The sequence below is a fragment of the Trichosurus vulpecula genome, chromosome 2 (genome assembly GCF_011100635.1).
Source record: "Trichosurus vulpecula isolate mTriVul1 chromosome 2, mTriVul1.pri, whole genome shotgun sequence".
Taxonomy (NCBI): Eukaryota; Metazoa; Chordata; class Mammalia; order Diprotodontia; family Phalangeridae; genus Trichosurus; species Trichosurus vulpecula.
In genome coordinates this window covers 347,289,694-347,361,782 of record NC_050574.1, presented here as the reverse complement: position 1 = coordinate 347,361,782, position 72,089 = coordinate 347,289,694, and the positions used below count along the sequence as shown (strand labels likewise).

General features: G+C 40.4%; 2 protein-coding genes across 2 annotated transcripts; one reads left to right on the top strand and one right to left on the bottom strand.

Annotated features, from left to right (window-relative positions):
• The first annotated feature begins 19,688 nt into the window (after positions 1-19,688).
• On the top strand, positions 19,689-37,622 carry GTPBP8 (GTP binding protein 8 (putative)). The gene is made up of 6 exons (XM_036746205.1): positions 19,689-20,036; positions 26,143-26,241; positions 27,536-27,666; positions 29,028-29,127; positions 31,771-31,889; positions 35,020-37,622. The coding sequence occupies exons 1-6, from the start codon at positions 19,710-19,712 to the stop codon at positions 35,108-35,110; spliced, it is 867 nt and encodes a 288-aa protein (XP_036602100.1). The 5' UTR covers positions 19,689-19,709; the 3' UTR covers positions 35,111-37,622.
• Positions 37,623-40,389: 2,767 nt separating this feature from the next.
• NEPRO (nucleolus and neural progenitor protein) lies at positions 40,390-60,124 on the bottom strand. Its single transcript, XM_036747377.1, has 9 exons — positions 60,016-60,124; positions 55,281-55,435; positions 52,065-52,141; positions 51,221-51,352; positions 50,577-50,654; positions 49,262-49,611; positions 48,792-48,853; positions 43,424-43,683; positions 40,390-41,354 (listed from the first exon to the last, which is right to left on the bottom strand). Exons 1-9 carry the CDS (start codon positions 60,122-60,124, stop codon positions 40,922-40,924), a joined length of 1,656 nt encoding a protein of 551 aa, XP_036603272.1. The 3' UTR covers positions 40,390-40,921.
• Positions 60,125-72,089: the final 11,965 nt, after the last annotated feature.

The following is a 72,089-nucleotide window of genomic DNA, read 5'->3' as shown; positions in this document are numbered from 1 at the left end:
TTTGATGTCTAAGATATGTGAAGAATTAGCATACATAAGACTAAGAGCATTCCTTGATAGATAAATAAGAGCTAAAGAACATGAATGGTTTTTGGACAAAAAAATGCTATAATCAGCAACCAAGTCACAAAAATCTTCCAAATTACAAATAACTCGAGAAATGCAAACTAAAACAACTCAGGTTTCATCTCAGGCAGGCTATGCAAAATGGCAAAGATGATAAAAATGATCAATGGAAATAGTTAATTTTGGAGGGGTTGTGGGAAAGCAGACACACAAATACACTATTGGTAGAATTGTGGATTGATCTAATTTTTCTGGAAAACAACTTGGTATTAGGCAAAAAAAAATTGACTAAGCTTTTTCATATCCTGTAGCCCAGTCATCCAATTAGTTGGCAATATACCCCCAAAAACATGAATGGCAGAAAGAATGGTCCTATACATAACACAATATTCATAGCAGTACTTCTTGTGGTGGCAAAAGAGCAAAAACAAAAACTATAAATGAAACAAGTGCCCATCGATTGGTTGTTGTTGTTATGGTAGTGGTGGTTGTGGTTGTGGTTGTTGTCACTGTTGCTGTTTGTCCTTTGTTCTTGAAGAGGGCCATGACATCAGGAATGACCAAACAAAGAGTGTTAAACAAATATAATAGAATATTTTTGAGTTGTAAGAAATAACAAATATGAGGAATCTATAGAAACATGGCAAGATCTATATGAAGTGATATAAAATGAAGAAAGTAGAACCAGGAGAACAATACATGCAATAACTACAATAATATAAATTTTAAATCACTAAAAGTAGGTTAAATTCAGATTAATTTCAATAAATAGTCTCGGTATCATAGAACAAAAGAGGAAATATACATCCTTCCTTTAATGAAAGGGGAGAAAGATACTGCAGGAACAATGTAGCATATGTTGCCACACTTGTTTGTTTTTCTAGTTATACTTTTTTTTTAGTTTTTCTTTATTGTAAGTGTATTCCTTCTCTCAAAAAGCCAATTGTATGGAACTCTCTCCTCACTGGTGGAGATAGATTACATGCCTGTGTAAGGAAGCAAACCTGTTAAAAACGGGAGAGGAGATTCTAGGATCTTCTATCTTCTAGCTTCAAGAGAAAAGATGTGCATTTTCAACCTCTCATCAAATCACTGAAGGGAGAGAAAGACTCTGGGAAGAAGTCAATATGAGGAGTTGATATGCTCTATCATGTCCCTTTTCCCAACTTGCTACACTAGAGACTTCAAGGAATTTCTCTTTGGATAAGATCTGGGACTCTCTTTCTTTTGGATGAGCTGAAATCTCTCTCACAATGGTAATGTATTGATCACGTACAGGCATATGTCTAATATATGTATTGTCTATTCTCCTACGTGTACTTTCTCTGATATCTGTTTTGCTATTGACTTGGGAAAATGGGTTCCTTTGCTATTTGATATGGGCATTCATTGTGGAACTAGCCATTAGTAGAAAGGGGGTCAAAACTTGGATATAGTGCTTGGGGAACTCCATTTCCATTAAGGAACAGAGATGAGGAATATAGCTTGAACCTGAAAATTATGTCCCCCTAGGCTAATAATATTTAAGGGAGCAGAGGTATACATCTAGCCTGGTACACCTTCTCTCTGAGGAGAGCAGGTTGGCCAGGCTCTGGCCCTAGTCTCCTGCTTCTATGTCGGGCAAGAATTAAAGTCTTAGGGAAAAATTTTATAGAGAGTTTCTCAGATAAAGGCCTCATATCTCAAATATGTAGAGAACCGGGTCAAATTTATAAAAATATGAGTCATTTCCCAGTTGGTAAATGGTCAAGGTAGTTTTTGGAAGAAAAAAATCAAAGCTATATATAGTCATATGAAAAAATACTCTAAATCATTATTGATTAGAGAAATGCAGATTAAAATGACTTTGAGGTTCCATCTCACACCTACCAAATTGGCTAAAATGCTAGAAAGGGAAAATGACAAACGTTGTAGGGGATATGGAAAAATTGGGATATTAACATACTGTTGGTGGAACTGTGAACTGATCCAAACATTTTAGAGAGTAATCTGGAATTATGCCCAAAGAATTATAAAACTGTGTATACCTTTTGACCCAGCAATACCACTATTTGGTCACTTTCCCAAGGTGATCAGGGTAAAAGGAAAAGCACCTCTATTTTCTAAAATATTTATAGCAGTTCTCTTTGTGGTAGCAAAGAACTAGAAATTGAGGAAATGCCCATCAACTGAGGAATGGCTGAATAAGTTGTGGCATATGATTGTGATGAAATACTACTATGCTAAAAAAAAATGATGAGCAGGTAGATTTTAGAAAAACACAGAAAGACTTGCATGAAATAAGGCAAAGTGAAATGAGCGGAACCAAGAGAACACTGTATACAGTAACAGCAATACTGCTTGAAGAGTAACTGTGAATGACTTATAGTCATATGAGTTATATGAATATTCAAGTTAACCAAGAAAGACTTATGAAGAAAAATGCTATCTACCTCCAGAGAAAGAGCTGATATATGTATGTATTGTATGGTTTCGCATATATATCTATATCAAATGTTAGCCTTTTTTAATATGAGGTTGGGAGGGAGGCAGACAACTCAGAACTCAAAATGTAACAAACAAATAAAATAAATATTTTTTTTAAAAAAATAAACAGGAAAAACAAATTAAAGTCTCCTTTGGAGAAGGGAGGAGGGGAACAAGATGCTAGAGATGTTTATTCTTGCCTTCCTGAGACCTGCATCTAGACAGATCAATGTGGATATACATAGCCTACATGGGCAAAATCAGAACCTACACACTACACAAGGGAGGATTCAGGGTGGAGAAAGAAGTGTATAAATAAATCACTACAATGTTTTAAAAACAGGGGTGGGGATATTAGTTTTAAAATTTTTTAAAAAGATTAAATAAATCTAAAGCCTGTCTTCCTCCTCACAGCTTTTTCGTCTCATTTGAGATTGCTCCTCCTCCTTGACTTTTCTTTTTTACCACTCAGTGCAGAGAGTTCAGTAGATTCACTAGGGGATGCTGGATCTTGAAGAAGCACCCAGAATTCAAACAAAAGCAAATGTGTTCAGCCTTCTCCTCATATGAAAACTTAACCTGTTCCTGTATAGCACCTTCTGCAAGCAGTTCTTCTTATTGTCCTACTCTCTCTATTAATAATGGGAAGCTAGGTTTGTACCATTTGGTTTCTATTTTCCAGTTATAACGTCTATGATTCTGCTTTCCTTATCTCTTCAACTCTTCTTGGCTTAATCAATCCCCTTGAAGCCATCAAAACGCAACAGTTACCATCACCAGTACCAAAATATGTACAATATAGTGTAAAAGGCACTCAACAAACATCTGACTGCCCAATAATTATAATGAATGAACAAAAAACTTTTATGTAGCTGCAATTTTTATTTTTTTTAGTGGAAGTTTAGATTTAATGTCCAAAATACCCAGAACTTGGAGCATTTCTGATGGGGCATTAAGGATGGACCCTTAAAAGGCCCTGGACTTTCCCATGTGGCCCAGGCTGTCTCACACTCAGCCTGACACTCTCAGGCTCTCAGTCTAGTGGTTCAGTTCAAGGCCACGGGACCTGGGCACACCTTCCACAGCATAGAGGATGAGGACAGATACCCTCTATGGAAGCAGATACCCAATTCTGTCAATTCTCTCAATTCCCTCAGACTCTAGAGAATTGGGAAAACTGCAGGTGCTTTTTTGGTTTCTTGAGGCTTATCCCCTTCACTCTATACCCCAGGATTCCCCATCCCCATGCCTGTGCCTGTAGGATCCCCCTTCTCTTCTGGCCTTCTGGCCACCAGATCCTTGCAGCTGCATTCAGTGGGACTTCCCCAAGATTTGCCCCTAGGTTAGAACCAGAAAAAGCTTGTTCTCCAAGACCTCGAAAAGAAAAGCTTTGTGTGTGGCCTCTATGATCTAGAGGACCAAGACAAATCGTAAAAGTTCAAAGAAAAATTAAGATTCTTCTTCCTGTATTCCTGGCTCTGACCAGGCCAAGACTACAGTGAAAAGTGAGAACAGCTAAAAACATCTTAGCAGATTCTGGAGGTTTCGTGATTGATCATTAAGGAGTTTTGAAACACCTCCTTATAACCTTGGTCACTCCTTTCCCCCACTCCCTTCCTTGAATCAAGAAGGTATCTCTGTGCAGGGATTGAAAACAGCCCTGGGTTCTTCTGTTAACCCCTCTCATGCCAGATCAGACTAGGAGAAGAGAGTTTTATCCTTCCCCACCACTTTCTAATTCAACCTCCCCCACCTGGTAGAAGGAAGCAGTAGAGGCAGTAGCTACAGCGTGGGCCCCAATGGCCCGGGCCCCTGGGCACCCAGGTTCAGCACATCCTGCTCACCACCCCTCACCCCCCACCCCAACAACTGTGCAGAGAGAGGAAAGTGATCTCATCAAGGCAGTATGAAGTAAAAAAGAAAAAGCCAACCAACCTCCAAACTTGGGTAAGCCTGCTCTTTTAAAGTTGTCATCTCAACTCTGTGAGTGGAAAGAAGGGGATGTGGCAAAAGCCTCATCCAGATTGTTTCTGCCCATTCAGAGCAGTCCTCAGTTCTAAGGGTAGATGGGGTGGATAGAAAGCCCCTTCTCTGGGGTCCCTGTTGATCCCCTTATTTTGTAAACTTTCCAAAAAATTTGTTTGGGTTATGGAATTCCTAAACAATGAACTTAGCTTACTGAGAATTTGCAGGCATATAGAAATGATCTCTAATGATTGGCTTTACGCCAAGACAAATTTAAATTTGAAATGTAAATCCTGGAAATGTTTTCCCTAAATTAGGATTAATGAAACTTGCTGTTTGAGGTAAAAGCCCTTGGGACTATAACTGATTTTGAGATGTCTGTTGGGTCATAATAATCCATCAATAATCTACCATCTGAGAGAAATGCCATAAGCTACTCAGAAAGAATGTGATACAAGTGGGAGGTCTGCATCTGGGAAAAGCTGAGAGGACAATTTTAGCCTCAGTCTAAGATGGGATCCTCCTGAATCAGTTTCCCCATTGTGTTCCTTTGAAAAGGACTATTACCCACCTGGCTATTTCTGAGTCTGACTAAGAGGTGGAATTGATACTGCATGGTTGGAAAACTGTGAATTATCTGAATTCTAAGAATGTTTTATCCTGTCCGACTTAGTATAAATCTTGTCCCTGCTTCATCCTTTTATAGCAAATTTGTATAATCACAGCAAATAGTCAGTAAAAGATATGCAAATGTGTGAGATCTTGCTGTTTTGACCTGAGTGTGTAGTCATTCCATGCCCCAAACAACTGAAATGAAATCAGATATATAAAAGCACTTCAGTGCAATCAATTTTCTTAGAGGGAGGTAATCTATTTGGTATAATCAATTTTCTTGGAGGGAGGTAACCTATTTGGTATAATCATTACTTAAGTATCCTCTCAAGTCTTTTGTTATAACTGGAGTAAAAGTCAGTTTCTGACCAGAGGTGGAAAACTTCTACCTGCAAAAGTGTTGTTACTTCCCAATACCATCTGATCCTCCTAAAGGAATTTGGAATCAGAGTGGAAATTTTTGAGAAAGTAACAACGTCAGATAATTCTGTAGGTCAAATGTAAATGATTTTAATGGGGCTCTTCTTGCACTTTTCTTTCTCCCTATATCTGGGCCCTGCAGACTTGCTTGTCAGATTTGTGTCTTCCAACTTCAGGCCATTCACCTACAGTTGATAGCAACAATGGGTACCAGCCTATGTTCTCCCATCGTCCCCTGGATGCACCCTGTGCTCAGTTCCAGTAAACCTCCTCTCTGGGACACCCTTGAGGACAGCTGTCCTCTGGAACAGCTCTATGACCCTTGCCAGCAGGAAGCAGTTTCAGAAGCTGAGACTGTTAGAAATATACTTAGTCTAGGAATGAACAATACTCGTTGGAAAGCCAGGAGGGTTTTAATTATATTCTACATTTATTCGTTCTGAATAAATGGGTACATCCCCTGAGTGCAGGAGCCTACAAGGACTCAGACGAAGGTGAATCCTTTTATTGACTCCCAATTTGAATCTCCCACCTGGTTCTTCATTGGCCTGATGCAACCCCCTGCACTGCTCACTGTCATGCCTCCCTTAGACAGCTCTTTAAGCATGCACACAAGCCTGCACAAGCCTCTAATCTTTCATGGGATCAGAAGTCCGGTTTCAGATAGATCACAGCTCTGATTAGAACCAGTCACCTGACTTAAATTCTGTTAAAGCTGGGGGGTGGGGGGGGGGTGCTTTTAATCCTGTGGAAACAAAATTCCTTCCATCTGTTTCCTACAATTCTTTGCCCTTACCCCAAAAGAATTTGGGTTCCATTTGTTTGAGGGGAAAATGATGGGGTGCTAATGATGGACCCCTAAAAGGCCCTGGACTTTCCCATGTGGCCCAGGTCCCTGGCATTCGCCTGGGGCACCCAGCCCTTCCCAGTTAATAATCCTTTCAACTGCCCTTTCGTTGTGGCATTGTCTGTACCTGGCCTTACTCTAGACTGCCATGCCTTAATTCCATCTAGACCCCTTCTCTGTTACTTCCCAGTCACCCCAGACTACTTGGCCACTCCTAGATCACATCCAGATCTTCCCACAGTCTTTCTGTATAAGGTCCATCTTGCCTCCATTAAAGTGCTCAGATTCTTTAAGAATCTGACCTGCTTGTCTATACAAATGTCACAATAGCTCAGATTCTTAAAATCTCACCCATCTCAACCAGTATTTTAATAATCTAAAATTAAATTTAAAAATTAAATTTAAATTTAAAAATAAAATGGTGTTTTAATAATCAACTTCCTGAAGTCATGGTCCTCTTCAAGAATGAAGAACAAACAACAAACAAACAAATAATAACAGAGAAACAGTAATGTTAAAATACCTCAAAGGCACAATTTATTGAAAGAAGGCTCAAGTCAAATTCTTTCAAGGCATGACCCGTGCCTTTTGCCCTTGAATTTCAGGGTTCTCAGCACCCCTAGACCACAACATTTCCATACACAAAACTCAAGTCTCAATTTTCACCTAACCCAAACACCCAGAAAACAAAAACTGACATCAAATTGTCCATGGGACCTCAAGCTTGTCATTATTGAGGGGAAGCAATCTACCTGATGTTTTCTGTCTTGATTCTTTGACTTTATGTTAATAATGACCTCCCTCACTTAAATCCAATTCACTTGTAAGTCATGACATCACCTCCTGAGGTCATGGTCCTCTTCAAGAACGAAGGACAAACAACAATCTGTGAGTAGGAGTATCTGTCCTACTGGGGACACAACTAGCCATTTCTGGTTGGGCAACATACCACCATTCATTTGTTCCCTCCCTCCCTCCCTCCCCCCTTTCCACCTTCCCTCCCCCCTTCCCTCCCTCTTTCTACATAAGGAATCATATCCTTACCTGCAGGTGTTCTGCCCAAGGAATATAAATTTTGATCACTGAGATACCTTGGAGTTCATGGGCTAGATTTCTTTTTTAAGGACCATGCCTTAAACCCAAATGACCCTGGCTTTCATTGACTGGCCAACAATAGGTCCCATCCCAAGCTTGACTTGGTCATTGTTTGGGCTTAGAAGGCTCAGAGGGAGTGTAAATGGTATTTCTGTTCTGGCCAGAAACCCTGAGGGTCTCCCTCTCCCACATTGATTTTGGTTTTTTGATTATGTAAGAGAGGCCATTCTTTGCCTCATTTCTTACCTAGCTTTAATCACTGAATGTGAGTTGCCTCAGTCAAACTGAGACCTGGGAAAGACTTTAGCTTAAAAAGGCCAAGGTCTCCCACTGCATCTGGGGCCATCTCTAGTTGTCCTGATCTCTATCTTGCCACTAGACCCAGATGACTCCTGAGAAGAGAGTGAGGCTGGTGACTTTGCACAGCCCTCCCTCCCTTATATCCAATTCACTGGCAAGTCATGACATCAACTCTCCCATGAAGAGGACCATGACAAGAATAAAGGACAACCAACAAACAAAAGAACTAATAAATAAGGACAAAAGAATCTTGTTAGGTTGCCTTAAGGGTACAATTTATTGAGCAGTCAAAAGGGAGCTACTTTAGAAATAGCTTCAGGTTTGTGGTTAGTCAGAAGTTGTTTATTCCTGGAAACTCCCACTCAGCTGAAAGTCTCGAACTGACAATGTACTAATATATATATATTTTTTAAACTTACTCCCACCTAGCATAAGCTGCAATTTTTTTAAGTAGCTGAGGCAAGCTCTCTTTTTTCTATGAAGAGTATGTTTTAAAAATTATTTATCTATACCCTTTTCATCCATTTGTTCAATAATACATATATTTTGTTCTCACTGCTATACTAGGTATTTTTCTAAGATCTTAGAAGTACATATGTTATAGATACGTTTTAATATAAAAAAAAGAAAGCGCTGTCCTCAAGATGCTTATGGCCTACTTGGAGACAGAAAATAACTGAAGAACAATTACAAGGCAACATATAAACAAGCTCAAGAGAATAAGTCATATACATCTTAAGGGGAGTTAGAGCACAGATGAGATCAGAATGGATGCATTAATCAGGAAATGCCTTCTGTAGGCAGTAAGTTTTCATTCTGTCTTCTTTTTTTTAACTTTAATTTTTTGTTTTTTGTTTTTTGGAGGGAGGAAGGCAGGGCAATTGGGGTTAAGTGACTTGCCCAAGGTCACACAGCTAGTAAGTGTGTCAGGTGTCTGAGGCCAGATATGAACTCAGGTCTTCCTGACTCCAGGGCCAGTGCTCTATCCACTATGCCACCTAGCTGCCCCATGAGTTTTCATTCTGATAATTAAATAACAGATGAAGATTGGTGTAGAGGAAGGGAGAACATTCCAGATTAGGAAAATAACAAGAGCCAAGGCTCCCAGGCAGGAGTTAGTAAGGCATGTCTGGGGAACTACAAGCAGACTGGCTTTCCTGGAGCTCAGTGCACATGTTGGAGGGTGGTGAGAGGTAAGAAAGGGAGAAAGGGCCTCCTAGTTCATAGGACCTAAGACTGGAAGATCTAGTCCAATCCTTATGAAACTGAAGCCCAGAGAGGTTAAGTGATTTGCCCAAAGTCCCAAGTGGCATAAATAGCAGAGCCAGTGAAGAGGTTTAATCAAAATGAATATGGTAGGGAACCATAGGTTTCTAGGGGTGCTCAAGACCCCAAAATACCGACACACCAGGTCCTGCTGAAAGAATTCGACTCAAGCCTTCACAGCCAAGGGAAAAAACAAAGTTTATTAGGGATTCACCATAATGGGTTGTCTTAAGAAATCCCACCCTTTATGATGCCTGTTTCCACAAGCAGGCCAGACTCAACCTACTGAATTAGATTGAATCTGAGCACCTTCATGGAGGCAAGGTGGAGATTATATACACAAGGATTGTGGGAGGGATTGAGGGGTGGTCTGGGGTGACTAGAGGAGGGGTTTAGGGAGGAGTCTAAGGAGGACCTTGAAGGGACTGAGATGAGGTCAGACTCCAGGGTGGGAAATAGCTGAAGGCTACATGGAGACATACAGACAATAGAGGGCTGGGGTAATAGAGCTAGGGTATAGATATTTTGATCAGGATTAAGGGTGGGAAACAGCTGGACAATAGAGGGCTAGGCAAGGTAGGGTTTGGGCTTAATGGTTATAGCCTCAGGCCAGATCAAGTGGGAAGATTCAAGGAGAGTTCAAGGGTTCAAGGGGTTCCCAGAGGCTGTGCCCTCATCATCAGGATTCAAACCCAGGTCCTTCTTATGCCAAATCCACCATTTTTTCCTCGGAACACCACACTAGTAGATTGTCTTTGAATACAAGGCTGATTTGGATGCACTGATAGCTGGGGTAACTCACACCTTCAGAGGTGCTAATATCCTACAAAGATGTTATCAGGATGCTTTCTGCTAGGCATCACCTTTCTAGTCTCTTCTGCTTAATAGCTCCATTCTCCACTGGTCATGTGGTGTGGTCACTGAGCTTCTTAAACTTTTTCCACTGGTGACAACTTCAGCACTTCTCGAACTGTGGATTTTAAGAGGTCATGACCCATAGTGCACCTACGAGTTGTGATAAGCCTAGATAAGAAGACCTAGCAAATCACACAAAATGCCTCCAGGGTAGGAGTGGATCTCTTCTTTACACCTACCTATCCAGGGTCCCAGAAAAATATCTGATTTAGGATTCAGATATTCCTTTTAATTCCTATTATATCCCTATTTGGCACTTATGTCTCCAAATCATTTGAACAGGCAGATTTCGAAGAATCCTCACTTTTCTCCCACCCCATCCCCAAGGAAAAAAAAATAAACCCCATCAAGAACAAAAACAGAAGAACCAGATACAGGCCAGGACAATCAAACCTGTCTCACTGTTGAAATACAATTGATTGGTATGCAAGTGAAGTTGGGCAAAAACAAAAGGTGAATGAAAAGGTAAGGTATTCACTTTTCATCAAGGCCCACATTTCTACCTTTATTATGTACACCCGCAACCACAAACCCCTGACTTTTATATTTTGGCCAGCACCAAACCTCATAGGCTCCCTACCCTTTGACCTCTTTGAATTACAATTGTCCCTTCCACCCACATCATGACTTTTCCACATCACGGTTTTGATATATCAAGGTTTGGCCTAAGAAATTAAACGGGAATGGTGGGGGAGAGTTTTGTAGAAACTGCAGATGACATATGAAGGCTAACAGATGACACAGCGCCTATGACCAAATACTTAACGCAAATTTTACAATAAGGTACTATAAACACCCCATAAAAGAAAAAAAAAATTCACACTTCTTCTCTGGTACAAAAGGAGAGCCAAAAAAAACTTTATGTGGATTTTCTAGATCAAGGGGGTACAGTGCCCCTAGCTCCCCCTGCCCCCACCTTTGATGTGGAAGGGATAACTGTATATGCCCAGTAGTCAGATCACTGAATCAAAGGGAATAGTGACTTTTCTTGCTTCACTCCAAACTGTTTTCCAGAATATTGGACCTATTTCCAGTTCCCACAGTCCTGGTATGCCTGTCCTCATGTAGCCTTTCTGATATTGACTATCTTGAACTTTTCCCATCTTTACTACCTTGACCAATATAATATTAAAACTGAGTTCTTTTAATATATATTTCTCTTATTAGCGATACAGAGAAATTTGTTTACAATTATCAATAATTTGGAATCCTTGTTTAGAAAACTGTTCATATTCTGGGAAACCAGAGTTAACTGCCAATGTAACTGTTTTTCCATTTATTTTTCTGTTATGATAGTAACCTTTGATTCTCCAGCTGCTTCCCAGTGTGGCTGGCTTATTGAGGGGACTTCTGTGACTCTGATGGGGTGCTTGGGAGCCTGTGCTTGGACCCCAATTCCAAAATCACATTTCTCCCCAGCTTCGAAACACTATCCCTGGCAGTTTCTCCCCAGCCCAAGGACACTATGCCTAGTAATTACTCATGAGTAGGCCCCAGCCAAATACTCATCTCTCTCCCTGGTAGAGTAACAAACTGAACCAGTAAGAATTCCACTGTATTATCTATACCACCTCTCCATCTCCTTATATACATTCTGGACTCCTTATTATATATACCTTAGGCTTTAGACATATGTTTACTCTCTACATCTATCTTGTCAAAGAAGACATTGATGAGTGGCAGACTGGGAATTCCTCAATCAGCCCTGACCCACTAGTTGACTTAGTGATGTTGCAGGCCCCAAAACAACACCTCTCTATGCCCCCCTCCCCCGCTCCACCCTACCCTGGGCTTTTCCCAGTGAACTCTGGATAAAGCACCTGCACAATAGATACAAAAAGTACATGTTCCTTTAAGAACCGACCACTCCTTAACCACTCCTTAATCCTGCCCTGAATCACCTAGTTAAGATATCTGGCACATGTTTTACTATAGCTTATCCTATATAAATTTTAACTGTACCCCTCTGAGGTCACTAAAAAATGTTCCTTAAGAACTTTTGCCTGCTAAAAAGCACAAAAATAAATCTTTGCCACTTTGACTTAAAGAATGCGTGAGTCCATGAATTCATTTCAGATGACCTTGTCCAGTACTCCAGTCCTTGTGGGATCCCTGAACCCACATCAACTCCAATCAACGCAGCTGGCCTATTCACTACTAGCCGAAGGTAGAGTGAAGGGAAGGGTGGGCCAAGAACAGAGAGACTCCGCAAGCTGCTATTCCCTCTTCTCTCAAGAATTTGAGGAGGGGCAGAGCCAAGACAGTGGCTTGAAAACAGGGACTTGCTTGAGCTCTCCCCCAAATCCCTCCAAACACCCATAAAAAATGACTCTAAACAAATTCTAGAGGTACAGAACCCATGAAATGACAGAGTAAAATAAGTTTCCAGCCTAACACAGCCTGGATGGTCACTGGGAAGGGTCTATAGCACTGTGCTGGGAGCCGAGCGCACCCTAGCTTGGGTAGCACAGAAAGAGACCAGGCCAGAGAAGATTGAGAGGAACAGGCCTCAGGGCTCTGAAAGGCTGAGCTGTGGCAGTTTCCAGATTTTGCAACCCACAAACCCTAAAGACAATGGAGCAGGTCAGTGGGAAAACTGTTAGACCTGGATGAGAGAAGGGCACAGTCAGGCCCCAGCCCTGGGGCAGTGGAGGTGACTGCAGCTGCTGCTACAGCTCCAGGCCCATAGATAGTGGGGGGAATCTGGCAGCTATTGCAACAATTTGGCTAGCAGCTGCTGTGGGGGTGAAAGACCAACACAAGCCCAACAACAAGAATGCTGCCAGCACAGGTTCTTTTGATCTGCTTTACTAAGGAAAGCAATGTTAAGGGGTTAACAATCTTGTTTCAATTCAATATACAAATATCATTCACTTAGTTCAGGGGGAAAAGCCAGCACCCTGAACTTCAGAGCAAATACAAACAAATTACAAAGATACATTATAAACAGATCAAATACAATTCATAGTTACCAAGAAGGCATCAACATCTGAGTTCACGAGCCAGGGAGCTCATAACAACAGCTGACCCTGAGTCACATGCCACTCCTCCTGTGGCTCAAAGCCCCAAGCAAACAGCTCTGTTCTCTCTATTTATACAGTTTTTTGCCATCATCAAACGTCATCTGAGCAACCAGAACTTAGATTCATACTATTGGCTCTGGTCTTAACAACTACCGTTAGGGCCCTGAGGGCTTCACACCCACATAGGCTTAGCACCTAGTAGATACAGGTTTAGGCCGGAGGCTCTGCACCTAGTAAGGTTCAATCAAAGATACTTAATTAATTTATCATTCTAAAACAGCAAAAAAAGTCCCAACTTAATTGATATTATAGCGATTGATCAGAGCAGGAGTTCAGGGATCTCTTTGCTGGCCCTAAGTTGGTGTTCTCTTGCCTTGCCCTGCTTGGATCTGGGTTGTAGTCCCAGTTGGTGGTCCTTGGGGGAGGAGGAGTGCTGGTGTGGCAAAGCTTGTGGTGATTAGAAGTAGCTCTGAAAACAGCAGCACAAAACCTCTGAAGCTTGGGACAAAGCACTCTACACTCTGGAAGCAGTCATACCCTGACAAAGTGCTCAAAAGTCAAGTAATTGGCTGGGAAAATGAGCAGGCTGTGTAAAAGGACTCAGACTATAGAATTTTTCTTTGGTGACAAAGAAGATCACAACAAACAGCCAGAAGAAGTCAACAAAGTCAAAGATCCTACATCCAAAGCCTCCAAGAAAAATATGAATTGGTCTCAGGCCATGCAAGAGCTCAAAAAGGATTTGGAAAAGCAAGTTAGAGAAGTAGAGGAAAAATTGGGAAGAAAAATGAGAGTGATGCAAGAAAATCGTGAAAAAATGAGCCAACAACTTGCTAAAGGAGACCAAAAAATACTGAAGAAAATAACACCTTAAAAAATAGACTAACCTAAATGGCGAAAGAGCTCCAAAAAGTCAATGAGGAGAAGAATGCCTTAAATGGCAGAATTTGCCAAATGGAAAGGGAGGTCCAAAAGACCACTGAAGAAAGTACTGCCTCAAAAATTAGAATGGAGATGGTGGAAGTTAGTGACTTTATGAGAAATCAAGAAATTATAAAACAGAACCAAAAGAATAAAAAAATGGAAGACAATGTGAAATATCTCATTGGAAAAACCACTGACCTGGAGAACAGATCCAGGAGAGATAATTTAAAAATTATTGGACTACCTGAAAGCCATGATCAAAAAAGAGACTAGATATCATCTTCCTAGAAATTATCAAGGAAAACTACCATGATATTCTAGAACCAGACAGTAAAATAAAAATTGAAAGAATACACTGATTGCCTCTTGAAAAAGATCCCAAAAAGAAAACTACTAGGAATATTGTAGCCAAATTCCAGAATTCCCAGGTCAAGGAGAAAATATTGGAAGCAGCCAGAAAGAAACAATTTGAGTATTCTGGAAACACAATCAGGATAACACAAGATCTAGCAGTTTCTACATTAAGGGATCAAAGGGCTTTGAATATGATGTTCCAGAAGTCAAAAGAGCTAGGATTAAAACCAAGAAGCACCTACCCAGCAAAACTGAGTATAATGCTCCAAGGCAAAATATGGATTTTCAATAAAATGGAGGACTTTCAAACATTCCTGATGAAAAAACCAGAGTTGAATAGAAAATTTGACTTTCAAATACAAGAATCAAGAGAAGCATGAAAAGGTAAACAGGAAAGAGAAATCATAAGGGACTTACTAAAGTTGAACAGTTTTGTTTACATGCTACTTGGAAAGATGATATTTGTAACTCATGAGATCTTTCTCAGGATTAGGGCAGTGGAATGTAATATACATATGTATAGACAGAGGGCAGAGGGTGAGTTGAATATGAAGGGATGATATCTAAAAAAATAAAAGTAAGGGGTGAGAGAGGAATATATTGGGAGAAAGAGGAAGGGAGAAATGGAATGAGGTAAATTATCTCACATAAAAATGGCAAGAAAAAGCTGTTATAATGGAGGGGAAGAGGGGGTAGATGAAATGGAATGAGTGAATCTTGCTCTCATCAGATTTGGCTTAAGGAGGGAATAACATACACACTCAATTGAGTACCTTACCCTACAGGAAAGTGGTGTGGGGGGGAAGGGGATAAGAGGTGGGGGGATAATATAAGGGAGGACAGATTGGGGAGGAGGTAGTCAAAACCAAATACTTTTGAAAAGGGACAGGGTCAAAGGAGAAAATTGAATAAAGTGGGGCAGGATAGGATGGAGTTAAATATAGTTAGTCTTTCACAACATGACTACTATGGAAGTGTTTTGCATAACAATACATGTACAATCTATATTGAATTGCTTGCCTTCTCAAGGAGGGTGGGTGGGGAGGGAAGAGGAGAGAGAATTTGGAACCCAAAGTTCTAAAAACAAATGTTTAAAAAAATTGTTTTTACATGCGACCAGGAAATAAGATATATAGGTAATGGGGTATAGGAGTCTATCTTGCTCTACAAGATAGTAAGGGGGGCCAGGGTGGAGGGACTTCGTGACAGAAGGAAGGGCAGACTGGGGAAAGGGACAATCAGAATATATGCCATCTTGGGGTGGGGGAGGGTAGAGATGGGAAGGAAATTTGTAACTCAAAATCTTGTGGAAATGAATGTTGAAAACTAAAAATAATTGTTTTTAAAGGAAAAAAAAAGAATTTGTGTCAACTGCCCACCTCATCATTATCATTTCTGTTTTAGCCTTTTAGCCCTTTTTGGCTCAGTTAAAACTTTACAAAAAAAGTCAGCCCAAGACATAGGGCCCATAGCTGGTCAGATGGGACACTTAACATAACTAACTTTATCCCTAATTTTTTTCACTAGAAAAATTTTAGAATAAATGTTTCTTAGCCATGTACATGTGGGTCATTTCTCCATTTTTAACCTCTCTTTGGGATATAGCCCTAGAAGTCGTATTGCTAGGTCAAAGGGCATGCACAGTTTTATAGGCCTTTGGGCATATTTCCAAATTGTTCTCCAGAATGGTTGGATCAGTTCACAATTCCACCAACAATGCATTAGTGTTCCAATTTTATCAAATCTTCTCCAGCATTTATAATTTTCCTGTTTTGTCATGTTAGCCAATCTGATAGGTGTAATGTGGTACCTAAGAGTTGTTTTGATTTGCATTTCTTCTAATCAACAGAGATTTAGAACATTTTTTCATATGATTATAGATAGCTTTAATTTCTTCCTCTGAAAATTGCCTGTTCATATCCTTTGATGATTTACCAATTGGGGAATGACTAGTATTTTTATAAATTTGACTCAGTTCTCTATGTATTTTAGAAATGAGGCCTTTATCAGAAACACTGGTTATAAAAATTCTTTCTCAGTTCTCTGCTTCCCTCCTAATCTTGGTTGCATTGGCTTTGTGCAAAAAACCTTTCAATTTAATGTAATCAAAATTATCCGTTTTGCATTTCATAAAGTTCTCTATCTCTTGTTTGGTTATAAATTCTTCCATTCTTGATAAATAACAGGTAAACTATTCCTTGGTTTCCCAGTATGCTTATAGTATCAGCCTTTATATCTAAATCATGTGCCCATTTTTAATTTACTTTGGTATACAGTGTAAAATAATGGTCTATACCCAGTTTCCACCATACTATTTTTCAGGTTTCCCAGCAGTTTTTGTCAAATAGCGATTGGGGGGGGGAGTCAGGGCAATTGGGGTTAGGTGACTTGCCCACGGTCACACAGCTAGTACATGTGTCAAGTGTCTGAGGCCGCATTTGAACTCAGGTCCTCCTGACTCCAGGGCCGGTGCTCTACTCACCTGCGCCACCTAGCTGCCCCACAAATAGTGAGTTCTTATACCAGAAGTTTAAGTCTTTCGGTTTATCAAATAGGTTGCTATAGTCATTGACTACTGTGTCTTATGTACCTAACCTGTTTCACCAATCCACCACTCTTATTTCCTACTCAGCATCAAGTGGTTTTGATGATTGCTGCTTTATAACACAATTTAAGATCTGGTATGGGCTGTCCGCCCAAGGGACGGAGAGCGAGACGGTTCCAGGAGGAGGTGAACCACCGGCCGGCCGCGCCCCCCACCCCCACCCCCACCCCCACTCCCACCCCCACCCCCACCCTGGTTCCCTCCATGAGGGGATGGCTCCATGGGCTCCATCGCGCACCCGCACAAGCCTCCTCCGAACTCGTGCACAGACACACGCATCTTGTCCCAGCGGGCTCTGTCCACACAGATGGGCATGCATGCTCTCGGATACCCTGCCAGCTTCCCTTCCCCTCGCCAGTTAAGCGGGTTAGGCTGTTGGGCATAGGTTATAGCTGTTACAGCCTTTTTTACTATGAGACTTGGAATCTGAAACATTATGAATGTGCATGACCTCAAGTGTAGGTTGTCCGTGGCTGGGCAGGATCACCTCCTACAGTTCTGGGATGAGTTGGAAGAAACCCAACAGGAGGAGCTTTATGAAGAACTACAAGCTATTAATTTTGAGGAGCTGAACTGCTTTTTCCAAAAGGCCATGGAAGGATTTAATCAGTCCTCTTGTCAGGAGAAGGTAGATGCACTGATGGAGCCTGTACCCCGAGAAGTACTGGGCAGTGGCACAAAGGACCAGTAGCAGATCCAGCACTGGGAAAGGGAAGGTATTTAACATGTTGTAAACTCTTGCAAGACTGGCACTTAAGATTTTTCTTATTAATTCTTTTTTTTTTTTTTTAGTTTACAACACTCAGTTCCACAGATTTTTGAGTTCCAGATTTTCTCCCCCTCCTCCCCCAGAGGGCATGTAATCTGATGTAGGTTCTACATATTAACCTTATTTTCCCAATAATCAAGTTGTAAAGAATTATGACCAATAAAATGAACCATGAGAAAGATGTAACAAAAACAAAAATAAAAATAAAATGAAAAAGAAAAAAAAAAGATCTGGTATGGCTAGGCCACCTTCCCTAGCATTTCTCTTCATTAATTTCCATGATATTCTAGACCTTTTGTTCTTCCAGATGAGTTTTGCTGTTGTTTTTTCTAGCTCTGTAAAATAATTTTTTGGTGGCTTGATTAGTATGGCACTAAGTAAATTTGCTTTGATCTTGATGGATCAACTTATGACATCTCTCAACTCTTGACAGAAGGGCAGGGAGGTGATTTGGCAAAAATAAACAGGCATTTCTCATCATGCCTTTTTCCTTTAGTTAAGGTTTTCTTGTTCCCTCTATCCAGTGCATATTTATCGCTAGGATATTAACCATCAGCATATCTACTGGAAACAGAAGGCAGGCCTTGGGGAACTAACAGTTTAATTTCTTGAGCAAATCTTCCTGTGAGAACATGTCTAGACCTCCACGGAGCTTCCTAAAGACCAGGACACTTGCTAGGTACCTTTCCCATCCCAGGACAGGGATGTAGTCACCTGTAATATGTCACAGTTCAGAGTATCATAAATTTAGAACTGAACAAAACTTAAGAGGTAATTTAGTTGAACCCCTTCATTTTACAATGAGGACCTGGTCCTTTAAACGGTTTTTGCCCAAGATCACAGCAAGTAGATTTGATATGTGGGAAATGAGCCTTTGACTCTCAATCCAGTCTTCTTTCCACTACACTCTCCACTGTGATTCAAATGAAGAGACTTTTATTAAGAACTTACTATGTGCCAGGCACTTTGCTAAGCGCTGGGGATGCAAAAACAAAACAAAACAAAACAAAACAACAACAACAAAAAAAAACCTGTCCCAGCCCTCAAGGTGCTTACTATCAAATGGGGGAATCAGTGTGTAAAAAACTATATACAAACAATTCATAGGATAAATTGAAGATTATTTCGAAGGGAAGGCACTCAAATTGGGATTGGGAAAAGCTGCTTGTGGAGGGTGGGGGTTTTAGCTCAGATTTGAAAGAAGGCAATAGTGGGAGATGAAGACAGAGAATTCTAGGCATTTGGAACAGCCAGTGAAGAAGACTGGGGATGGTTGATGGAGTGTGTCTTATACTAAACACAGAAAAGGAGACCAGTGATGCTTTAGAAGGAGGAGGCTGTGGAGGGGATTAAAGTGTAAAAAGACTGGAAAGGTAGGAAGAGATATTGTTATGAAGAGTTTTGAGTATTTTACTTGTACCCTGGAGGTGAGTTCGAATCCAGCCTCAGACATTTACTGGCTGTGTGTCCCTGGGCAAGTCACTTAACCTTGTTTGCCTCCGTTTCCTCATCTGTAAAATGAGCTAGAGAAGGAAATGACAAACCACTCCTGTATCTTTGCCAAGAAAACCTCAAATGGGGTCACAAAGAGTGAGACACGACTGAACATCATCAGTAGTAATCGTCGTTGTGTTAGAAGTAGGGAGCCAAGGGAACTGATTGAATAGAGGTGACACGGTCAGATCTGCACTGCGGGGAACATCAATCTGACATATGTGTGGAAGATGGATTAGAGAGGGTGACACTTGCAATATAATAGTCCAGGCACGAGGTGATGAGAACTCGCACCTGCGCAGCATTAAGGTCTACGTCGGAGAGAAGGGGGCATAAACCAGACGTGGCAGAAAGATCGAATGCACAGGATTCGAATGCATCTGATTGGATACGGGGATTGAAGGGTAAGATCAATCCTTGCACTCAGCGCGCTCCGCTCCTGCTTAGTACAAGAGTACCAGCTGCCGAGTGGCCGAGGTGGGGCTGGAGGAGAGTGCGGGGGGAGGAGTTGTGGAAAGACTACAACTCCCAGGAGGCAGTGCGAGAGCCCTGCGCACGCGCTCCGGCGTTCGGCCGCCCGAGTAAAAGATGGGCATGCCGGGGCTGTCGGCTACACTGGCTGGACTCGTCCCGCGGCGGGCACTCGGGGCGCGAGCGCAGCTCGGGCCCGCGGCCGTCGCCCAAGTGCTCCGCTTACCCGAGAGGCAGCAGAAAGGGCTGGTGTTCCCGCTGCAGGAGCTGGAGCGCAGCATGGTCCCTGGGGCGAGCTCCAAGCTGCACGTGAGGACGTTCGACCCGAGCCTGGAAGACATCGCGAGAGCCGAAGCCGCCTTCTGCCCCGCGCCCGGCCACCGGATCGACTACGTCAGCAGCGCCGAGCGCCTCGACCACGCCCCCGCCTCCTCCCGCCCCGAGGTGAGGGGGGAGGAAGGAGAAGGTGGGAGGGAGGAGCGCCCGACCGCCGCGGGCTTCCACACGCAGTACCCGATGCCCAGCCAAATTTAGTGGCCAGGAGACTGGGCAACTAGTAAACATTCAGTAATAGGTCACGTTTATGCAGTACTCTAAGCTTATACATGTTAAGCTCATGTGATACGACACCCCTGGGAGGTAGGAGATTTTATCACTCCATTTTACAGATGAGGAAACTGAGGCAAAGGTGAACCGCCTTATCCACGTTCACTTAGGTATTAAGTGTCTAAGGTCAAATTTGAACTCGGCTCTTAATGACCCCCAAGCCCTGGGCTCCTAGGAAGCGTTTAAGGCTGGCAAAGCCCCTTCCTGACAAAAGCTCTTTGAGGTGGTCGGTGTAGGTGAGATTGCCCACATTTTATATGAAGCAGGGAGTTGATCAGAAGCAGCTGGCAGGGAGTAGAGATCCGGACTTGGAGTCAGGAAGACCTGAGTTCAGGTCCACCTCCGGACGCTTACTGGCTTGCGTGACTCTGGGGCAAGTCACTTCGGCTCTCTCTCGGCCTCAGTTTCCTCACCTGTAAAATGGGGATAATAAATAATAACGCCCACCTCCCAGGGTGGCCGTGAGGTTCAAACGAGACGCGTTATAAATGCTGGCCTTTGTTATTGATGGGGGTGGGGCAGTCAGGTCAGTTCCCTGCCAATTGTGTCCTGTCAATGGGGCCAGTCCGAGGCTGGAAAGCCCGACAGCCCATTTACCTGACTCTTAGGTCATGCAGTTTCACCAGGTGTATGGGGGAGGGGGACACCGCCTCCTGCCCGGGGTTTGAGGAGGAAGGGAAGGCTCGATCAACCCTCTCCTGATCAAACTCCCCATGCACGAGAAGAAAGTGAGGGGGCTCTTCTGTGATTGCCCCAAAGCCCAAGTCCAGCCGTCCACCTGCCTTCCCACAGTGCCAATCAGGCTCCCCAGGGTAGTGACCCTGGAGTAGGTAGTAGGGCAATATAGGATAGTGATAGAGTAGTAACCCTGTAGGACTAAATTACACTTCTTACAAAGCATTTCCCACCCTAACTGCCTCCTCTCCACATCCCCCCCTCCCCCCACCATGTAGGGTCCAGAGGTAATATGATAGCTGAAGGAAGGGGAGATGGCATTTGAACCCGCATCTTCTCACCGCAAGTCCAGTGCTCTTTCTGGTTCACCAGGTGTCATAGCTCCCCTTCCCCACCCCCAGCCCAATTTCCTCATCTCAAAACAATACCTGCCCTTATATTCCAGGGAGGCACTCAGTGGATAGAGCACTGTGGCTGGAGTCAGGAAGACCCGAGTTCAAATGTGGCCTCAGACACTAACCCTGTGACCCTGGGCAAGTCAGTTAATCCTGTTTGCCTCGGTATTCTCATCTGTAAAATGAGCTGGAGAAGGAAATGGCAAACCACTCCAGTATCTCTCTACCAAGAAAACCCAAAAATCCCAAGTGGAGTCAAGAGTCAAACACAACTGAACAGCGACAAAATATTCCAGAGTGATTGTAGGATTCCTTTCAATAAATGTTGATTAAGAGCATGCTAGGTGTAGAAAGGTTTGTTGTTGCTGTCCACCCCCTTCTCATCCTGAGACCCCTTCCTCTGGGTTTGACCCTGCTCTTCCCTGTCTGCTGGCTCTAATTGTGGGAGTTTCTCAAGGTTGGTCCTGGGCCCTCTTCTGTCTCCTTCTATCCATCCTGTCTATGATCTCATCAGCTCTCTGTGGGTTTAACTCTTAATGTCTATGCACATGATTCCTAGAGGACTACATGTATCCAGCCCCCATCTTCACAGTTTCAGCCTCAGATAACTAGTCGTCTTTTGGATATTTCAAACTGGATGTCCCAGTTTTATTGGTCTTTTAAGAAAATAGTTCTTTATTTTATGTATCAGCTCAATAGTCTGTTTCCTATTCTATTTATTTCCTATTTGATGATCAAACTGAAACAGGTTCAGATACATTAAATTTGAGATGTCTCTGGGACCCCTTAAATTCCCCACCCCCCTGCCTTCCTCTCTTCCAGACTTCCCTCAAAGGCTCCTTTCATAATCTCTGCTTTATCCTCACTTCTTCACTCCAAATAAGTCATTTGCCAAATTTTGCCATTTCTACGTTCTCAGTATATCTCCTATCTGGCCTGGTATCTTCATTCATACTAAGTTACCACCTTAGTTCAGGCCCTGATCACCTCTCAGTCTGGTTAGTGCAGAAGCCTCCTAATTGGTTTGTCTGCCTCACATCTCTCACAACTCCAGGCTGCCCTACATACTGCTGCCAAAGTAGTGTTCCCATTGCCTATAGGATTAAAAGCAAAAACCTCCTCTATTTGGCTTTTTATTTTATATTTAATTTATGCAATAAAACAAGTGTTTCCATAACATAGTACAATTAAACAGATGACTGCATGTGAAACTGTAAATCTGCTATGCACAACTTGCTATTCCTTTCAAAAATACAACAAAATTATCGTGTAAATTTCTTTTTTTTTCCTTCCCTCCACCCCGCTACCATTAGACATAAATAGATAGATAGATGTAAAATTATTCTATACACACTTCTGTTAGTTCTTTCTCAATAGCATCTTTCTTCATATGTCCTTTATAGTTAATTTGGGTAAAAATAGCTTACTCAAAGCCGTTCTTAAAACAATATTTAGCTTTTAACGCCTGACGCCCCCTGGTTTTTGTCATCGTGCTTCCATACTTTCAAACCATCTTCCACACAGCATCTAAAATAATCTTCATCAAGTACAGGTCTGTTCATATCTCCCCACTGCTCAGTTATAGGCTAGACTATGTAAACCCAGATGGACGACCTGACTCCTGACATTTTTTTTTTCTTAATCACTCTTCATTCATGTTCTGTGTTCCTTTCCAGACTCATTGGACGTTACTTCCCTTCCAGTGTTCTACAGTCCAGCCCTCCCACCCCCTTTTTGAGTTCTTTTATAATTGGATTATATAGAAACTGGATGTCCTCTCTTATTAAACTGAGTATTTTATATTTTTTTATAAATATTCATCTCTTTCATTTGTTTGCAGGGAGGTTTAGGAGCATATGATTGGATGTAATAGTTTTTACTTTTCATTGTGAATTCTCACTAATTTTGACATTTTCCCTTTTATTATTATGAACTTGATAAAAATCAATAAATATCAACATCTCCCCATTCAAAGGACCAAAGAAAGAGATCTGCATAGAACACTGTGAATTTCTATTATATGCACCTTCCTTTTTTATTGTATATTTTAAATTTACGTAGTTACTCTAACACTACCCTACTTGTCCTGCTCCCTTCCAAAATTTCTTTTGCTGGCTTCTGCTTACTTCTAAATCATTCACTGATGTTCTTTCTATCTTTTCAAAGCATACCTATAACTGTTCACTCCCCTCAAATTAATATTATCAGTTTTATTGGTCTTGTAAGAAAATAGTTCTTTATTTTATGTATCAGCTCAATAATCTCTGTTTCCTGTTCTATTAATTTCTTCTTTGATTCTCAAAATTCTACTTTTGCACTTGTTTGGGATTGTTAAATTGGTGAATTCCCATTTGCTTGTTTAGTTTCCCTGTACAATTCATTAGGATTCTCCTCCTTTTGGTTAATTTAAATGTTCAGAGAGAGAAATTTTCCTCTGAGGATTATTTTATAAGTATCTCACAAATTTTCATCTGTCGTCTCATTGTTTTCTTTAATGTAATTACATCTCAGTTTTCTTCATGGGATCATGAGATCATAGACTGAAAGCCAGAAGGAACCTTAGAGACCATCTAGGAAACTGAAGCCCAGACAAGTAACTTGGACAGTAAACAGGAAAGCAGGTAGTTGAACTAATAAATGGTAGGGCCTTCAGACTCCAAACCCAGGGCCCATTTCAATGTGACACTCTGCCCCACCCTTTTTTTGATCTAATCCTTATCATTTAAATCAGCGTTCTTCATTCAGAAGAACGCTAATGTTGAGAGCTAGGACTGGTTAACCACGTTTAAGCAGATTACTACTAATAATAGCAGCATTTATGCAGACACACACACACACACACACACGCACATGCACACGCACACATGCACTGTGCTAGATGCTGTACAGATATTATCTCGTTTGCTCTCACAACGACCCTGGGAGGTAGGCACTACTATTATCCCCATTTTACAGATAAGGAAACTGAGGCAGAGAGAGGTTACGTGACTTGGCCAATGTGGCACAGGCAGTACGTGTCTGAGGTCAGATTTGAATACAGATCTTTCTGATTCCAGGCCTAACACTCAATCATGTTTTTGGAGATCTGTCCTAACTCACAGGTTATCTGAATTTATCATCTGTGTTATAAGTAATTCTACGATTAAAAACAGAAAGATTTTTATGTTCTGACATAAGGGTTTGTTGGTAACTCTCCACCGGTTGATTGACTGGCTACTCCTCCATTAGTGATGATAACCAGTCAGATCTTACGTGGAAGGGGATGGGAAAGCATTTATTAAGTGTGCTAAATACCAGGGATACAAATAGAAAAGAGAGGCAGTCCTTGCTGTCAAGGAGCTCACGTTCTAAATAGAGGAGACATCATGTGTTGACATACATACAAGGGGATTCAGCTGCAGGGCAGGTGGAAGAGTTTCCTTTACACTTCAGAGGCAGGGCAAATGAGAGAGGGCCAAGGAGTTCTCAGGGTAGTGGCAAATGGGAGAGCAATTCCCAAGGGAAGATCATAAGCCTGGGTGAACCACAGGGATCTAGAGCAGGCCACGTCATTGACCAGTGATTGTTGGGCCCAGGCGAGAGCTCTGCACCACCTCCAGCAGGAGCAGGGAGGGGAGGGGATCAGCGTCCTGCTACAAAAAGCCCAGCTTGGCCGTAACTAGGCAGCTGGGGCCGAGGCAGGGGAGGAGAAAACATGCCTTGCTCCCTAGTGCACTGGTTATACATTTTTATATACATTATACATTATGTATTATATACAATATACATTATATGCATTATATTTTACATACATCATACATTTTTTCTTTACATTTTTTACATACATTATACATTTTTTTAGGGCAATCGGGGTTAAGTGACTTGCCCAAGGTCACACAGCTAGTACATGTGTCAAGTGTCTGAGGTCAGATTTGAACTCAGGTCACCCTGACTCCAGGGCCAGTGCTCTACTCACTGCGCCACCTAGCTGCCCCTACATTATACATTTTTAAAAGCAGTCAAGCCTAAATTGAAACACTGAAAGAATTCCAATAAAAACTCTTTGCTGGCCTCCTGTCTGACCAAAAGTCAATGAGAATGAAGCATTTTGCTCTTTGAGACAATTACATGAATGCTTCACATTTTGATTGGGATTATCTTGGTAGGCTAGGAGCACACCATTGCTAAGCCTAGAAAGCCAATACATGCTGTATTTCCTGATTAATTTGGCGATGCCTGAACTGATTTAGCTGACAACGCCTTGCTGGTTTAATGTCACTGGGGAAGGCATCAGGACCACACGATCTTTGGGATATGTCATCTTGAGCAAATCCCCGAACCTCCAAGAGCCAGGCTGTCCTTGTCCGTAAAAGGAAGGGGTTGAGTAGCTATCCCAGCTTTAGATCTGTGATCCTGCCCTGCAGGAAATGGTTTTACGAATAGTTTCAGATTCTAACTAATGTGCAGTAGTTATTAAATACTAAGGCAGCCAAAGGAGTAGGTGAGAAAGTAGAGTTCAAGGGATGCTGTTTGCTTTTTTTAAAGACAGTTTTCTTGAAATGTGCAGCACCTTGCACCAAGGGAATGCTCAGTAAATATTTTGAATTGAAATAATCTGTTTTGTATATTAGGGACACACTTGAAATACATCAGAAATGCTACAAAGCTGCAACTTCCAAACATTTTTTTTTTACCTGTAGTAGAGAGCTCATATATTCTTGAGTATTAGGATTTTTTTTCTTTTCCAGTAGGTTCAGCTAAATTTAAGTTTCTCATCCCCTGAGTCTGGGAGTGGGGGAGACCCTTAAAGACAGCAGTCTTTACAGAGTTTCATAACTGAGAAGAAAAAAAAACCTCAGGTCTCATATTATTTTATTAATTCTCTTTTCTGTAAGGTCTGCTTTATAGGAAGAAGCAATGTTGGAAAATCATCCCTAATAAAGGCTTTATTTTCCCTGACCCCTGAAGTTGAAGTCAGAGTTTCGAAAAAGCCGGTATGTTTAAAGCTGAATGGAACGTATTTGTGTTTTGTAAAGTGAGTGGTGATGGGTGGGAAGATGTAAAAAACCCTTTTTCTCTTAAGTTTCCAAGGGCTGTGTTCTTTAATGGTAGACGCCATTACTTTGTGACATGAGCTAACTCACTCCAGGCAAGTAGCTTAGGTCAGGAAAGGAGAGATGGGCATTCTCATGTTTTTATTACTTGTGTACTTTGGAAAGAAAGGCAGGGTTATTTTTTAGTATGTTTACCAACAGTTTTATGCCTTTCCAAAATGGGGTAATTGTTTTTCTTTTGTTTTACTTTATTTTCTTTTCTAGGAAAAATCCACTTACGGTTCCAGATCTATTTCAGGGTCTCTGGTTTCACATACTCTTTCATTTCTTAACCTTGGTTGTACCTTGCCAAAGTTTCTATACATATACACACAACTACAGACAGTCCCCGACCTTATTATATACCTCTCTAGTGTTAATGGGCACCTTTATGATGTTAACAGGGCAGCTAGGTGGTACAGTGGATAGAGTGCCGAGACTGGACTCGAAGACCTGAGTTCAGATCCAACCTGGACACTTACTAGCTGTGTGACCCCTAAGAAAGTCCCTTAACCCTGCTTACCTCAGTTTCCTCATCTGTAAAATGAGCCGGAGAAGGAAATGGCAAACCACTCCAGTATCTTTGCCAAGAAAACCCCAAATGGGGTCACAAAGAGTCAGACATGACTAAAATGACACAACAAATGAAGTTAACACATGAACTTTCCTTCCTGATAGCCGGTGAGAGTTTCTTACCCCTACACCAAAGCAGACACCTTTGCCCATAACCCTGCTCTCACCAACTCTCTTCTCTACTCTTCTTATCCCTACGAAAATTTAGCCCCAGTCCCCTGATTCTTAGCACTTCGCTCCCATGATGATTGCTAGTAAGGGTAAGGGAGAAAACCTTATCCAGCTATTCCCAAAGAACCCTTCCACCAGTCTTCCTTTCTCCTGCCTATCTGGTCATCTACAGAGCCAGACAGAAAAAAGGAAATTACTGTGGGACTCTGGTTCCTTCCTTCTCTGCTGTTAACATAGCTCCCTCCACTGGTCATTGAGATGGATAAAAGAGAGGATTTCTGAGAGTCACCTTAACCTAATGCAGAAATGACTGAAATGGGTGTCAGGGGCTCTGGATTCTTATCCTGTTTCTATTATCTCTGACATGGTAGAATCTTTAATATTCATATATGGTAGACATTTTGATTTGGATTTTTTTTTTAATCCATCGTTTTCCCATTTGCTTTAACAGGGACACACAAAGAAAATGAACTTTTTCCAAGTTGGAAAATATTTTACATTGGTAGACATGCCAGGGTATGGCTTTAAAGCACCTAAGGATTTTGTTGATATGGTAGAAGCTTATCTGAAAGAACGGCCAACGTAAGGAAAAATTTCCTATCACTATACATAGTTCATAGTACATAGTATTAAGATCACATTTTAAAGTTATGTCTTTCAGTCCCTGAGAGATGAAAAAGTTATCTTACCAACAGACATTTGTAAAATCTTTATTTTTTTTGCCTGCTTGTAATTTTCTAAAATGTTATTTTGGACCAAAGTATTTCATGATCAGCTTCAGTTTGTAGGTGAGGATAATTCTTTTAAGTACTTTCTTAAATCTAAAAATACTTCAGCTTGGTTTGCTTTTCATATTTAGATTTATTTTTTAATATTATTGTAACCAATTCAAATTCAGAAAAAGATAAAATATCTAGTATAATTCATGCTCCATGGAAAGAAACTTCAGTAACATTTCTGGGAGGGTTCTCTCTTGAGTTTCTGAGAGGCATTCAGAATATTCTTGGCTGCTTCAAAGGCTATACATTTCGTGTACATACTACCCTTGTATGGATGATGTGTATAGTACTGTTTTCACATGTTTGCCTTCTTAACAGTAAGCTGGAAATCCAGTGCCTCTTTGTATGTGAGGCAGCTAGGGAATATAGTGGATCAAAAGTTGGGCTTAAGAGTCAGGATGACCTGATTTCAAATCCTGCCTCAGAAACACTCTAGCTGTGTGACCCTTAACCTTTTAGCCTCAGTTTTCTCATCTGTAAAAAGCTTCAGAGGGCTGTGAAGAACAAATAATATATGGAGAGCTCTCTACAAACCTGTATAAATACTGTATAAATGTTATAATGGGTAAGTACTATATAAATGTTGGCTATGTGTAATACCCAAATTTCAGAGCTAAGACTACATACACCTGAGAAATTTGGTCACACGTTTATTTGAAATGGTAAGCTATATAACAGTATTTCAAACAGTAGGTGTTAACATCTTTAATCCTCAATGCTATAATGTTTCGTGGCTTTCTATTTAATTGGAGTAAAGTTATTCAAAAGTATGTATGTGCTAAACCAGAGGTGGGGAACCAACAGCCTGAAGGTCACATGTGGCCTTCTAAATGCTTAAGTGTTCGGGCTTTTGACTGAATCCAAATTTTACAGAACAAATTCTTAAAGGATTTAGGAGGCCACATGTGGTCTTAAGGCTGCAAGTTCCCCACCCTTGTGCTGAACAGTGGCACCTTTGGGGGCCCATAGACAGAATTTCCTGGTGAAATGGTATTTTCGGTTTTGAGAATTCTCAAATGACCATGGCCTGAGAATAATCTAAGAATATCCCAAGGACAAAATGTGCTTGTTGAGTTGCGAAGTGGGACGTTGTGAAGAGAACAGGGGAGGCACGTCAATTGAAAGTGTTATTGCAGTAATCTTTGTTTGTTTCTGATCTTACAGTTTGACCAGAACATTTTTGTTGGTAGACGGTGCTGTGGGGATTCAAAAAGCCGATAATATTGCTATAGAAATGTGTGAAGAATTTGCACTGCCTTATGTGGTAAGTGACAACCAAGTTATTTTGCACCCTGCTTGTATTCACAAATGTCTCGGTGCAGATAGGTTTATGCCTCTGGCTAAATATACAGAGCTTCAGTTTTAGAAGATGAGGTAAAATTTCTGTTTAAATCACTTTTTCCCTCCTTCTTGCCTAAATCTTTTGATGTTAAAACTGTACCCAAACTAACATGAAGCCCTGATTCATCTACTTTTCATAGGTACTTTAAACACACACACACACACACACACACACACACACACACACACACACACGCTCATGTCTACAGAAAAGATTGATAACTATTTTTCATGCAAAACAAAAGCTGCATGGTTGATGTTTATCACAGTGATTCCACCTATATGTTTTGTGCAACCTGTATTCAGATTACGAGTCACATTCTTGAAACATAGTATATAACAAGTTCCAGACCATACACATTGAATTCCTGTACAAAATAAAATCCTTCTTAAATGTTACCAACCCTGAAAGGAGTATTTTTCAAGGACTTTTGTTTTTTAAAAGAATAACCTCCCCCAGGCAGAGAGGCAGTGGGAATGATTGGATGCTTGGGCCCCAGCCCTAAAAATCACATCTCTGGAAGCCTCCCAGTTTCTCAGTAGGCGCCTGTCCTGTGAGAAAACTTTCTTTTGTTGCAGAATACATTGTCTTATCAGAATAGACAGAGGGGTGGCTAGCCCAACCATTTTTGTCCCTGGCTAACCCAAGGACTCTCTCTCCCCACCAGATTCCCAAGGCTCATGCCTCTGACAACTCCTTCAATGTCTGGTATACTCCCTACACTTTCCCATCCATAGCTCCCAAAGACACCTGGACCCTTAGATTACCTAGTTAGCATCCCTGGCATTCCTTTCTCATGCCTTTTTTCTGTTTAAGCCCCAGCACCACCCTCATTCTCTTGAAGGTTCCATAAGGACCCTTGCCCACTTTTTCTTTTAAAACGTTACAATAAGCTTTTTGCCACTTGACTAAAGAGAAAGCTCGAGTGTTCGAATTCACTCCAGGCAACTCTGCCATGGCATTCTCAGAGTCCTAGTACCCCCAAACCTCATCAGGAATAGTCCCTAGTGGGCCAAAATGCCTAGAAGAATATGGGAATAATTCCTGCCTCACCTACCTTCTTGCTCTAGTCTCTCTTATTAAAGACATACACACCACAGATAGATCACAAAAGAGTTGGTGTTTTCATAAATTTTACATGCCCACCTTCTGGACAAGAGCTTTGAATCTCACTTTCCATCTATGGTGAATAAAGAATGCACCTTACTCTTAGCCACAGGGTACTTAAAGCACCCCTAATGTTCTAACTTCTCCCCACATCCTACTACAATTCAGTCTCAAAGAAATTTAGAGACATGTGAGAAAATTGTTAAAAGTTTACCAAAAAATTTCATGAAAATTATAGCACATGATTGAAGGAATTATAGCATCCCTCACCTTTTTGAAATTTTATCAGTTCCAAATTTTCTCCCTCCCATAAGCCCTCCCCATATATCTTTAGAATGCAAGATTTATGATACTCATTATACATTATGAAGTCATGCAAAATATATTTCTGCATTAGCTACATTCTGGAAGAAAAAAATAAGAAAAAGGGAAAAATATGCTTCAGTCTGCAGTCTGAGCCCCTCAGTTCACTGTGTGGAAGTGGAGAACACTTTTCTTCATGAGTCCTTTGGAGTTGTGGTGCATCATTGTATTGATCAGTTACTAAGTCTTTCCCAGTTGATTATCTTTATCAGTTACTAAGTCTTTCCCAGTTGATTATCTTTACCGTGCATGTTGTTCTCCTGCTTCTGCCTACTTTACTGTGCATCAGTTAATATAAGTCTTCCCAGGTTTTTCTGAAAGCATCCTCTTTATCATTATGTATATAGCACGATAGTATTCCATCACATTCATATACCACAAATTATTTAGCCACTCCCCAACTCATGGGCATCCCCTTAAGTTTTCAATTTTTGGCCGCCACAAAAAACGCTGCTAGAAGTATTTTCATTCATATGGATCTCAGCCTCTTCCTTTTTTTTTTTTAATAAAACATGCAGCCTTACCAAATGTAAAAAGCCCTGCTAAATACAGTGTCAACGTTTTTTGCCTCACATAGCAAAATCAATGAATAATCCTTTAGTTAATTTTTTAAAATAGCCATATGTGATAAGAATTTGATTTATATAAAATATTTAAAATCCTTAGTGTGGAAAGCACAGGTGTTTATAAAATCATGGTTCCTCCTCAATTTCAACTGAAAGTCTAACATTTTACTCTTTTTGAACTTGTGTATCTTTTTTTTTCCTTAAGGATAAGCCCCCAGGGAGAGAGAGAGTAGGAAGAGTCTCTAGTGAGCCAGAATGCCTAGAGGATATGGGGATAAATCCCAATAAAAGTAGATATAATGATTTTCAAAATCTGACACTTAATAGCTATGAGACCTCAGGTAATTGATCTCCCTACAGTGATTTTCCTGTTTATAAAATGGGACCAATCTGCCTCAGGGTTTTTGTAAAGAAAGTGCTATGTAAGCATGAGGAGTTATTAGGATTGTATTGTTTTCGATCACATATTGATTCACTTAAATTTTTTCCAGCCCTCATTCACTCTCCTCTTTGAAATAAATTTCTATAGATGGTGTTAACAAAAATTGACAAAGCTTCCAAAGGTTATCTTGCCAAACAAGTTCTGCAGATCCAAGAATTTGTTGACACACAAACCCAGGGATGCTTTCCTCAGCTGTTTCCTGTCAGGTAAGTTGAATTACTATCATTAACTTTTAAGAAATTCTGATGTTATTTGCCATTGATATCTTATTGCTTGGCATCTCAATGGGTAGGGGAGTATTTTTAGGAAATGTTTCTCGTTTAGTGTTTTTAGGAAGAGAATTTGGAAATCAAAAAAAAAAATTTAATTGAACGTTAAAAATAAAAAAGAAATCCTGATGTTAAAGAAGCATTAGCTGGAACGGGGCAGGACCAGTGTGACTTGGAGGAGGCTGGTAGGTGCTGCAGGTGATCGTGACTTCTTAGTCCACCATCTGGCTTTTCCTCCCCTTTCTTCTTTATCCACTTGTTCCCTTAACAGCCCTTCACTGTCACTTTATTCTGACCCTGCTTGTTCCAACTCACCTTTCTAGTCCCTTCCAACAAAAGGTCAGAGTTTAAGTTCGGACCCCACATTTTCTGAAATGGAGAGATTAATGCCTTTTTGATCAGCAGGGAAGTACTGTTCTACTTTTTGGTGCAGTGATAGCGTATTAAAAAAAAGTCTCAATGACTATAAAGGAGTATTATTTATTTCTAATATGGATTTAACCACTGGTTATTCCAGTGAAGCAGAGAGGATTATTATTTCTGAGGTTGATAATTTCTATTGATAGAACATTTATTAAATACCCGCAATGTGCCAGGAACTAATCTAGGTACTGGGGATACAAAAACCAAGTAAAAACACTCCCTTCCCTCAGAGAGTTTAAATTTTAAGGGGGGGGGCAGGGGGGGGAATAGAACATATTCCCTAATAGATCATCCATATACAAAGTACAAGGTGATCTTAAGGTGGAGAGCAAAGAAGGGAGGAAATAAGTCAGGAAATCCTGAAGGAAGCATCACTTGACCTGAGGATGGAGGGTGTTAAGGTTCTAAGATGAGGAGAGGAGGAGGGCAGGTGTCATAGGACAGGCTCTGAAGGAATCCACAGGGGGAATATCCTGTATAGAAAACAGCAAGTATAGGTAAGTTTAACTGGAACACAGAGTGAGGGAGGGAGGGAGAGTAATGCACCCCAAGTAACAAGCAGTTTATTAAGCATTTTCTATGGCTAAGCACTGTGCTAAGTTCTGGGGATATTAGTACAAGCCAAAAAGAGAGGAAGTCCCTGCCCTTGAGAAGCTTACATTCTTGAGGCAGCTAGGTGGTGCAGTGAGTAGAGCACTAGCCCTGGAGTCAGGAGGACCTGAGTTCAAATCCAGCCTCAGATACTTGACACTTAGTAGCTGTGTGACCTTGGGCCAGTCACTTAACCCTAATTGCCCTGCCTTCCCCCCTCCCCCCCAAAAAAGAAGCTTACATTCTAACAGGGAAAGCCCACACAGAAAAGGGAGCCAAAAAGCACAGAGGCGAAGTCCAAAGTCAGAAGCAGAGCTGAGAGGGGTGTAGTTAGCCTGGGAAGATGGGCTTGCAGCCAGGTTGTTAAGGGAGTTTAAATGATTGGGGGTGGGGTAGGGCATATTTTATCCTAGAGGCAATGTGGGACCAGCTTCAATTATATGGTTTAGTGGCACAAACATGGGCCTTGAACATCAGATTCTTCCTTCTTAACCTCATCACCTTGAGTAAACCTTCATTTCATCTGCCATTCCTGCAGGGATGAGAAACCCATAGAACCGGAGGCACTGTGAGCATTCTATCCACTTTGGTTCTTTTTCAGTCAATAAACTTTTATTCAGTGTCTTCTATATGCCAGACACTGTGCTGAGCGCTGGGGATACGAATAAGAAAAAGACAGTCCCTGCCTTCAAGGAACTTACACTCTAAGGGGGACAATGATATACAAAAAGAAGCTGAAAAGGGGATTGGGGGAGGCCGCCAGAGAGTACCCAGTTCAGGGGCATGATGTCAATTAGAAACCAAACAAAGCAGCTGATGGAAAATAATTTATTATGAGCCCTCTCACTCAAGTGGTTTTTCCTCTTCTGATACCTCTTCATCCTACCCTTAACACTAAAATTAGTCACTAAGATTTTTTAGAAGAGTGGCATTAGTAGCCTTTAAGTCCTAAAAAGAAAAGACCTTTTTCAGGATATGATTCACTGGTAATAAGACACCAATTTCGAAACAGTTTTATATGTCATCTCAGGCAATGCCAGTCTAGGTCAAATTTAAATTTTTATGTCTAAGTGTTCTTCCAGAATTCGCTAGTTACTGTTGATATTAAGATAATGTAAAGATTGACAGGGAGCTCTCAGGAAGTTGTGAGTTAGCAGCAGAATAGTTTGGGCAAATCCAAGGTATGCTACTGACTGAAGAAGAAAAAAAATAAGCTATGGTTACAGGATGATGGGATCCAAGCTTAGTCATGACCTGGGAATCATTGTGCTTCCCCCAAATACGTTGAGATGTAAGATACTACACATCTTATCTTTGTAAAAACCCATGGTGTGTATCCGTGAAATACTCTGTGCCATTCTGATTGGGCAACCAAAATGACTGAAAGGTTGAAGTGCTACTACTCCAAGAGTACAAACTAAGTAAATAGGACCTAGAAAAAGGAAGGTTAGGAAGGAATAAAGTCAGGATCAGCAAGGATAGATTTAGCTGTTCAGAGTGGAAAAGCTGCCTTTAAAAAAGAAAGTCAAAAATCTGACATGAAGCATCTCCAGATCCTTTTAGAGGCTGCTAAGATAAGGAATATCCAGTCCTATATTCCTCACAAAGCCTTTTCAGAGTCCCACTCCTCACCCCCAACTGCTAGTGCCTGTCCTCCCAAACTACCTTGTGTTTGTATTTATTCACTTTGGGTTTATTGCTGTCCGCATTTTTATAGATACTTATCTCCACCGTGAGAATGGAAGATGCTTGCAAGTAGGGAGGGTTTCGTTCCTTGTCTTCGTGTCCTCATTGATTCACACAGTTCTAGACACATAGTAGGTATTTAATACGTATTGGCTGATTGTTCTGTAAATCCCAGGATTTCAGAACTAAGGGGCATCCTTTAAAGTTTTAGAGAGAGACACACTTGTGAAAAATAATCACCGTTTCATAAATGGAACTCTAAAGAGGTAATACAGGCCAGAAAAGCTATTTCAAAAGTTTAAATAAATTCAGATTAACACTACTCAGAGAAAAAAATATCTAGTTCTTCTTTTTCTTCTTTTCACAGTTCTGTGACGTACTCTGGAATCCATCTCTTGAGGTGCTTTATAGCCTATATAACAGGAAACCTTCACATCAATAGCTCACAGCTTGGCTAAAGACTCGAAGGCTGGCTATGTCAACCAGAACATCAGCATTGTTTTAGATGTTGTCTGTCCTTACCATGGCAAGAGAACCATTTGCATCTTCCCAAAGTAATCTCTGCCCCAGTTTCAATGCCTAAGAAGTGGCTATAATGGATCTAATCTTGCTGTTCAATTCAGAACAATTATTTTGAAAAGTAATTACCTTGATGCCTGAGAAGAGTCTATAATAGATGTTATCATGCTGCTCAATTCAGAATGATTATTTTGAAAAGTTACTATCTTTTTAACAAATTGAAACTTTAACTTGTTTTGCTCATTGTCCAGTATTCTTTGTCATGAGAAATCATAGCACGTTTGATTAAGCTGAAAACAAAGAGCTCCCAGATATTAGGCCTCCCTCTAGGTATTGGGATTCCTTCACCCCTCTTATCGCCTCCTCCACCCCCTCACCCTCCGTGCCCTCATCCCCCCACCCCCTTTACTTCTCCAGAATAAGCAGCTTTGCTTGGTTGAAGCTGTCATGACCTCCTCAATGCCAAACCTGGAAGAACAGGCAACCAACCTGCAGCTGTGGGTATGGGTGGAAGCTGGAGAATGTGGAAGCCTCAAGGTATGTAGAGTTTTGTGTCACATCCTTTGAGAACACAATGGATTCATTGGTCTTATTTGCTTAAAACACATGTTCCATTGTACACTATACTTAGAAATACTACAAAGCAGAGCTATTCAAAAGGGTCTGCTTTTTAAGCAGCACAGCTGGAAGGTGTAACAACAATGTTGCTAGCAGCTACCGTGGCTGTGTAAGACTGACAACACCAGCACACAGGAAGGGCTGCCAACACAGGTTCTTTGATCTGCTTTTCTAAGGAAAGCAACTTTAAGGGATTAACAGTCTCAGTTTAATTAAACATATATCATTCACTTAGTTCAGGGGAAAAAAGATCAGCTCCCTGAACTTCAGGGCAAATACAAACAGAAATTACAGACATCAACAGATAGACCTTGTCCGATTCAAATCACAATTAACAGTTACCAGAGAAGCACCAACATCTGGATTACAAAGCTTGGGGCGGGGACCTATTTCAAGGCTTGCCCAGAGTCTTGTCACTCTTTCAATTAGTGTGCCCCCAAAAGTCAAAGGCTAACCTTCCAGTACGTATACCCTATTCAGGACCCTGAGGGCTCGAGGCTCACCATTTAGGGTGTGAGAAATCACTAGTACCACCTTATACTTTGTTTCCAATCAATGACTCCCAATTCTCTTAGTGCTGAGAAACATTCCAAGACAAAAAAGATCCTACTTTACCTGCCCCAATCAAACAAAGGCCAGACTCATTAAAGGCACTTAAGAGAAGAACAGCAAAAAATCCTGCCCTGATTACCATTACAGAAGGGCATATACTGATATGCCTTTACTTTATCATGTCTGTGCTAACTGTATTTTGATACAATAAGATTTTCAATAAAATTTGGGACCTTCCAACAAACTATTGGGAAGTATTTTCAGTCCAGCAAGCCAAGCCATTACAGAACCAACTTAAACCTAACAGAGAAGCCATCTTTTGTTTTAGTTTCCACACCATCTAGTGAAAGGCAAAAAGATGAGCTAAGAAAGTTTCATGAACTTTAGAAAAGAGAATATATACATTTGATATACTTGAAAAGAGCAAATACAAATTTTTGGATCAAAACAGTATTAGTTTAGCTCTACGCTCTGTGACATGAAAGCTTGGAAAGGAGAATCAATCTCATGTATGACCGAAGCAACTCAAACAGTTGCACCATGACACTATTTTGAAACAACAAAATTACAGCACCTAGACCGTTTCTCATAATTCTCATTGAAAAGTCAGAGTGTTAATCCTTTTTGGCTCATCACTAACCAGAAAGACAAGTTGTTGTTCTTTTGGTAGTCTGAATCATATTTAGCATTTCAAAGTGAGAAACCTCTTAAAAGTAGCCAATGAAATGTAGCTGATGAAAATCAAACTGTTAAGTTGCAGAACTGTGACTTTTTCAGAACTCATTTTTTTAATGGTCAACAGTGAGAGACAGAGTATATCAGTGTTAAACAAATTTACATTGATAAATGGGGTCATTTTTGTGAATCTCGATTATTTACACCTTTAGAGGTGTAGAGTTTTAAACAGCAAAAATAGTTTGACAACTTTGAAAGCTGTTCTCCTAATAACTGATCAATACATTGACCAACCATGAGTTCAGAAGACAGATGATGAAGCCTGCTGCCACCTCCTCACAGAGGGGTGAATGGATTTAAGATGCAGAAGAAGACATTTTTGGACACATGGCCAATGCAGGGATTTTTTTTTTTTTTGCTTGACTATACATGGTAGTTATAAGGTTTTTGCTTTGTATAGGAGAATGGAGGAAGAGCAAACTGATTTTTGTTAATTGAGAAAAAAGTGATTAAAAAATTAGCTACGTGTGGGGGGAGTGTGTGTGTGTGTGTGTACAATAATGGTGCAGGCCACCCCACAATAAAAACTTTTGGTGATGAGCTACAGCTGGCAAATGTCACATCTGTTCTTTTGAAGCTAATTAGCACATCGATAGTTTTTTCCCTTAATGGTTCTGTTGTTTTTCTGTACCTTCTCAAAGAAACATAGATTTACCTCCAGCTGAAGCTCTAATATTGCTTGTCATCTGTATATTCAGAAAAGCCTGGGTTAGTGTTTTTTAATATATTTGTCCTATTTCTGTCTGCCAATATTACCACTCATTATATTCATGAGCCAGGGCCTTACTCAACATAAATTAATAAAAAGAGACTTTGTAGGGAAAAAATGGATTCCCCATGTATTATATAGGAAAACGTGCTGGGAGTCAAGACAGGTCCTAGCTCTGCAATCAGTAAACTCAGTCTCATTGGTTTCAAATCATTTAACCTGTTTAGAAGGAAACAAATGTTTATCTTTAAGAACCTACTATGTGCCAGGCACTGTGCTAAAGAGTTTCATAAATATTTCATTTGATCCTCACAACAACCCTGGAAGGTAGGTGCAATTATTATCCCCATTTTGCAGTTGAGGAAAGAAGCAGAGGTTTTAAGTAACTTGCCCAAGATCATGAAGCAAGGAAGGATATGAGGATGGATTTGAACCCTGTTCTTCCTGACTCCGGACCCAGCGCTCTATCCACTGTGCCACCTAGCCACCTCCGGTTGTCTGGGTCTCAGTTTTCCTCATCCACAAGATGGGAGCTTTAGTTGAAATGATCAGAAGGGACCTTGGAGGTCATCGAGCTTAATCCCTTCATTTTACAGATGAGGAAGCTTAGAGCACGAACGTGAAGTAGCTATTGATTGGTCATCTGATAGTAATGAAGATTTGGAATGGAGGTGGTGGACCTTCCCCCAAATGCACGAACACAAATTCTTCAAAGGGCAAAGGGGTGTACTGCCAAAAACCCCATCAATCCTGTGATAGGTAAAGGGAGACGAAGGGAACTATATTAGTGATGAAATGACTTGAATGCAACTGACAAAGGCCATTCATGCTTATTTTCTATAGGACAAGAAAACTGCTTCCAAGTGGGCTGCTCCTAGTCTTTAAGCCAGTAATTTTTCAGCAAGGCAATCATGTTACACTGCTATAGGTCATAACCGAATGCCTTTTATCATGAGAGCGACAAAAGAAGCGAAAGCACATTGGCTGGCTTCTTAAAAAAGATAGTTTCCAATGCAACTCATGGTATCGGTACCCAGCTATGTAGGCTACCTTAGCAAATATTCTACAGTAACTGACTTGGGAAGGGCAGAATCATTAAGAGAAAGTTAAGTCATATTTCGGATGCAGTATTTTAGACCCATCAAAGAGTGAAAATGGAAAAAAAGCCAACGTTTCACTTATCTAGAAAAGTCCCTTATGCAAAACAGTTTATTCCTTGATGTGGTAAAAGATTGGCCACCCTGTCGAGAATGGCGGCTCCCATGTTATGTGCTGGTTGGTTCTTTAGAGTGTCGGGGAGGCTGTTGGCTTGCAGGGCGGGGGAGCAAGGTGAGGTAGTAAAGTCTGAGAGATTGGGGGAGGGGAACAGGGGCTAATGACAGCAGAAATTGTTCCTGAATTCCAACTGCTATAGGTTTAGCTTCCTGACTTGGTAACACACAAGTAGCATTTTCTAATATTTTAACTATAAAATAGGGTCCTTTTAATGCTCAGTAAAATTGGTTTTAGTTTGACTTAATAGTCCTTAAATGCTTAAAGCTAAAACATAACAACTGGACTCGCCTAATAGAAGCTTGGCCCACAGTAATTAAATACTAGACATGTAAGGTATTACACGTTTTTTTGATAAAACTGATGGATAAAGCATGGACATTTTAACAAGGACTGAAGACAGGATTCAGGCAAATGGAAAAGGAAGCAAAGAAAAGGGAGGGGAAAGGGATAACAGTGGTTCTGAACCTGGGATCTGTAACCTTTATTATTCTGTTGGTAATTGTATTTCAATATAACTGGCTTCCTTCAAAATCCTATGTGTTTTATCTTAGGCATTTAAGAACATTCTTCTTAGAGGGAAGGAGTCCACAGGCTTTACCACATGGCCTAATGGGGCCCGACGCAAAGAAAGTTAAGAACCCCTGGGGTCGAGTGAGAAATAGCAAGAGTGGGATTAAGTTTGGGAGGCACTTTTCATATCTTGTTTCATTTGATCCTCAACAGCCCTGGGATGTAGGTGCTATTATTATCCCCACTCTAGAGAAGAGGAAGGAAACCAGAGCAGGTAGCTTGACTTGCTCAGATTCACAAGGCTAGTTAGAAACTTCCAAGTTCAGGCCTCTGGGACTCCAAGTCTATCAGGCCACCTTACCTCCTCAGTTACAAAATGGGATACCTTCACTTTGGTTCTTCTTGTTTGTCCTTGGTTGATATCCTGACTTGTGTGTGAATTGAATTTGAGTGAGGCAGAGCCGCACAGAAGCCAGCCTCACTCTCTCTTCCAGTCATAGTCCAGTGGCAAAAGACATAGCTAAACTATGGAACGCATGCAGTGTTCTAAAAGAATTAGAGACCCTTTTGCCCAATTCCAAAAAGCCAAAAATTCATATATGGAATAGAGATCTGACATTTTCAGCATCCCCCCTGCTCCCACTCAAAAAAAGGTATTATTCAAACAAAATTAAAATGTAAGTAAAATATAAGTAAATCATATTCTAACTCTATATATTGGAGAGATTAAGCATTTCAAAGCACATAACCCTTGAGTAAATGGGAAAACAGAAACTGATTTAATTTGGACCCAGTAATAAGACCAGTGGTAATACAAACTTTTTTCTTGGTGATCAATTTTATTCATATCATATAAAAACTGTACAACACAATCACCCAAAACTAGAAATCTTGATGCTCCATGGACAAAAATAACAAGTGGCAATGTCATTATATTATAATTAAGCCAGCAAATCACACAGTGACCTTTTGGATACCTCTATCCTCCAGTTTCACAGCATACATACTGGATCCACTGGAACTAGCCTAGGAGTATGAGTCCTGAACAAGGCAGATTTTTTTAGGCATGTAGTTTGTTGCAACATACACACACTTTCTCAAAGCCAATCTCCCTGGAATCCTTGGTAAACAAATCAAACCAGTCCAAGCTCTTACGAGCCCTGAGACCTCTCAAAGTCACTTTCAGGACTTGGGGAGTAATTCTGCACGGATGCAGATACTTCCATTGCTTCTGGGTATAATGCAAAACTCTCACCACACAGAGGCACAAATATGAAGCCCCATCTAAACAGGCATCATTATGAGCTGCTTCCTTTCTTAATAAACTAAAGCACTCTCACATATATCACATCTAAACTCCCAATGAAGAAAAAATATCATCAATGTCATCCGTGTCTCCAACAGTTTCTGACATAGTGTTCTTTTCCTTTGCCAGAGCCAGTGTTGGTGACCTCACTGCACCGTTACAATTCTCACTAAGATTTGCATTTCTGTCGTCCAACGGTTGGCTCTTCTTTGATGCCAGTTCAGGTCTATGAACTGTAAGGTCTGAGAATGTCCTTTTAGCATCTTCCTCTGTGACAGCCTTCTCAGTCTGATGAATAAACTGCTGAATTTCCTTTAGAACAGTGTGCTGCAACTTTCTCTGTGGTTTCCTCTGCTGCTTTATGAATTTATTCTGTGAACTGATTCGTCTCAGGTGGCACTTTGAAGACATGTTACCCGAGCCATGGAGAAGGAAGTTACAGATGGATGTTTTTATGCAGTTCAATTTCTTGGGCAAACTTTTAAAAGAAAAAGGAAAAAAAATTAAAACCTATTAGCCAGAGAAAAACCTTAAGAATCCTTCATTTTCTCTTTTCTCCCTTCTTTCTATCTCTGCCAACAAAACATAAAAATACACAATCCAATTTAATAAACACTAAATGCCTAGTCTGTGTGAAGCACTGTGTGGGCACCGTATGAGATAAAGGGGAGATGAAGACAGAAATGAGAATCCCACCTTGACGTGTTTTCTTGTTTTGCTGAACTTTTTTTTTCTCCCTTCCTTCTTCATCACCAGGGATGGCAAGGAAGAGGGGAAATGAATATGATATGAAAACAAAAAGAAACACCATAATTCAGAAGAACACAAGCTCCTTGAGCACAGGGACTATCTAATTTTTTATCTTCATATCCTTAGCACTTAGGACAACGTAGGTGCTTTTCTGTTTGGCTGGGGGTTTATCAGGGTTAAATGACTTGCCCAGCATCACACTGCTAGTAAGTGTCTGAGGCAGCATTTGAACTCAGGTCCTCCTGACTCCAGGGCCAGTCTCTCTCCATCATGCCACCTCACTGCCCCAATGTGGGCACTTTTAATAAATGTTTGTTGACCTGAATGAATTACAATTTGATCTCTAATTTCTGTTTTCAGACTATTACTTCCATATCACAGTCATTACTTTTTAGAATACAATATTATTCCAATACATTCACATACACAATTTTATTTAGCTAGTCCCCAAATTTATGGACACCTTTTTGCTTCTAATTCTTTGCTATTATAAGAAGTGCTACAATAAATATTGTTAAACATGTGGGTCTTTTACCTCTGTTTTGGATCTCCTTCAGATGTATGCTTAATCACAGTGCTGCTGAGTCAAAAGGTATGTACAAGTAGGAACTTAGAGGGTATGTGTAGTTCCAAACTGTTTTCCAACATGATTGAACTAGTTCACAAATCCACCAATAGAGATATGGAAGGGGACACAAGTAAACTCTTACTACCTTTTAAATTTATTACAGGCTTCTGAAAATGCCAATAGTCTCTAACAGGCCAGCTAATAATGGTTTTTACTTTTGGAAATATAATGTATTTAAATATATTAGCTCAGCTCAGAGCCCAGAGGTCTCTTTCATATTTTTCTTCATAAACTGAAAGTTCACAATTTAAAGAGGGGGAAATTTAAATGAAGAAAAGAAAGAATGCCTCTCCACAATACAGGCTGTCTGTTCCTAAAGGAAACACAGTGAAGATTCAATACGGAAAAGAGGGATATGAAATGGAGAAAGGGGGACCTGACTCTATGTCAGAGGATCAGAGGGTAGGAAAGTGTTACACAAAGACAAATACAACCGGACAGTTTAAAAACAGACACCAGGCTCCTCCTGAAAAGGAAGGAGCGGGATCCTCTGAGGAGGAAGATGTTTCTTGTCCTCCAAAAGCAGAGCCACAGAAGTTTTCAGGTGAGATATTCCCCGCCAAGGGTCCAAGGAAGAAGTCAACAGTAGTGGGTTATGATTCCCAGTTCCCTTGAATACATTAAGGCAGCTATGCGTTATCCTGAGGAACATCGGAGTTCTGCCGTCCTCCTGGGGAAGGAAGTACGCATGGCACGACAGAGAACCTCCCAAACTTACCAAGGCAGATTGTGATTACTGGTGATTCACATGGGTAATAAAAACAATAATCAGTAACATTTATATGGCGCTTACTGTGTGCGCAGCACTTTACAGTTATCTCATCTGAGCCTCACAAAAACCCTAAGAGACAGGGGCTACTGTTACCCCCATTTTACAGATAAGGAAACTAAGGCAAAGAGGAGTTCAGTGACTTGCCCAGGGTCATACGACGAGTGTCTGAGAATGGACGTGAACTCAGGTTTTCCTGATTCCAGACCCACACCTCTATCTGCTGCGAGAGCAGAAGGGATTCACGGGTACTCTCAAGCAATGGAAAAACAAAAATTATCCGTAAAAATCCATTAAAGATGAGAGAGTGAAAAGTGAGGTAAGAAGTAGCAAAACGCACAAAAAAAGCAACAAGCATCCGCTGCTTGTACCCAAAAAGGGTCTATTAAATCTGACCTACCTGCAACCTTGAGCTTCCACATGTTTAAGTCGGTTACTTTTTAGAAGTTTGTTACCCAGAAAGGTAGCTTTATGCTTCAGTTTTTTGCGTCTACACCAGAAAATGGCCGTTTGGATTTCTTCTGAAAGTTGTGTAAAAGATTGTGCCTCTCGGATGCTCAGGACAAGTTTTTTGGCATGAGAGGATCCTACCAGGAGCTGGGATGAGCCAGTGGCTTTTTGTACCCTCCTTTCAGAGCATACAGGCTTGGATCTGGTGTCCTGGAGTGTGGACAGGCAAGAAAAAGAAAGGCAAATGTTATAAGAGGCGAGCAACCTTCAAAGGCAGTCAATGAAGCATAAACTCCATAAGAGAAGAGTCGAAGTCCACACTGGGATTGCCAGATTTAGGGAGAAAGTGCAGCCAGTATTCAAGCAAGGTAAAAAGCATCTCATTACTTTTAATTCGGTTCAATTCAATTAAAGAAACATCTATTAAATACCTATTTTCTGGAAGGCAATGTGCCAAGGGATGAGAACATAAAAACACAAAAATAAAGAGTTCCTCCCCAAAAGGAGCTTACACACAGGAAATGCTACAAATACAGGAAGAAATAAGGCAAACCAGGGTGGGTATGGGGGAGGTGGGAAGGGAAAGAATGAAGGTAGATTAGGGAAGGGCTCCTAGAAGAGGCAGAACTAAAACTAAATCTCAAAGGAAGACAAAAATTCCAAGAGGCAGCTCTAAAAGGTCGTAGAGTCTCAGCAGAGGAAGCATCCTATATAGAGGCACCAAATCCATAGTTAAATGAAGCATCAAATTCAAGAAATGGTTAGTACTGGTCTTCAGTTTTCTGTCCATAAGATCAAGGGATCAAACTAGTTGACCCCTGAGGATTCTTCTAGGGCACATTCTAAGTTAACAATACTGTAAGTACCATAAATACTATAAGTACTATATTTTATTAAGCATATCCTCTTAGGCTATTGATTTTTTTTTAAAGGGTCATGCTCCTTGTGTAACATGGTAAAGTAAGAAGATTTCTGCTACATAGCAGATATTTGTTTTAATCTTCTTTCTCTCCTAGCCATCCTTTCCCTGTATACATGTAAATCTAGTTTGGTTGGAATTTTTTTTTCTGGATAAGCCTGCAAGTTCTGACCTGTATTTGGTATATCTAAGTTTGACCCTTGTTCTTTGTTCTGTTCTCAGGAGCTCGGATATCAACAAGTGAAAAACTGCAGCAATTAACCAGACTAGTCACCTAGCTCTTAACAGAAGGATTACTTAGGAAAATCACACCTTTGTTCTGGATCAGTTCATGATATGAAAGAAGCCCCTGAAAGTTTTAATACTGTATTTCTTGTACTAGATGGGACCTAGCAGAACTCTGCCAACATTTCCCTACAAACACCTTTAAAATAATGCCTCCAATCAAATCTTGGAGCAGCAGAGCCAACAAAAGGCTGAAGAGAGACATTTTTCCAGCTTAAGACAACTTAGGAGGTCCACAGGAGTCTGGGACATAGCAGGAGCACCAGCCATTGGGCCATGAAGGCAGCTGCAGGCTACAGCAGCAGCAGCTTCTGGAGCTCTTGGCCCAGAGACATTCTGGGCTGCAGTCCAGGATGGAGAGGAGCATTTGTGGTCAGTTACAAAGGAATAGGGAATCTGGTTGCAGTCACAAGACGGAAAGGAACACTGGTACTTGCAGCTGTAGGAGAACAGGGAATCAGGTCACAGTTCCAGAGACAAGAGGAGCACTAGCATTTGTTTGCTGCATGGGAGCAGTAAGCACTAGAGAGCAGATCAGGAAAACAGTGACCACACCTTTCCCCAGGTCACACCATCTTGGAAACATTGAAAACCTGCAGTCTCCCAGAGCTAGCTCTAAAAACAACAGCAGGAAAAAGCCTGAAGTTTGGCGCAGTGCTCCCCACCCCCAGGTGAGCAGAACCTAACTTTAACATAAAATTCAAGGTGAAGAAAAAGGCTGGGAAGATGAGCAAACAGCAACAACAACAAAGAATTTGACCATAAAAATCAACTTCGGTGGCAGGGAAGAACAAGAAAGACAAACTTAGAGGAAGACAACAATGTGAAAATAGCCACAAGCAAAGCCTCAAAGAAAATTCCTAGTCAACCCCATGGCCAGCAAGAATTCCTGGAAAAGCTAAAGAAAGAGAGAAGAGTGATAGAGGAAAAAAATGAGGAAAAAAAGAGTGATGCAAGAAAATTATGAAAAGAGAACTAACAACTTGTTAAAAGAGGTACACACAAAAAAATTGAAAAAAAAAAAAACATCTTAAAAAACAGAATTGGCCTAATGGAAAAGGGCCACAAAAATTCACTGAAGAAAAGAACACCTTAAAAAGCAGAATTGGCCAAATGGAATAAAGTACAAAAGATCACTGAAGAAAATAATTACTTAAAAATTAGAATTGGGCAAGTGGAAGCTAATTGCTCAATAAGACAACAAAAAACAATAAAAGTCAAAAGAATGAAAAAATAGAAGAAAATGTGAAGTAGCTCATAGGGAAAACAACTGACCTGGAAACTAGATCAAGGAGAGATAATTTAAGAATTAATTATTGGACTCCCTGAAAGCCACATTCAAAAAAAAAAAAAAAGCCTAGACATCGTATTTCAAAACTTTATCAAGGAAAACTGCCCCAATATCCTAGATCCAGAGCAAAACAGAAATTGAAAGAATCTAGCAATCGCCTCCTGGAAAGAGACCCCCAAATGAAAACTCCAAGGAATATTATATCCAAATTCCAGAGCTCCCAAGTCAAGAAGAAACTATTGCCAGCAGCCAGAAAGGAATAACTCAAATATTGTGGAGCTACAGTCAAGATCACACAACATTTAGCAGCTTCCATGTTAAAAGAGCAGAGGGTTTAAAATATGACATCCCAGAAGGAAAGGAACGACAATTACAAGCAAGAAAAACCTACCCAGCAAAACTGAGTATAATCCTTAAGGGGGGAAAAAGGTCATTTAATGAAGATTTCTCAGAATTCCTGATAGAAAAACCAGAGCTGAATTGAAACTCTGACATTTAAAACACAAGACTTACACAGGAGTGGAGAACCTGCGGCCTCGAGGCCACATGTGGCCTTCTAGGTCCTTGGATGCAGCATTTTGACCCAGTCTAAGTTTTACAGAACAAATCCTTTTATTAAGGGGATTTGTTCTGTGAAGTTTGGATTCAGTCAAAGGGCTGCACTTGAGGACCTAGAGGGCCACACGTGGTCTTGAGGCCGAAGGTTCCCTACCACTTATTTAAGAAAAGCATAAAAAGGTAAACATAAAAAAGTAATCATAAGGGACTCAATAAAATTAAATTGTTTACATTCCTATATGTGATGATCTATGTAACTCCCTAGAACGAGGGCAGTTAGAAGGTGTCTACATAGACAAAAGGCATGGGTGTAAGTTGATTATGTTGGGATCATCAACCAAAAAAAAAATGTAGGGGTAAGAAGGAGAAATGCATTGGAGAAGGGGGAAGGGAGAGACAGAATGGGGGAAATTTTCTCACATAAAAGAGAGACACAAGGAAGAATGTTTACAGTGGAAAAGAAAATGAGGGGATGGCAGGCAGTGTTTGAATTCGTCCTCATCAGAATTGATTCAAAGAGAGTTTATACACACTCAATTGGGTATAGAAATCTAGCTTACCCAATTGGGAAATAAGAGGGGAAGGGGATAAGAAACATGGGTTGGGGAATATGATAAAAAGGAAAGCTGATTAAGGGAGGCAGGGGTCAGAAGCAAAACAGGCTTTTGAGGCAGGAGAGGATAAAAAGACAGAGAAAAGAATGAACAAAAGAAAATAGAATGGAGTGAAAGACATAGTTAGTAGTCCTAACTATGAATGTGAATGGGATAAGCTCACCTATAAAAAGGAAATAGAAAGCAGAAGGGTTTAGAAACCAGAATCCAACAATATGTTGTTTACAAGAGATGCGCTCGAAACAGAAAGACACAGAGTTAAAATAAAGGGCTGGAGCAGAAGCTATTATGCTTCAGTTGAAGTAGAAAAGGCAGAGGAAGCAATCACGATCTTAGACAAAGCAAAAACAAAAACAGACCTTATCAAGAGAGATAATCAGGTAAACTACATTTTTGCTAAAAGGCACCATAGACAATGAATATAAAAAAAATTACTACAGCAAGTTTCTCAGGCCTCAGTTCTCAAACATGTTGGGAACTGAGTCAAATTTATAAAATAAGAGCCAACTGATAAATGGTCAAAAGAGATAAACAGGCAGTTCTAGCTATAATCACATGAAAAAGTGCTCTAAATCACTAATGATTAAAGAAAGGCAAATTAAAAAAACTAACATACCACCTCACACCTATCAGAAATAACATGTTCTGGAGGGGATGAAGAAAAATAGGTATGTTGATGAACCGTTGGTGGAGTTGTGAATTGGTCTGGAGAATAATTTGAAACTATGCCCAAAAGACTATAAATCTGTGTATATAACACTCTTTTATCCAGCAATACCACAACTAGGTCTGTATCCCAAAAAAGATCAAAGGAAAAGGAAAAGAACCTATGTACAAAAACATTTATAGCAACTCTTTTTTTTTTTGGTGGCAAAGAATTGGAAATTGAGGGAATGCTCATCAACTGGGGAATGGTTGAACAACCTGGGGTTATGATGGAGTACTATTGTGCTATTAAAAAAAAAGATGAGGGAGGTGGTTTCTGATCAATACAATGATCAAGACAATTCCACAGGATTCGTGATGAGAAAGTGCTATCTATCTCCAGATGGAACTGATGAACTCTGAATGCAAACTGAAGTACATTTTCTTGCCTTCTTCATTTTTTTTGCTCTCTTTTTTTTGGCAATATGCTAATGAGGAAACATGTTTTATATGATTTCATATGTATCATTTATATCATTCTGTATGCCTTCTCAGTGGGTATGGGAATGGTAAGAGGGAGGGAGCAAATCTGGAACACAAAATTTAAAAAGAAAAGAATGATAAAAATAAATAACAAAAAGGATAAAAAGAAAAAACATTGTATTTATCTTTATATGTAAGTTTTTAAAATTTACTTTTAATATTCATTTTTAAAAAAATTTTGAGTTCCAAATTACCTCCTTCCTCCCTTCCCTTCCCTAGCCCTTGAGAAGGCAAACAATATGACATCAATTATACATGTGAAGTCATGCAAAACATATTTCCATATTAAATATAACATTGTATTTATATACCAACCTGATTTAAAGTGCTCCTTTTAAATGAATTAACTGATTAAATGATATATTCCCCATAATAACTAAATTAAATTTCAAGTTTTTAAATAATTTCAAATTTATAGTTAAACACCATTATTAACATATAATAAATTCAAAAACACACAAACCATGGTAGCTTTGTGCTTTGGTCGTTTGCAAAAGGCCTTCAGGTCAAATCCTGATGATGTTTCTGCGAAATTAGAAAAAATCACACAGGCCAATTTAGTACAGCACAAACCCTTTTTCAAACAAACACTAACCTCCCACTCTAATTCACTCTCAAAGCCTCTTTCTTGCCAAACTATTTAAAGTAACTGAGAGGAATCACTTGACCATTAATTAGGTGATTAACAAAACCTAAAAGAAAGTGCCAAAATAAAAGTCTAAATTTCCAAGTTTAGAAACTTACCTGTCACCCTAAACAGGCAAAAAGATAACTATGCCTCATTAGGGATACCTGTCTTGTACTCTGAGTAACAACTCTAGAATTAGGATGAATGTAGACACTAAAATCTGTCTTAGGTAATACAAATTTATAGCTAGAACAAATGCCCAGTTTAGACAAAGACAGGAGGAAAACCAGACATAAATGAGTTACCTCTGTAGGTTTTCCTCTTCTTCACTGCCTTCCCAATATCCACATTTTCTGTTATCTTTATCTTCATTTGTTTAGGTTTTTGGGGACCTTCTAAGGCTATCTTTTCAACAGGCTTGTTCGATTTCTCTTTTGCTAGAAATAGTTTGTTTAGCAATTTTGTTACTCCTTTAGCTTCCACCTTTTTCTTAATGACATCAAGATAGGCCTCTCCTAAAAATTCTTTAAGCTCAGCAGGAAAGGTAAAATTTTTGAAGTAAGGCATTGGTTGAATCCTAGATACCTCCTGAAGCAATCTAAACAAAGGCTTATATAAAGAGACAAGTTTTTTTAAAGCATATTTATACAGGACCCTGGGGGGAAAAAGAAGAAATTCATAAGTTAGCTAGAATATTATAACCTTGTTAAGAATGCAAGACTACATCATTAAGCAACTATATATACATATATATGTATATATCTACGCATATATATTTACATATATATTTCCACCCCCAATTCCTATACAATCTTAAGTCTGCAAAACACCACCTTTTAAATCAGGGCTGTCCAAAATGTGGCCCGGTTTAGTGTGATATATGCAGCCCGCCTACAAGCATAGAAATTTACATAAATGCTTTAGTAAAAAGCCATACAGCAGAAGCCTCACTAAAATGGCAAATCAAAATATATATTGTCTATTGTTTCAATAAAAACCTAAGGTTGGACAGCCCTTCTTTAAATCATTATTGCCATTTCAAGTAAGGCATATAAAAAGAGATTTCTTTTCTTCTCTAATACACTCCATAGCTTTATAACAATTAGAAAAAAACAACTTCAAAAGATATTTGAGGTGAACAGAAATACTCACAAGTATGCAGGATTTAAAAGATTTGCTAAACCTCCATTACCTATTCAAAAATACGGAAGCTGTTGGGGGTAAAATGTAAAATATACAAGAAATAATGTATTTAAAATAGGGAATGTGGTAACTTTCATATAGTCCTTTCTAATCCATTAGAGGCCATGTTGTTTGAACTAAACAGGTAACTGTTCTATGGTTGACCTCTGTGCCTCAAATTCAAAGATTTTCTTCTGAACTACACATTAATAATCGGCTCATTATTACTCAACTGTGGCCAAATAATAAATCAAATAAAAAAGGAAACATATGACCAGCCTTGCCCTCTATTGTCATTTTCTGATGGGGAAAAAAAAAAGTCACTGAGCCGCCCTATTTCTCAATAATAAAGATTGCCAGTAACCTGCCCAGGGGAACAGGAAAGGAAATTCAAACAATCAAATCAGATATTCGGATATTTCAAAAGACTATACATACCATACCCTGCTCACCAATCCTATAATAACAGTGTTTAAAATGATGAATTCTTCCAAACAAAGATGCTTCACAGACAAGCTAGAGGTTAAACGCTGAATTAAGGTCAAAAAACCAGACAAAAATGATTGCCTATAATCTGCCTCAGAGGTGTCAAACTCCCAGCCCCGGCCCTCAAAACTTCCTAGTCCATTGGAACCAGATGAAAATGTAATTGGGAAAATGTTTAACAAAATAAATAAAAATACAATACAATGCAGAAAATGTTAATTTGTGATTTTCTAAGTCACTATGTGGCCCAAAGGGATCCTTTTCTATGAGTTTGACACTACTGCTTTATATATGTTAGAGAAAAATATGTCATATTTATTAACGTTTAAATTCGTTTCATTTAAAAGTGCTCAAAACTTAATAATGCATTTACCATTCACGCTAATGCTATTAGAAACCTGCATCCCACAAATATTGGCAACTATAACTAAAGAATAAAAATTTCTTTGGCAACAAAACATTAAACGCTTCCTAGGAAATGAAGGCAAAAAGCATTGTAGCATCCCTAGAACTCTATATTATATAGAAAAACATTATTAAACATACTGAAACAATTTCCTACTAAAAAGGAAATATTAAAACTAATTGAAGGATACAGAAATGCCTTGCAGCAACAGTCTAATAAACGTAGTATTAATTTGCAGGTTCCCAAAATCTTCATTAACACAAACTCCAAAACTGGCTGGCTGGGAATGATGTATTTTTTTGCATTTTCAAGTTTATCTTCTCTAGTTGTCAGAAATAGAAAGACTGAATTATGAGAATGAGCCACAGGTATAAATGCACTTATTTGTCACTTACCTGGGTACCAGGCTCTTACAAGAAAGTATTGTCCACCTAACACTTTTCAAGTGGGGAGTTGTTTTAAGATCATTTTTAAACAGCTATGTTCATCAATCATCACAGTGGACTCTCAACATAGTTATAGATTTCACTGTAATGCCAGTGTAGTCTTGACCTTAACCAACAGTCTGGGCACCAGAAAGAAGTGTGCTTTGTTATTACAGCCCCATTGCATTTTGTCTTTATAAAAACTAACACAGTGAAATGACAAGTGACAGAATGTGTACAAGAATAATAGAAGATCTGGAAGGAATCCTGTGGCCCAATGACCCTGTTTCATGGATGAGGAAACAAAATCTCAGAACAGTTAAGTGATTTGTCCAACGCCCTACTGCTAATTAGTGGCAAGGCCAGGTTTAGAACCCATTTCCTCTAATCCCAAAATAGGGTTTTGTATACGACGAATTTATTAAGTATAAACATTCATTAAGTCTTTAGAATTCATTAAGGTTAAGCAACTTTACTATCAGGCCTGTGTGTTCCATTTTTTTTTCCTTTCTTAATAAAGCAAAATCATAGGATGTCAGATACTAAAGCAAAAAAAACTTTAGACCTCTAGTCTATAAAGTCTTGAAATAACTACCCTGGGACACTTACTTGGGGCACAGCTCAAAGAGATCTTGAATGGATCCCTCCATATTCACACGATTCATTTTCTTGAGACACTGTTCTACCTGAAACAATGAAGACTCGCATTTACAACAGGCAAGTAAGATTGTTGATCTCAAACAAGCCAAATCCAACAAATGAATGCAGTTAAGTGTCCCCTGCACTGAAATACACATGAAGGGAGAATGTACTGTGGTTTTTGAGTTATAGAAAGCAAAGGCAAAGAATATGTCATCAAAGCCAAAGTATTTGTAGGAACAATCCGTCAATTTCCCCAGCCAAACATATTTATCAATTATTTCCCGAGTACCTTCTGTAAGAAAAGACATTATATAAACAGGTACTATGGAAGACATGGAAAGTACATGAGACTTCCCTGGAGTTTGCATTCTTGCTTTTATACAAATGAAACAAATTAAATATAACTGAGTGCTATACAGTAGAGAATATGAAACAAGTATGACAGAGGGTCAAAGGAGGGATTGGCTCTTCATCTATTAATTCTTTATTAAAATTTCCAATCCTAGGAAGTGCAATTTTTCACATTAAAGCACTCTAAATTTGTGAAACAGTAAGCAGACTCATAATGCACGTCACAAAAAGAACACCAATGCAATGCTGTGTGAGTGGCACAAAATGTAACAGGGACACTCAGAGACACTGCCACAGAGGAGACAAGGCACAAGTTGGGCCTCAAAGGACAGCTAAGAACTAAAGGTTTACATCTACCAATTGCATAAAAAATACACGTTTTCCTTGCTTAAGCAATAGATGCACTCATAAAAGGCAAATCAAATCAATTCCTTTGCCTTCAGAAGGGTTCCCCAGCTCAATCTTTGAACCTCAGCTGTTCTTTCTCACCCTATCTCCCTCAGACAAGGAAGGAGCTGGTGCCACAATGGAGAGAGTGCTGGTACTGGAGTCACAAAGACCTGAGTTAAAATTTGATTTCAGATACTCACTAGCTGTGTCCACCTAGGTAAGTCATATAACTGCTGTCTGCCTCAGTTTTCTCAACTGTAAAATGTAGATGACAACGGCACCTACCTTACAGGGTTGCTACAAGGATCAAAGGAGAACTTTTTTTTTTTAAAGTACTTAGCACAGTATCTAATAATACACTTAAAAAGTAGGCACTTAAAAATTTTTCCCTCCTTCCTTATTCATACATTCTCACCGTTTTAATTATCACCTCTATGCTGATAACATTTAAATATTTTCTATTCTAATCACTCACTTAAGCTAAAACCACTTATCTCCAGCTAATTACTAGACATTCTCAGCAAACACATCCAAACCCCAAATCCTCATATTTCCTCCCAAGCCTGCTTCCCCTCCTAGCTGCTAGTCATGTCTCTGTTTTATACCTTCCCTAACATCAATATGCAGCATGCAGAGTTAATTTCAAAGATCCACATAATAGGTCAGGGCTATCCAACCTTAGGTTTTTATTGAAACGATAGACAATATATTTTGATTTGCCATTTTTGCCATTGAGAGCTCTGCGGTAGCTCGGCTTCTTTTACTAAAGCATTTATGTACATTTCTGTGCTTGTAGGCAGGCTGCACCCACGGACCCCATTTTGGATAGCCCTGTAATAGATAATATCTATATAGTGTTTTAAGGTTTGCAAAGCACTTTACAAAATATCTCACAACAACCCTGGGATTCAGCATATGCTGAAGTCTCAAATAATTTTAAATTATGCAAAAGATACCGTCTTTGAAAATGGCCTTTAAAATTTATCGAAGTGAATGTTGAAAACTAAAAATAAATCAATTGGGGAAAAAAAAAGAAAATGGCCTTTGAGGCTCATTTCTCAAATATATAGAGAAATGAGCCAAATTTATAAGAAAATGAGTCATTCCCCAATTAATAAATGATCAAAGGATATGAACAGGCAGTTTTCAGAAGAAGAAATCAAAGCTATCTACAATCATATTAAAAAAAGGCTCTAAATCACTACTGAAATGCAAATTAAAACAACTCTGAGGTACCCCCTCACATCTATCAGATTGGTTAATACGACAGGCAAAGAAAATGACAAATGTTGGAGATGTGGAAAAATAGGGACACTAATGCACTGTTGGTAGAGTTGTGAACTGATTCAAGCATTCTGGAAAACAATCTGGAACTATGTACAAAGGGATACAGAACTGTGCATATCCTAGCAATACCACTACTAGGTCTGTACCCCAAAGAGATGCTGTAAAAAAGGAAAAGGACGTATATGTACAGAAATATTTATAGCAGCTCTTTTTGTGGTGGTAAAGAATTGGAAATTGAGGGGATGCCCATCAGTTGAGGAATGGCTGAACAAGTTTGTAGTATACGACTGGGATGGAATACTATGTGCTATTTAAGAAATAATGAAAAAGATGCTCTCAGAAAAACCTGGTAAAACTTACTTGAACTGATGCAAAGTGAAATGAGCAGAACCAAGAGAACACTGTACACAATAACAGCAATACTGTATGATGATCAACTGTGAATGACTTAGTCATTCTCAGCTATACAATGATCTAAGACAATCTCAAAGAGCTCATGATGAAAAAAAAAATGCTATCTACCTCCAGAGAAAGGGCTGATGGAGTCTGAATACACATTGAGGTATACTTTTTTTACTCTATTATCCTTGTTTTTTTGGTCTGCATTTTCTTTTGCAATACAGGTAATATGGAAATGTTTTACATGACTGCATATGTATAATCTATATCAAATTGCTTGCCTTCTCAGGGAGGGGTCACAGGAGGGAGAGAGAGGATTTGAAACTCAAAATTTTTTAAAAAACAAACGTTAAAATTTTTGTTTACATATAATTGAGAAAATAATTAAAAGTTAAAAGAAATGGCCTTTGAGACTAAATAAACAATAGGGGATCATCAATTTTCTCTACTTTTCAGTCCTCTGACTGACCATAAAGCTGTGGTCTGTTGTAGAATATACTCTCCCAAAGCCTGCCCTTCCTCATTTTATGCTTCTATCAACGATACCCTAGATGTCTGTATACTGTCAATATATTGTCATATATTGTCAATTCTTACAAGGACTTTGTATAGATGAAAAAATAGGCCTATGGGTTAATAGTTGCTAAAGATATAACTAAGAGATAACTTATAATGAAGGAGAACAAACAGAAGGATGCTTGACATCTCTGACAAGTAAATTTGGTAGTACCTAAAAAGACAATGTTCCCTTCTGACCTGTTTGAGAGCCAGATACGGCTTGTGATGACACAGTTTGTTGTGATTGCTGTAAAGGATCTCACGTAAGACACCCGTTTCTGTATCCAATCTTCTTCTCATCAATGACATTCTGACACTGTGGCACTCCTTAATCACAGCTTTAATGTATGAACCTGAAAAGAAAGAAATTAAGCCATATTGTACAAGCAGGTCTATAGCCACTGTGTGCTTTCATATATGCTGAAAGGCCTCCCTTTCATGCATCTATTACATATCGTTGATTGATATATTGATATGAAAGTACCTTCAGGGAGTTTACAATCTATTTGTGAAATAAACACTATAGTAAGAGGTTACTCGAGTGAAACTTCATTAAAAACTAGACTGGATACCTGCATATTATATACTTGTAACAACTGTGGGCTCCTGAGTCAAAGGTAAAATTACCTCTACAATATCAGAGTATTTGCTTCATAATAAATTATAAGCTCACTGAAGGTACTTTCGTGTCAATCGACAAGCATTTACTAAGTACTGAGCACTGGGAATACAAAACCAAAAGTGAACATTAAATGCCCTCAGGGAGCTTATATCCTACAGGGAAAATCAATGGAGCTACATCTCCTAAGTGCCAGGCATGGCGGATGCATGTAACAAAGAATGCAATGATCTTTATACCCAATAAGCTTATGTTCTAATAAGGAAGACAACAAGTACGTATATAAACATATACAACATAAAGTTAATACATATATTATTTTTTTGTTGCTGTTCATTTGTTTCAGTTGTGAGCAGCTTCGTGACCCCATTTGGGGTTTTCTTGGCAAAGATCCTGGAGTGGTTTGTCATTTCCTTTTCCAGCTCATTTTACAGACAAGGAACTGGGAAGTGACTTTCCCGGGGTCACACAGCTAGAAAGTGTCTGAGAAACTCAAACTCATTTGAACTTCCTGACTCCAAGGCTGGTGCTGTATCTACTGCCCCACCTAGCAGATATATATATGTATACACGCATATGTACATATGACACACACATACACTATATGTATACATATATAACGTGTATAAATACACATGTGTAAACACACACACACACACACACACACACACACACACAGGCTTTGAGGAGACAAGGAAGAAGCACATTCCAGGCAAGGCGGATGGTCAGTGCAAAGGCACAGAGAAGAGAGATGTGTGCCAGGAACAGAGAGATGGTCAGTCTGGCTTGGGCTCCAGAAATCAGAAGGGGGAGTCATGTCCAAAGAGGCTGGCAAGATAAGTTGGATTAGGCTTTAAAAGCCTATTTAGAAGCAACAGAGAGCCAATGGAGTTGGCTGAGTCAGGGAATAACAGGGTCAGATTTATGCTTAAGGAAAATTGTTACGGCAGCAGTGGATTAGTGTGGTGAGAGACTTGAGGCAGGAAGGCCAATCAGAAAAGAGGCTGTTACAATAATCAATATGAGAGGTGATGAGGACCTGAACTAAGGAGACATCACTTTGTGAGTGGAGAGGAATCAGATGCAAGAAATGCTGTAAAGGCAGAAAACGGCTAGATTTGGCAACTGATTAATTATATGGGAGAAGGGAAAGTTAGGATTCAAAGATAATGGGAAGAGTAAGAACCTAAGACCCTAAAAATAGAGAGGTTTGAAAAAGGACAGCGTTTAGGGGGGAAAGATTCTGAGCTCAGACAGATAAGATCTTAAAATGTCCATCCAGTTTGAGAGAGCCAATACAATGGGTGACATGGGACTGAAGCTCTGGAAGAGACTGGGGGTTAAATATATAGATCTGGGAGACATGTGCATAGTGATAAGGTTACCGAGAGAGCTTAAAGGGAGAAGAGGGTCCAGGAGAGAGCATGATGTGGATGATAAGTCAGCAATGGAGATCCATCAGGAGAAGCAGTGTCAAGAAAACCCAGAGGGAAAGCATATTCCAGAAGGGTACAAGGTAGTCGACATTGTCAAATGCAGTAGATGGATCAGGAAGGATTGGGTTTGAGAAAGGTCCTTCCTATTTGTTAATGAAGACATCACTGGTACTTTGAAGAGAACAGTTTTAGCCGGGTGATTAGGTTGAAAGCCAGACTGCAAAGGGTTGAGAAAGGAGCAAGAAGCAAGGAAGTAAAAGCAACAAGGACTTTGAAGGACTTTGGCTGAGGGAGGGAGGAAAGCTATGGGATGAAAGCTTGAGGGGATGGCAGGTCTAGTGAAGGTTTTTTTTTTTTAAGGATGATGGAGACTTGGGTGTGTTTGAAGGCAAACAGGGAAGGAACCAATTGCTAGAGAGAGGGTGAAATTTTGAGAGAAATGGGATGAAGGGGGATGCAATCTTCGAGAGAAGACAGGATGGGATGAGACTAAATGCATATGAAAAGGGTCTAGCCTTGGCAAAGAGAGGACACTTCATTGTCAGAGACTAGGTGAAAGGAGGAAAGAGTGGGAGATGATGCAAAGGAGTTTTGAGATGAAGAGAATGGAAGAAGAGAGGGCACAGGCCAACATAAGTATATCCAAAATAAATATAAAGTAAACACAAAGTAGTTTTCTTGTGGAGAAGGCAATAGCAACAGGCAGAAAAAGCTTCACGTAGGAGATGCTGAGCTGGGCTTTAGGGAAAGCTAGGGTTTCTAAGAGGCAAAAGTGAAGAGGGTCTGCCTTCCAGGTATGAGTAACAGTTTATGAAAGACATGGAGACGTAATGTCATTTATAAGGAACAGGAAGACCAGTTTGACAGGACCACGTAGTATGGAAAGGAAGTAATGTGTAAGAAGGCTGGAAATGTAGGTTAGAATCAAGTTGTGATAGGCTCTAGATGCAAAACAGAGGAGTTTGTGTTTTATCCTAGAGACAAGAGGGAGGCACTGAAAATTACTGAGCAGGAGAGTAAAGATTGTTAGACCCGTGTTTTAAGAATATCACTTTGGCAAACATGTGGAGGATGGATTAGAGAGGAAAACGTCCAATAGGCAGTTGGTAACGTGGGGCTTTATATAAAGACCTAGAAGTCATTTGAAGTGAGATGATAATTGAACCCAGGGCAGCCAATTAGGTAACAGAGATGATAGAGATGGAATAAAAATGGATCCAGGACAAAAGCTTAGCCTACAATGACAGCGAGCAGGTGGGATAGAAAGTTGAATCAGCAGAGCAGACTGAGACCATATTACCTAAAAGTGTGTTAGAGAGGCAGCACTGGTGGTCATGAAGTCAGGGGATCTGGGTAATTGATCCAGCTCTACCATGTACTAGCTGTGACACTAAGCAAATCACTTTACCTCAGTTTCCTCACTTGAAGAAAAGGCATAGATACTAGCTGCATTGCCTTATTCATAGTTATTGTGGAGAAAGTACTTTGTAAACCTTAAAGCATTATATAAAATGTGAAATTAATATTTTTACTTTGATACACCTATGATTTTATTAGCGTGGATACTACCTCTACTGGTATAGAGCCTAACGAATGCATGCCTTCTTATCTTGTGATTTTCGTCCATGTCCATCCAAAAATCTTTCACAGAGGAACTGTCCAATGCAATGGAGTTCTCCCTTTTAAATTTTAATAGCTCATTGATACCAATGCACATTCAGGCTGTTATCCTAACCACTTGATACATGACTAATGAACCTCCTTTTCCTCTTATTAATGTCTTTGATATGTCTTATGACGCTTAATATATACAAGTTATCTTTAGCAATATGTTGAAATTTAAATATAATACATATTGTTCAGTTGTTTTCAGTCATGTCCAACTGGCAAAAATACTGGAGTGGTTTGCCACTTCCTTCTCTAGCTCATCCAACAGATGAGGAAACTAAGGCTGACAGGGTTAAGTGATATGCCCAGGGTCACACAGCTAGTAAGTGTCTGAGGCAGGATTTGAACTCAGGAAGTGAAGTGAGTCTTCCTGACTCTAGGCCTGGTGGTCTATCCATTGTACCACGTAGCTAGCCACATATAGCATATATTTTGCAAGACCTAGTTTCTACAGCTCTTGGGGTCACCTGAAATTCTGCAAAGAGGCTGCTAAGTGGCCCAGTGGATAGTGCTGGACTTGGAGTCAGGAAGACCTGAGCTGAAATATATCCACAAACTTAATAGCTGTGTGACCCTGGGTAAGTCACTTAACCTGACTTGTCTTCCTTAACTTTCCTAATCTGTAAACTGGGCACGATAATTTTATTATTATTTCTTGTATTAAATCCGTTGTTACTATTATTATCATTCCATGGAGCATCAGCTGAGGAGCCGGTTAGGGTCAAGAAAGGATCCTCACAAATCCCCTAGTTCAAGCTCTTTTTTTTAAAGAAATTTGTAAACTACATCTCAGGGCGGTTAACCGACTCGACCAAGGTCGTAATGGTGCTAAGAGTCAGAGGAAGAATTTGAACTCGGGTGCTAAGACTCCAGAGTGAGTTCTCTTGCTACCGTACGGTATCACGCGGGGTCACGGTTTTCCAGGGGTCAAGGGTGAAGATCAAGTCATCCGCACAGGCCGCATGTGCGGGGGGGGGGGGGGGGGGGGGGGGGTTAAGACAAGAGTGGCCACACCTCCCCTCTGTCCTCCGAGGGAAGGGTTGATCCTTCCAGGGACAGGGCTCCGCCCCCGGGGGAGGAGTCCCGGAAGTGAGAAAGGGGGTGTTATTCCCCGGAACACGTGTCCTTATGCCTGTCCCCGGGCCCCAAGCGTTCCAACCCGCCGGGGGAGAATCATGCGTTTCCTCCTTGTCTGGAGCCCCTTACTCACCAATTACCCCATCTTTGTCTTCCACGGCCACTGTGCTCAAACTCCCCGGGGTCGGGATCCGCACCCGGTTCCAGGGCTCCTTCTCCCAGGAAGGCGCCGCTGAAGCCATCTTGGAAGAGAGAAGGAAGGCGGGGATGGGGCGGAGCTAGGACGAGACCAAATCCCGAGGGGGAGGGGGAGGAGGGTCAAAGCTCGAGGGCCAAGGAGAGACCAAATCGGGGAATGGGGGAGTCAACGTTATGAGTGAAGGGGAAGCAAATGCAAGGTCGGGGATTAATTTTTCTTAAGCTCTGTTCTGATCATGTGGATTCCCAATTCAACCATCTCCAGTGGTTTCTACTCTAAAAACATAAATTCCTGCATTTAACTTTTAAAGCGGAAAGCGGAATGCAGCCTAGTCCCATCCAATCTTATGGGCCTCATTAGACATTACTACCCTTCCCACTCTGATCCAACCAAAGTGGCCTCTGTTACACACACACGCACACACACACACACACGCGCGCGCGCGCACACATGCACGCACACATGCACGCACTCGCATGCACTAGGTGGCACAGTGGGTAGAACCATCGATCTTTAATTAGAAGACCTGAATTCTGCATACAGTGGGTTTGTGGTGTTGTGTTATATTGTATTGTGTTAAGATAGTTAAAGCAAGAGGTAAAAGACCCACAGGTCCCAAGGAGGGTGATAGCAATGGAAGAGGAAAGATCCGAGATATATTGTGACAATTGACTCTACACGAGTTGTCAGATGAATAGATAAGGAAAGGGGAGTGAGTCAAAAGCAGTGTGACTCCAGGCACTGAGCCACTTATAATTTATGTCTACCTCAATTTATTCATCTGTAAAATGGGGATAATAATAGTCCCTACGAGGGCAGCTAGGTGGCACAGACAGAGCTCTAGGCTTGGAGTCAGGAAGACCTGAGTTCAAATCCAGCCTAGGACGCTTACTACCTGTGTGATGCCGGGGAAGGCACTTAACTTGGTTTGCCTCAGTTTCCTCATCTGTCAGATGAATAGAGAAGAAAAGGGCAAACCACTCTAGTAGCTTTACCAAGAAGACCCCAAATATGGTGGTAAAGAGTAGGACGTGACAACAACAATTAATTCCTACCTCCCACAGGTGTTGTGAGGGATACATTGAGATTGCCTAAGTAATGTGTTTTATATACCTTAAAACTCTGTATCAATGCTACAAATTATTATCTTCATCCTCCCTGTCTTTGAATTGGCCTTCCCCCATACCTGGAATACACTCCCTCTTAAATCACCCACATAAAGTCCCTCTCTTCTTTTAAGATTTTTGAGATATACCCTCTTCTGCAAATACTTACCATCCTCTTGCTAGAGGCAAGCTTCTTAAGAGCAGAGGCCATATCTCAGGTCAACTTTGTATCTCCTTCAGGGTTTAACGTAGTTCTGGATACTTAGTAAATGTTTGGTGGATACTTAGTAAAAGTGTTGTGTTACCTTGTGTTAAGATAGTTAAGGAAGGAGGTGAAAACCCTCCATCCCAAGTAGGGTGATAGCAGTGGAAGTAGAAAGGAGAGGAAAGATCCAAGATACAGTGTTGCCACTGATTCAGCTGTAGTTGACAGATGAATGGATAAGAAAAGGGGAGTGAGCCTGTGAATGCAATTTTGAAGCTGAGTGAGAGGAAGAGGGAATCAATCATCGGGAAAAATAAAGTGAGGAGGAAGAGGACCTGAACTGGGGGATTGGGGCAGGCAGGAAGAGATGAGTTTAGTTTTGGCCATGTTGAGATTCCAGATGTTGACAGGCAGATGAACTGGGACTACAGCTTGGGGGAGATGGGAAGGAGAATTATATTGAGGAATAATCAGCGTGGAGGGGGTAATTCAGTGTGGAGAAAGGAGCAAAGGGCCAAGGACCAATAGATCCCACACTTAGAGGTCAGAAAGAAATAGAGCAGGGTTCTTAACCTTTTATGTGTCATAGACCCAACTGTCAGTCTGGAGAAGCCCATGAACCTTTTTTTTTTTCCAGAATAATGTTTTAAAATTATATTGAAATGTAAGCCGGGGCTCAGTCTATTTGTGTAAGACTCTCCTCATTGGTGGAGAATGATTGCTTGATGATCTGTGTCTACCTGAGGGAGGGCTGGAATTGGCGAGAGCTTCACAAAGGGACAAAAGGTTTAAAACAGAGGCCCCTACAAGGGAAATTCTCTGAAGCCTCTAATATGGTAAACTGGGCTTAGGGACTTGACTGACAAGCACTGTCTCTTCCAGATGTCTTCTGAGAATCTTTAATTTAGAGGCAGCCTGTGGCACAGTAGATAAAGCACCAGGCCTGGAGTCAGGATAGATCTGAGTTTAAATCCTATCTCAGTAGCTTACTATCTGTGTGATCCGGGGCCAGTCACTTAATTGCTTTTTTCCTCAGTTTCCTCAACTGTAAAGTGGGGATGATAGCACCTACCTCAGAGTTTTTGTGAAGATCAAATGAGATAATATTTGTAAAAAAAAAAAATTTAAGTTCTAAGCATAGTACCTGACAGTAAGCACCACATAAATGAATATTCCCTCCTTCCCCAGGTACTACATAAGTGCTTATTCCCTTTCCTTCCCTTCCCAATTTCCTCTAGTAATTTCTCCCTAAAGAGAAATTGTGGAACTGAACATGCCTTTCTTGAAACCAGAGGAAGGATGACTCCTCTCTTAAGCTCTGGCCAATTCTCCCTTCACAAAAGAATAGAGTATTGAGAATCATTCACTACAAAGGAGAAGAGCCTTATACAAATGGGCTTGGGCCCTGCATTACAAAAAAAATATTAAACAAATCCTCAGACCCCAGGTTAATATAATATAAAAATCAGAAGAGACAAGAAAGAATGATCAGAGGCATAGGAGAACCGGGAGAGAACATTATGGAAAAAGGAAGTTTAACTAGTAAGGAAATAATTGTAATTCTATCTGTAATACTCAATTGGATGAAGCCATTTATGAGGCAAGGTATTATGCTTGTGACACTGGAGATACCAGGACAATACTATCCAGACTGGACTCTTCACTGCGCCACCTAGTGGCCCAACTATAGATATGCCAAAGTTTAGGGACTTTTCCCTTCAGTTACCTGAGTGAAATTGAATCTTTAATTTCATTTTCCTACATAGAAACAGTAGATCTATAACTCAGAAATGCTTCCAACAGCATTATTTTGCGTTAATTATGGCAACAATGGGAAGTTTTAACAATCTCTCTCAAATGACGGGTTCTCTATCTGCATATCACGGGAGGTTTAAGGCTCAGTAGATGACAAGATGACAAACTAACTGACTCATTTGTTGTTGACTGTTTACAGCATCCTGTAGGCACAGGCTGGGAATCCATTATCTGACAAAAAGATTTTCTTCCCTCTTATGAAAGACCTGATAAAATGACCTGGAGATGTTTATGCCTAGGGTAAGTGCTGCTAAGAATCATGTAATGCTAGAGCTAGAAAGGACCTTAGGTATTACTTGGCCCCACCCCCTTCATCTTGCAGGAAATAAAGGGTAACAAAAGATAGACCGGTGAATTGCCCAATGTCACTAGTAAGAGACAGCCAGGACAACAATCCAAGTCTGACCCCTCATCCAGTGAGGGCTCTTTCCAACAGCAACCTCTCTCTGGTGAAAGTGCTCTTTAGCTTAGGAAAGAATTTCTTCCGGTATCGCCTTAGAATGAATCATATTACCCATTCAAATTTATATTTATTTTTTTAGGTTCCAATTGGTTTTGTTCTAGATAGAACTTAATGAAAACAGAGACTATATATATCTTTGTGTTTTACTTGTGATATAGTAGATAGAGGACCAACCTTGGAGTGAGGAAGGCCTTGGTTCAAGGCCCGCCTCTGATAACATACTGTATATGTGACTGTGAAGAAGTCACTACAGTGCTACAGATGGCTTTCTGAGACTATAAATTATAGAAAGTACCCAAATACTGCAGGGAATTTCCACACTAGGAGTTCCCCACATCAATGAAATCACAGTCTTGGACCAACCTTCTCCCCAAAATTTTCCTATAATCTAGTAGTTTCAAAAAGGACTATACGCACATACACACACACACATATACACACACACACACGCACACGCACACACACACACACACACACACACACACACACACACACACACATATATATATATAGTAGTTGCTTAATAAATGTTTGTTGAATTGATATCTAAATTATTATTTCTATCCATACTGAGAGTTTAGATATCCTCTAATATAGCAGCTATGGTAATGATAACTGACATTTATATAGCACTTTAAGATTTAAAAATAACTTTGTCTCTTATCAACAGCCCTTTGTGGTAAACAATATAGATAGTATGCCCTTCTTACAGACAAGGAAACAAAGCTCAGAATTAAATGACTTGCCTACAGGCACATAGCTGTCAGAAGTATGATTTGAAACTAGGTCTTCCTAAATCTAAGACCAGCAATCTTTGAAAAAAATGCTACAATATCAAATCTAATTTATTCCATAATTTGAATGTTTCAGCTTAAGCCATATTTTGATACCTCATAATGACCAGTCAGGAATTTTTTCTGTGAGGTTTGGATTCAGTCAAAGGGCAACACTTGAGGACCTAGAGGGCAATATGTGGCCTCAAGGCTGAAGGTTCCCCACCCTGCCCTAGGTTCTTGAAGATTATGCCAGTGGAACATAAACTTTGATTGGACCTACCAGTTTTGAAATGCATCAAGCACCAGATCCAAGGACCAATCTAGAGACTTGTTACCAGAAGGCTGGCTACCATGTGATGAACATTTTTGGTCATGGCAACTTACAAAGACCTTTAACTTGGTCATAGAAGGTTTCCAATCTATTATTAGAATGAATTCCACACTTTTGAAATCAGAGATTATTGAAATACTCAACTGAATCACTTGAAGTGCATAATACTTTGGGAATATGTTAATGATATGTAGTATGTCTTCACAGGGGGAAGAGTCTACAGGAAAAATAAAAATACTATATGAGGCCAGACTAGTGGCCTATATATCCAACCCAGTATTCTGTTCCTGGCAATGGGACCAGGGATGTTATGAGGGAGAATGTTGTTTGGCCATCATGATAAGCTTAAAAAGTACAATTTGTTTTTTAAGGAAATGCCTTATTGTGAAAATGGAAGTGGTAGGAAAGGATGGAGAAGATGAGCGATAATAGAGGAACAGCCTAGAATCATCCTTTCTTTGGGGGGAGTATTAGAAGAGATAGCAAAGATGAATCTTTCCTGATTCAGTATAAAAAGCTAAGTGTATAATCCTATTTCAGTACTGTCTTTTCTAATGTTTTAAAAATAATAGATACTTATATCTCTCAACGTTAACCCCAAAGACAAGCTTCAAAAGATGGTCACTGGTTATAACAATGGGAAGAGCTAATTTGTTAATTTCCCATAACTTCTTTTGATGTCTTAAAATCTTCTTGCTTTTAAAAATTACCCTAGCATCGGGTCTTAATTAAGAGCGTATGCTTCTATTTAAAACTTATGGAAGCAAATGTTTAAAACTAAAAATAAATAAATTAATTAAAAAAAGAATGTATACTTCTGCCTAGTGATTATGTATGTTTTTAAAGTTGGTTTCACTTTGTGTTTTTATTTGTTTCATTGTTGACCATGACCAAAACTTTCATCACCTCTAGTACAGACTTGATAGAAAGACACACACAAGAATGGCATAAAATGAGATAGGACTAGAGGAGTTATGGCCTCACTCCAGGTAGGGAGGACCTACCCCATGGAATCAGAGAGACAACCTAGCATGATAAAGTTGACCTTTTTGGTAACTTGTGAAAATTACTAAGGTTGGGGGAGAGCCTCACACCTGATCGGAGGGACTCAGAAAAAAAGCATCTTACCAGTAAGAAGTGCTAAGTTTTGAAAGCTTGGGGTAAGAATTGTTTTTCATTTTGATCAATCTGTTTTTAAAGGTGCATGTGTCTCTTTCAACTTGCAGACACAGAAAAGATGCCCTCATTTGAGAATTATTCTCTAGCTTGACTTTTCAGAAATGTTTGAAGAGTCTGTCCAGTGATCATCTCAAGAAGAATGGTAAAAACATCTGCACAGAGGTGCATTTTTAACAGTATAGAAATGACAGTAACTGTGTATTTAAAGCAAAGAAAGTGTTATGTTTTCAGTTTCCTGAAGAACAAATTGGTGGAGGGGAAGGAGAAAAAGCACTAGTTTTAGAGCAAGAGAATTTGGTTTAAAATCTCAATTCTACAATTAACTACCTCCATGAACTTCAGCAAAATAGTTCCCCTCTAGCAAGGAATAGTTTATCTGCCAGATTTATGGGGAATGGAGGAATTTATGACCAAACAAAAGATAGACAACATTATGAAATTCTAAATGCATAATTTTGATTACATTAAATTGAAAAGTTTTTGCTCAAACAAAGCCAATGCAACCAAGATTAGAAGGGAAGCAAAAAACTGGGAAAGAATTTTTACAGCTAGTGTCTCTGAGAAAGGCCTCACTTTTTTTTTTTTATTTTTGGCAAGGCAATTGGGGTTAAGTGACTTGCCCAAGGTCACACAGCTAGTACATGTATCAAGTGTCTGAGGCCAGATTTGAACTCAGGTCCTCTGACTCCAGGGCTGGTGCTCTACTCACTGCACCACCTAGCTGCCCCTCATTTCTAAAACATATAGAAAACCAAGTCAAATTTGCAAGAATACTAGTCATTCCCCAATTGATAAATGGTCAAAGGATATGAACAGGCAGTTTTCAGAGAAAGAAATTAAAGCTATCTATAGCCCTATGAAAAAATGCTCTAAATCATTATTGATTAGAGAGATGCAAATCAAAACAACTCAGCTACCACATTGCACCTATCAGATTGGCTAACATGACAAAACAGGAAAATGATAAATGTTGGAGAAGATACGGGAAAGTTGAACACCAGTTCATTGTTGGTGGAGCTGTAAGCAGACCCAGCCATTCTGGAGAGCAATTTGAGACTATACCCAAAGGGCTATAAAAATGTGCATACCCTTTGACCCAGCAATACCTCTTCTGGGGCTGTATCCCAAAGAGATCATAAAAATGGGGATAAGACCCACATGTACAAAAATATTTATAGCAGCTCCCTTTGTGGTGGCCAAGAACTGGAAATTGAGGGGATGCTCACCAGGGTTTAGCATAGTTGTTGATGTGTAGTAGATTCTTAGCAATGTATTGACTATTGACTTGACTCACTAGGGTAGGACAACTGGGAATTATCCAAGAGAGGAAAAATTTAAAAGCTTGTTGACAAATGAGTATATTCCTCTAAGAAAGAAATCAGAGATGGTAGTAGGGCAGGGGATGTGAGTGTAAAGGTGGTATTAAGCTTCCCCTAATTTAGATCTTCTCTTTTCTCCCAGGTAAGTGGGGCAAAGGCTGGTGGGACCCAGGTGGCACAAGGAAGGGAGGGAATGGATCCTGGACAAGTAAACTGGAAGTCTATGCAGACAGCTGGCAACTTTTCAGGAGAGTTGCAACAGCCAAAGGGAAAGTTTGGAGACCAGAATAGGTCTGAGAACAGGGTTGTTGTGAGACTCTAATGAGATAATAGATAGAAAACACTTTGCAAATCTTAAAATGCTATTAGTGCCAGTTGTTAGTTATTACTACTATTATTAGCCAGGGTCACTAGGCCTCCAGTCTGATGATGACTTTATTCCTTGAGCATTCTACTGCACACTGATTTCAAGTGTTTGTAGAGAAGTATAGGAGTTTGCCAGGAAATGTTTAACGAAGGGGATGGGGAATGCATGCACACACTTTTTTTGTTTTTTCTTTCTAAAAAATATTTTATTTTTCTCAATTATGTGTAGTATGCACACACTTTTAAATTTAAATTGCTTTATGTAACAGTTTCTTAAGTCTAAACAATCCATAAACAATAAATCAAGCCCTGATTTGTATCCCCATTTCAGAAGGGATACAATGCTCACACTGAAAATTTAACAATGGGCTCTATCAATGGGTTAGAGCTGGCTCTAGAACACTTCTGGCTGAGAAGCAGCTCCCCAGGTAGGGGTGAAGAGGATCAAGATTGCAGAAGGGAGACAGCACTAAGTCTGGGCCATGACTTCATTTTTTTCCAGGTTGCCCTCATCATCATGCCCCAGAAACATCTTCATCCTTGAAGATCACATCAGCCCTGGAACTCCCACCTGGAAGTACAAAGCAGACCACCAGGTACAAAAGGTGAGAGGCTCTTCCCACTACGATATAGCATAAAGGCAGAATTCATGATTTCGAAGAAAATCATGAATATGCCTGAATGGTTGGGAATCACAGGATATAAGGAATCCTCTAAGTAGAAGACAGAAGAATTAAAGCATTTATTCAAGCTCCAAAGTAGCAGACCCACAGAACAATGTCCCCAATTGAATACCCTGGCCAAAACCTTCCAGATCCAATAAGCCCACCTCACAATAGTAACCAGGAGGTTACAGAAAAATATTATGGCAGTAAGCCAAACCATACTTGTGCTTCCCCACCCCAATGCTAGGGCCCTCCTGTAAGAAGGTTACCCACTGGCATCAAGCCCTTGCTCAGCACTCTCCAGTCTGCAAGCTCCATGCTCCAGGCTCCAGAAGCTGGTTCTGGGGTCAGTCTGCTCTCAGTAGCACCTTCTGCTGGTTCATGCTTCCACCATGTCTGCCTCTCCAAGCTCTGTTCTCTCTTTTTACACTGTCCTTAGACGTCATCCAATCAACTAGAACATCATCTGAGTGACCAGAACTTAGGCACCTACTATTGGCTCTGGTCTTAGCAACTCCCCTTAGGACCCTGGGGGCCTCACACCCTCGCTGCCTCAGCACATAGTAGCTAGGGGTTTGGGGCCTACTTAGGAGCCAAAGATATAAGTAGACCTCCCTTCATTGGCCCCATCCAGAGCCCCACCTGAAGCCTATTCAAATGGGGTGGTGGAAGATCTCATTTACTGATTGCCTTTACAAACCTCCATTTGAGAAAGGCATCCAGGCCAGCCATCTCTTCATTTCCTGCCAGGCTGCACTCCTCTGGATTTTTCTGTCATGCTTCCTCATTGAATATCTGCCCCTCTTCAGCTTGCTTTTATGTGTTGCCTTTCCCATTAGAATGTAGACTTCTTGAGGGCAGGGACTACATTTCTTTTTGTTTGTATTTGTATTCCCAGTACTAGCACAGTGCCTGGTATTTAGTAAGCCCTTAATAAATGCTTGCTGACTGACTTCCTAAAGCTACCCCTGCCTCCCTGATCTGAGGAAACTTTTCTTTCCCTTAAATCAAGAGAAAAGAAGAAATATATTCAATAAAAGAAAGGACAGTCATACCAAGATATACTCTATAAATTCTTTTGGGACAGAACAAAAATAGGAAAACCTTTTAGGTGCAACAGGGTCCTTCCAAAAGGGTTTAGTTGTAATGAGATGGTAAATGGAGAGGCAATGAGGTACAATAGGAAGAGCACAGGATTTGAAATCAGAGCATCTAGATTCAAATCTGGACTCTGTTGCTTGTGTATGGGACAAAAACTAAACCCCCAAATTAAATTAAACTCAGAGGCTACTCAAGTAGAAAGTAGAAAGTAATTTTTATTATGATCCTGCGGGGGTGGGGGAAGGGCAGTCTCCCAACGATAGTAAAGATGAGGAGAGGCAGGCTGGGTCCAGAGGGCAGAACTTGAGCTTTATACCCTAAGATAAACAACCCGCCACATCACCACTGGCCTTACTGTCATTGGTGGAGTCCAGGCTCACAATCTCCCGAGAACTCTAACCCAGGTACAAGGAACAAGGAAACGCCAATTGAGCCAATGACAATTCTTAAGAGCACTTATATCCTTATTTGGTGAGGCTTGTGCTGAGGTGGTAGTGGGGAGGAAGTGGGTCCAGCTTCTCTTAAGTTCCGGATTCCTATAGGTCAGGTGATTCCTTAGTAACTCCCCCAAGACTTAGGCCTAGCTGTCAATCAGAAACCCTGAGCCATGATGTCCACTCAACTCACAGATCCAGATTCCATGGAAGGGCTTCGCCATCCCACTCACTTGTTACTTGCACAACCTCAGACATCTCATTATTTCTCCCAAGCCTCCATTTCTTCATTTTATACAAGAGTCTATCAAAAGCTAAGGCAGCTAGATGGTGCAGTAGATAAAGTGCTGGGGCTGAAATCATAGAGACTCATCTTTCTGATTTCAAATCTGGCTTCAGACACTTACTGGCTGTGTGACCCTGAGCAAGTCACTTAACCCTGTTTGCCTCAGTTTCCTCATCTGTAAAATGAGCTGGAGAAGGAAATGGTAAACCACTCTAGTATCTTTACCAAGAAAACCCCAAATAGTCACAAAGAGTCAGACACAACTGAAATGACTGAACAAAATATCAAAAGCTCTCCCTTATAGGAAATACAAGGAAATTATGTGATTGCCATGTGTTACACAACAGACTCCTTCAACCCCTAAGTCAGGTTTGCTCCTACTGATGACCCAGTTGGGACAGGGTTCTCATGTAGTGACAGGTAGCTGATAATTGCCGCCACCACCCCCATCCAGTACCTGACTGACTTTTGCCTCTATTAAGCCTGAGGGATACCTTCAGTGGTGGGCTAGAGCCAGCTCTAATCAGCTTAGGGATCTGATTGTTAAATTTTCATTGTGAGCATTTATACTTCAGAAATGAGCATACAAATCGGGGCTTGATTTATTGTTTTGTTGATTGTCTTGACTTAAGAAACTGATAGAGAACATGTTAATGTTTCAGATTAAATGTAAAAGTGAGTCCTGAGCACATTTTCCCCCTAGAGGGTCAGTTGATAAATTTACATTTACTGTAGTGCTCACCCCTAGATATAACTGTCTTGCCACATTATTCTCTCACTATAATCTCTCTTTTCACTGGAAGCTTGCATTTGCTTATGGGTAAGTATACTTCCATTGCATTTGGAACTTCTCAATGGAGCAACGTCTGCCCTCCCCCATTCCTGAAGCAGGGACATGTCTCGGTTCCTCTATAGAGATACAAACCTTTCCCTTAATCTCTACTCATTCCAGCATTAATCATAATAGACAAGGATTCAGTGATCGCTGAATTTTCTTCTATATAAAGGGGAATAAAATGGTAGCAATGAAAAGGCATTGAGCAATGAGGGAGCTTTGTTGGCTAGGAAGAAGCTTGCAGCTCATGCAGTCAGTTGCAGAGGCAGAATCAGCTCCTGAGTGTACCATGTCACAGGAAGAGAAGAGAGACAGAACTTCCACAAGTTTGATATCAGTAGGATTTGCTCCCTTGACTGGAAGAGTGACAGGGAGATGTGGAGGTATCCTCACAAGTTTGCTTTTAATTCTCTTTCCATCACTTAGCCCCTGGCATTTTCTTTGACACTTCACAGTTCTGTAGCACAAGATGGAGAAGGAACTGTTTTCTTCTTTCTTTCTCCCAGTATTCCCCAACACCTGCAGTTCCGGATAATTTAGTATGTCACCAACTGGAATAGTATCTGCTCAAGTCTCTCATTTCCATAGCAGAACCATCCAATTTAGGAGCTCAGGAACATAGGAATATGTAGGTTTAGGCTGCTCTTTGTGATGGGGGAAAGGGAAATGTATACTTCAGAGATCCTCAAACATTTCCTGAGGCTTAGCAGAGGAAGGGGCCCTATTTTGCTGGGAATGCCTCTGCCCTCCGCTACCCCCCCCCCCCATCTCCTAGATTTTTCTTTCCCTGGAGTGGCCCTTTCTACCTCAGATTATTTAAACTTTCCCTAGGGGTGGGAGGTAAGAATTAGGAGAGGTGAACTTGGGACCAGAGTATACTTGAAAGATATGAGCTGCTCTCCTCCTTGCTTAGCTGCTTGTCCTGCTGCACCATTCCTTTGCAAGGACTAGCCTCCATGCCCCTAGTTCTTCTTCTTGTTCTTCAGTCATTTTCATTCTGACTTTTCATGACCTAATTTCAGGTTTTCTTGGCAAAGATACTCCAGTGCTTTGCCATTTCCTCCTCCAGTTCATTTTACAGTTGAGGAAACTGGGGTGAACAGGGTTAAATGACTTGCCCAGGGTCA

Bases quoted from the DNA above. Each gene is read 5' to 3' on its own strand.
- GTPBP8 (XM_036746205.1), top strand. From the start codon at position 19,710: ATGGGCATGCCGGGGCTGTCGGCTACACTGGCTGGACTCGTCCCGCGG. The intron at 26,242-27,535 runs GTATGTTTAAAG...TTGCTTTAACAG, and splicing joins TCAGAGTTTCGAAAAAGCCG to GGACACACAAAGAAAATGAA. The intron at 27,667-29,027 runs GTAAGGAAAAAT...CTGATCTTACAG, and splicing joins TATCTGAAAGAACGGCCAAC to TTTGACCAGAACATTTTTGT.
- NEPRO (XM_036747377.1), bottom strand. From the start codon at position 60,124: ATGGCTTCAGCGGCGCCTTCCTGGGAGAAGGAGCCCTGGAACCGGGTG. The intron at 51,353-52,064 runs GTAAGTGTCCCA...TCTGACAACTAG, and splicing joins CTCTTTGAGCTGTGCCCCAA to AGAAGATAAACTTGAAAATG. The intron at 50,655-51,220 runs GTATCCTTCAAT...TTTAACCTCTAG, and splicing joins TGTTGCTGCAAGGCATTTCT to CTTGTCTGTGAAGCATCTTT.